The 68619-nt window shown below is 37.1% G+C and overlaps 4 protein-coding genes and 1 non-coding gene across 5 annotated transcripts in view; 2 read left to right on the forward strand and 3 right to left on the reverse strand.

Moving 5' to 3' along the window:
- The window catches only part of LOC145012875 (uncharacterized), a 1318-nt gene extending 305 nt beyond the window's left edge, over positions 1 to 1013 (reverse strand). Inside the window, exons 1-3 of the mRNA XM_078971674.1 lie at positions 885 to 1013; positions 691 to 766; positions 1 to 583 (exon numbers count right to left, since the gene is read on the reverse strand). The exon at positions 1 to 583 is cut by the window's left edge and continues 305 nt beyond it. Coding sequence (XP_078827800.1) covers positions 1 to 583; positions 691 to 766; positions 885 to 935 — 710 coding nt within the window. The 5' untranslated portion in view covers positions 936 to 1013. The remainder of the gene's footprint in view (positions 584 to 690; positions 767 to 884) is intronic.
- A 5900-nt stretch (positions 1014 to 6913) lies between these two features.
- Positions 6914 to 8343, reverse strand: ATCOAE (dephospho-CoA kinase family). Its single transcript, XM_078966714.1, has 3 exons — positions 8156 to 8343; positions 7531 to 7676; positions 6914 to 7457 (listed from the first exon to the last, which is right to left on the reverse strand). The coding sequence occupies exons 1-3, from the start codon at positions 8261 to 8263 to the stop codon at positions 7013 to 7015; spliced, it is 699 nt and encodes a 232-aa protein (XP_078822840.1). The 5' UTR covers positions 8264 to 8343; the 3' UTR covers positions 6914 to 7012.
- Positions 8344 to 8426: 83 nt separating this feature from the next.
- Positions 8427 to 8497, forward strand: TRNAG-CCC (transfer RNA glycine (anticodon CCC)). Its single transcript has one exon. It is a non-coding gene; the product is annotated as a tRNA-Gly (tRNA).
- A 13344-nt stretch (positions 8498 to 21841) lies between these two features.
- Positions 21842 to 23496, forward strand: LOC145011620 (pentatricopeptide repeat-containing protein At5g06540-like). Its single transcript, XM_078970358.1, has one exon. The coding sequence runs from the start codon at positions 21901 to 21903 to the stop codon at positions 23260 to 23262; it is 1362 nt and encodes a 453-aa protein (XP_078826484.1). The 5' UTR covers positions 21842 to 21900; the 3' UTR covers positions 23263 to 23496.
- A 13548-nt stretch (positions 23497 to 37044) lies between these two features.
- On the reverse strand, positions 37045 to 38168 carry LOC145008331 (glutathione S-transferase APIC-like). The gene is made up of 3 exons (XM_078966947.1): positions 37869 to 38168; positions 37726 to 37774; positions 37045 to 37633 (listed from the first exon to the last, which is right to left on the reverse strand). The coding sequence occupies exons 1-3, from the start codon at positions 38013 to 38015 to the stop codon at positions 37173 to 37175; spliced, it is 657 nt and encodes a 218-aa protein (XP_078823073.1). The 5' UTR covers positions 38016 to 38168; the 3' UTR covers positions 37045 to 37172.
- Between the last annotated feature and the right edge of the window lie 30451 nt (positions 38169 to 68619).

Consider the following 68619-nt stretch of genomic DNA (forward strand, 5'->3'; position numbering starts at 1 on the left):
CTGTAACTTACCCCGTACGCCGGAGTGGGGTAGTAGTTCTGATATGCGGGTAGATCGTACGGCGTCGCGTATACCCCCGGACGGCTGAGATTTAACAGCTCCATGGAGGCCCCTACATTTTCTGCCATTATCTCTGGTGCATTGCCCGCAGGTAGGACTTGGGTATCACTGTTTGGTGGTGCGTTATTGTCCTTTTTATCAACTTTACCTTTCTTTTTCTTGTTTTTCTTCTTTCCACCACCACCGTTACTATCACCGGCGGCGACACCCGCCTGGGCTATTTCCTGTTCTTTTGCGCCATTGTTTCCTTCAGTCGTCGCCGCTTCCGATTCCTCTTTTTCTTCGTCCGCATGTTGGTTATCAGCATGTGTTGTTTCGTCCTCCTTCTGTTTGTTCTGTTTGTTCTTCTTCTTCTTCGACTTTCCGGGCGCACTATCTGCAGCCGCCCTAGCTTCAAAACTCTCCGGCAGCACCTCCGCGTGCTTACCAGATTTTAGAAGCTTCTGGACGAGAGTATTGCCGTCGACGGATCCAGTAACTATAGCCTTGTGCTGGAGTGAATCGATTTCGGTCTTATAAACTCCTGAAAAATTATATCACGGAGACATACACATAATACCTAATTAGCGGAGGAGTAAAACTGAAAACAGAGGAATGAAAAGGAAGGAGCAAGACGATTAATTTAATCACCATCGATACTCTGAAGGACTTTGAAGACTTTCTTCTTGCATCCTTCGCAATGGATGTAAACTCTCAAGATCCAAGTCTGCAAAGTAATTGATTACAAGGAAACAGCTTATATATTCAGAGAAGAAAGAAACTATATATTAACGTGATCAAAGACGCATAGCGACTATTGATACGGTTTAGCAGCTTATACTTGCCTCAAGGTGGTCGAAGGTGCTGTTGTTACCGGCAACAGGTAGCTTTGCCATAATTTCCGGCGAGGGTGTGTACAACTAAATGGCAGGGAGTGAGAGTGGGAATGTGGTTATAACGGAGGTGGTGGAATGGGGGAGGGTATGTTTGGTGTGGAGGACACGTCAGCACACTATACACAGGAAGGTACAGCCATTCACTAACACGTCATTAATGTCACGTGACAGAACAAATACCCAAAAGTAAATATGCACCAAACCCAACAACTCTAGGTGGATCACAAATTACAACAATATTTGTTAGGTTAATTATTAATTCATTTTTTTCACTTGGATTTTTATTATTGGTCATAACGTAAAATATAAACAGTTTTAATAGTTTAGTGGTAAATGGATAACGAAAAAAAATTTAGTGATTAAATATGAACAAAATCAAAAGTTTGTTTCCCTCTAAAAAGTTCAATGACTAAATATGAACAAACTTCCTTTTGTATTATGTTTTAGCAAATTATTTATTTTTTTTTTTAAATTGTACCAACATTTGTTGATGAAGAAATCTATGAAATAAAAAAAAAAAAAAAACCTGAAAATATAATTAAAAAAAACATAAAACCGAAACTGAAATAAAAAACCAATGGTTTGATATTTTCCAAAAAAAAATCAAAATTTTCAATCTGATTTTAGTTTTTAAAAAAAAATGAACCATTCTCACTGATGTGAATTATGACCATTGATTTGGCATACAGAATTTGTGACATCCCATGAATACGTAGTTACAACATCGTCTGAACTCGTAATTCATAGTAATAGAGTATCATCGCATGAATATGTAGTTACAACATCGCATGAACTCGTAATTCATCACCTACATGTTATGGGCCTGCTGGTGTTTCCACTGGATTGTTCAGAATAGTATGTGGTCACCATCTATACTCTGATAGATGACTACATCGCCACATTGTCAGTTAAGGTTATGGTATCTCCTTTCAACCCACATCGCCTATTCATCATCATCTATTTACCTAATTATCATCACCTATCTCTCATCATTTTATTTCATCACACACCAACTATTTCATCTACCCATGTTTCATCTGCAACATATTTGTAGATATAAAATAAATATACCGTTTAAATCTTTTAAAACATGTATAAAATTGTTCATCCAGCATAGACAGCAAGTATTCAAATAATATGCACACATAGCACGTAATTTATATAAAATACTTCATATATATTGTAAGATGAAAGTAACTATATATACCATAAAAATCCCATAAATGCTTCCTAACTTCAAACCCCAAGGTTTGCTCTACTAAAGCTTCATATTCTCGGCTCTCTGGACCTAGAAGGGTCCAGATTCCTAACTTCAAACCCCATGGTTTACTCTAGTAAAGCTTCATATTCTCGGCTCTCTGCACCTAGAAGGGTCCATACCTATAACACAAACTTGCAAGAGGGGTTTGAGGCATTTAAAACCCCAAAGATGAAGTTATTCAAGCCCTAACCCTAAAATGGAATCTACACAATAGGGAAGGAAATGGGTTCATTTTTGTACCTCATAATGAAGCTCCTTACTTGACTAGCTCAGAACAATAACCTTCCTTGGTCCCTCTTGCCGGAATTCTTCACCTTTCTTGCAAAATCACACCAAAAAGCTCAAGATAGCTCTTCCTCTCACTCTACACACTCAAGCTTGCTAGGGTTCTCACTTATGGGTAAGGTAGTCGCAATTGAAGGCCATAAGTGCCTTTAAATATGGCTCGGACCCAAAGATTTAGGGTTTCTGCCAACAACACGGACTCGTCGAGTCGCCTCGCCGACTAGTCGAGTCCATTCATTAATCCAAGTCATCAGTCGTGACCTTACTCGATGAGTTGAGGAGTCAACTCGTCGAGTCTCTCTTCTTAACTCAAAAGAAAAATACTTAAATTATGATACCTGGAAATCCGAATGTTACATTTTGTTTTTTATTTCATAGATTTCTTCATCAACAAATGTTGCTACAATTAAACAAAAATAAATAATTTGCTAAAGCATAATACAAAAGGAGAGCCTCCTTGTTGTTTCGATTTAGTGAAGAAAGTGCTTCATTTATCATTAATGACCCATCTAGTATGTTGCAACCTGCAATGAACGCGGTTTGTTCTTCACCCGCAACAGAACCGATGGCCATTTTTAGGCGATTTGAAAGAACTTTTGCAATTACTTTATATATATAGCCAATTAAATTAATTGGCCTGTAATCTGAGAGTGAGAGAGGGTCGTTTACTTCCGGGACTAATAAAATAAATGATGAATTGCATCCGGTGTTTAGGATACCAGTAGAATGAAAATTATGAAAAATACCCATGAAATCATTCTATAAAATATCCTAAAAAGATTTGAGAAATTTAAATGAGAAGTCATCCAGTCTCGAGGCCCGCTCATTCCCACAGCTCCAAACCGTAGTCTTCACTTCCAATAAGTTGAACGGTTCAATAAGAAGAGTAGCATCCGACTCCGATAGTGTATTAGGAAAATCGCACTCTAATATAGGTCTAACATCCATCATTTTAGAAAAAAAAATTTTGAAAAATAAGACCTCATTTTTAATAGAGGTGGGATCGGTAGATCATACACCATAATTGAGAGCCCATTGATCCGATTATTCGAAATGTTGCTATTTATGATCCCATGAAAGAACTTTGAGTTTTCTTCACCCTTGACAGCCCAATGTATTCTAGCCTTCTATTTAAGATCAAGGTTTTTTTTTTTTTATGTTCAAGATCCAATAATTTATGTTTCCATTCCATAGGGTTCTCCAATTCCACACTTGATAGAGCTCTCGATTCAACAATAATTTCCAGTCCATCAATCCACCGCTTTAATGACTTCAACTCACCATTTTCTCTTTCCATCGTCTTACTTTTCCAATGTTTAATTGCATTCTTTATCTTTCGAAGTTTACAAGAAAGAAGCTTGTCTGGAGGACCATTGAATGGGAAAGAGGCAGCCGCCTCTCGCACCACATCACCAAAGTTTGGATCCATAAGTCAACTATTAAAAAATCGGAAGGGAGAAGGGCCAAAGTCAGATATGGATGTGAGAAGAACAAGTGGGCAGTGATCAGACAACACGTTGAAGAGCAATGTGAGATGCATTGGGCCATTTACCCATGAAGTTTGGACCCACCAAAATTCTATCAATTTTACTCAACTTCTCACCACCATCAGTCATGTAAAACCATCTACATCGCAACCTTTCAATTTGTTTTGCAATGCCAACTGTTTCATATTTGATGCCACATACATTTACTTCTTGCTATATTTGCAAGCCTTACAAAGACATAATGGTCCATATTTAATAATATTTAGTTACTTTATCTATTTTAATAAATTTAATATTAAATGGCCCATTATTTTTATGAATTTAATATTAAATGGTCCGTTCTTTTTCTTTATAAAATATTAAACACGATGCTTAGTTGGTATTGCAATAATGGATTGAAAGAGTAGAGATGTGGGTACTCTAAGTGTATGTTTGAGATTCCTTTTTAAAGTTAAAAGTCCTTTTGTAAAAAGAACTTTTTCTAGAAGAAGGTATTTAAAATATGTTTGAGTGGACTTTTAAAACTTTTAAAAGATAAAAATCAAAAGTCGTAAAAAAATAGGATTTCATGATTTTTTAAAAGGCTCCTTTTTAATCATTTCTATTTTGCCAAACATTTTTTAGACTTTTTTAACTTTTTAAAAAAATTAAAAGTCTAAAAAATTATTTTAAAAGCAAAGTGAAACATCCTCCACCCGTTGAGTATTCAAGAAGATTTGCATCATCTAATTTAAATTTGTGCATCTTTAATTTATTTACTGTCAACTCAAAGTAAAAAAAAAAAAAAAGTACAAACTTTTTGCAATCTCCAATTTTAACACTCAACCACTCACCATATCCCTCCTTTTGCTTTTCAGTCAAAAGCAAATATCATGTCATTTTTGCAACTGCAACAACAATAAACCAATGATTTCTTTCAGCAATAAACACTAGGTGCTCTATCATGTCATGAAGCAAGAGGTTTTAGGTTCAACTGAATTAAGGGTGGCAAAATCAAAATGTTATTACGATAAATGGTAGAAAGTAATGTTACAAACTTACAATAGATAAATAAGTGACCGATGAATAATTAGTTAACAATATAGTAAAAATATATATATATATATATATATATATATATATATATATATATATATATATATATATATATATATATATATATATATATATATAAGTTATTATTTGAGATGTGGAGATATGCTCTCAAATTGTAGACACCTAGAAAAGAACAAATAGAAAGGCTAGCCTCATGTTAGCCCAAAAAAGAATTAACAAATAGAAAGGTTAGCCTCAAGTTAGACCTATATAAAAGGTTAAACAGAAAGGTAAACACCAGTTAGCAGCAAAATCAAGGGCAAAGAAGTAAGAACATCATGTGCTCATATACTTTAATTTTACCCATAATAGCAACGACTGATTATAGCAATTAACATCGATATTTCAAACCACCATCAAGGTGGGCAAGTGGTTTGAATCTCACAGCTTTCAATTTTGGAAGGCATGTTATTAAAAGAAATTGATATTACACAATTTTCCCAGTTGAAAGTAAACAATCTTCATCATTTTATTAGCATTGAAGAGTAAATCATTCGATACTCGAAAATTGAATATGAAATCGGACCCAAAAACAAAAGGACAAAAGCATAACATACAAAAAAATAGTGAAATATAAAAATGGGAGCACTTTTCTAGACCTTAGATAATATAAACAATGGAGAGGGTAATGAAAACAGGACAAACTACCATAAAACAAAAAGATTCTTAATTATGGAGTTATGTATCACTTCTCCAACTTCCAATGAGCCAATTGTTTCACTAAACTTTCTAAGGGTTTGAATGACATGCGACCTTTTCTTGCACTAATAACTCTAATGGGAAAAAGTTGCATAAAAGCAAGATCTTTATTCTTACCAATAACAAACATGCACTATTTAAACAAAACAATCAATAAAATGCTATCAAAATGGCCACAAGTTATCGTTGTGTATTATGGATGTTGACTTGCACCAATGAGACCAAACAACAAGAGATTTTTTTAATTGTAAGATGGCTTAGAAATAACAAGAGGAGTTTTAAACCAAAGGGAATATGGATTAGCCATATCAGGAGTTGACGGATAGATGCCCCTTAATTAAATATTGAGTGTTTAAGTCTCATTTGAGATGAAAGATGTAGATTTCGAAGTAAAGTAGTGGATACATATATGATCCGTTCTAAAAAAACATCGATTTTTAAACAAAAAACGAAAACACTAGCATAAGAACTCGGATCCTAAAGGCATCATATAACTAGTTGATTCCCGTAATGACATGTCTTGAGAATTTCCATGGAATATGGTCCGATTAAACAATGAAATTGTCTTGAGAATATCAATAAAACTTGGGGATAAAATGGAGAGACCAACCTTTGCTAACAATAGAAGTTCTTCCATGAAAGTCTCGCGACATTTAGGTTATGTTTTTTTATACCGGACTTGTCGACATCTAGCTTATGTTTTATTTATACCAGTCTGGACAAACTTTCTTGTCCTATGCTTTGTGTTATGTTTTGTGTAGTCCACTCCCGTGTGCCAAACATTGTGTTATGTTTTTAGAGCCGAGCCAAGAATATTCTTCTAAAATTTTACTTACATTTTAACTAATTAGATTTCATAATAGGTTCACTCTTGAAAGAATGAGAACAAATGTTATCACGCAATCAAAAATCAAGAGAAGAAATTTAATAGCAAGATGACTTCGATGCATATTTTATTTTTCAAGCAGCAGGGAGCAATGTATGCATAAACTATACGTATATAGAGGTTGATATGGGAGTCTGACTTTTTACCATATCTTGTGGCTGATACTACGTAATAACATGTCTTCAAAAATCCCATAAATGGTCCACCTAAAGGCTAAAACTGAAAAAAGAAATAACTAGTTTATAAAGAAGATGAAGATCAAATCTTGGTGATGAAATGGAGACACCAATTATATAGGACAATACAAGAATCCCAAAAAAAATTGGCAAATTACATACACAAAGGCATAACAACTTCCATTAAATCACAAGCGTGCAACCAACTTCTTGCATCCAAGAACACCAGAAAATATTGATACAACAGCCACTATAGCACCTTGTCTTGAAAGCCAAAATTCAGTCCATGTCAAGGGCTTGGTAACCTGATCTAATATCTTTCTAAAATTTTCATTTAAGTCCTCTAGAGACCCATTGTTATCAATCACTATGTCTGCTTTAGACCTTTTTTCATCCAAAGGCATTTGGGCATTTATCCTGTTTTGAGCATCTTGTGCAGATGTTCTGTCTCTTTCCATGAGGCGTTTCAGCTGTGTTTCAGGATCAACCCACACAACAATGATTGGGTTTGTCCACCTGTCCATCTTCGCCTCAAACAGTAAAGGAACATCAAGGATAATGGTATTGCAACCCTTTATCCATAGCTTAAAAACTTCCCATAATATGCCATATGAAATGTACGAGGCAAGAAGCCTACAAACAGATTTACAAAACTTCAGGATTTTCTAGTGATAAACTTAAGAAAGCCATTCAGACATTTATGTACCTATTAAGAAGCTGGCGTTTTGAAGGATCCGTGAATACAATCTGACCCAACTTTGGCCGATCCACTTCCCCATTTTCTAGCAATATCTCCTCCCCAAAAGCTGCAACCACCTTTCTCCAGCCACCAGTACCTTTCTTTAATACATCCTGTAATGTGAACACACACAAAATTAGCATTGAAAAAGTGATTAACAATCTTTTTAACAAATGAAATGAGCTTTTCCAACATCAACTTCTTGAACTAAATACTTGCACAACAAAGCAAATCCTGGTATCAAGGAAGTTCCAGTTAAAAAAGCATCCCCACCAGTGGATACAAGTCACGAGTCTTTAGAGTAATTAGTGATGCTAAGAGCATCAGTATTTACGTGTATGTCTGTGATCACCCACTACTCAAGGGCAAACGGTTCAAGCCAGGCCAAGTAATTCATACATTCAAGTGTTATTGTTCAATTGATATATGTTTACTTCAGAAGCAATTACTGTTCAATAGAGATCTCTTCACAACAGAAGCGATCATAAATTATCTTCAAAACTAGGGTTTTACTTAAATGTTTGCACAATATGGAAGTCAAATGGAGAAATAGAATAACAGAGCCAGAGGTAGTGTGTGTGAGGGGTCTTACACGGGCGACAACGTCGGCATCGACAACTGGAAATCCATTAGCTTTGAAGAGGTTGGAAACAGTACTTTTCCCCGTCGCAATTCCTCCGGTCAGTCCGATTACCCTCATCTTTTCTTCGAATTCACGTATACCTCAAACCCGAGAATTGCGATCTGGTTAGAAGCAATAAAAGTGAGTTTTGACCGGAATCTAACTGGATGCTGGATATTATATTATATTATCAGTATTAACCAAACTTTATTTTGATTATTTGAAAGAAATTTATGCGTAAGCGCATCTAGTGTAGTGGTATCATAGTACCCTCCCACGGTACTGACCGGGGTTCGATTCCCCGGATGCGCAATAATAAAATTAAATTTTTTCAATTTTCTTTCTACGTTCCTCCTCGCTTACAAAAACACTAAACGCTCAAACCCCTAATTATTTCCTAACATATGGTTATTGCAAATTATTATAAAACGACAATGATGTGATGAGGAGGAACTATTGGCTTTCTTCAGATTTAGGTGTAACTTTAGGTTCTTTATGATTAATTATTTCCTAACATATGATTATTGCAAATTATTATAATAACATATGGTTATTGCAAATTATTATAAAACGACAATGATGTGATGAGGAGGAACTTTTGGCTATCTTGAGATTTAGGTGTAACTTTAGGTTCTTTATGATTAATTATTTCCTAACATATGATTATTGCAAATTATTATAAAACGATGATGATGGGGTGTTTGCTTGCTTTTTGAAAGACAAAAGTTATTTTTGGAAAAGATAAATGACAAATAATGTTTTGTAAAAATATTTTAAAAGTGATTTTTGGATTTTAGATAGAAGGAAAAGTGATTTTTTGAAAAAGTTAGAAAGACCTGATTTTTTGTAACTTTTCCAAAAAGAATTTTTGCCTCTTAAAAAAACAAACCAAACACCCCGATGTATGTGATGAGGAGGGACTTTTGGTTTTCTTCAGAGATGTAACTTTAGGTTATTCATGATTAATTTATTAAATTGAGAATAACATAAAGATGTTCCTTTTTCTTATATATATAGTTAAACTTATTCAATTTTATAATCATATTGTCGTTAAAGATAAATCTAAATGAGTAGGAAGTGTAAATTTGTAACTCTATTCAATAGTGTGAAATAACTTTACATAGATGCTTTTATACCAAGGTGGCAAGGTTAGAGTTTCTTTAAAATGTTATTCAAATTTGATTATGAATTTGATAGAAAATTAAAATAAAAATACTTAAATAAAACTATAATTGGCATGTTATTTGCTTGTTTTTCAAGTATTTTTAGGTTGTTATTTTTGCCAAACTCCAGTTTTCTAACAAACTACTTGGACTAATGTTTCAACGATCTTACTATGTTTTTTAAAAATTTGTCAAATATACATATCAGATATATGTAGCCTTATATCAACTATTAAAAAGAGCTCTTGTGGAGAGAATTGAAACTTCAACATTATATGATCACTTATAAAACTGTGTCACACCGATATGAGATACAATAACAATACACTTTATTAATTATAAATTATATATTCCAACTAGTTTATCAAATGTCATTTTCTATAAACTAGTAGTATTCAAGTATCACCTAACTTTTCAACTAGTTTTACCATATCGGTTTTTATTGCTTAGTCCACAAAACATAATCTTATAAGTCAAATACAAAATTTAACTCAAATAAGAAAATAATATTACACTAAGTTACAAATATTGTCAACACTATATATCGAGTTTTATAATATGGACATATGGTTATATGTTTTATTTGTCTTTGTTGTAAGATAATAGATCGTTTTCGGTAAGTGTTAAAACTCATATAAATAAGGATATAAGAGTGGTCTAATCTAAACCCTAAGGGGCATAGGCCTAAACCCTAATCACTAACATTCCCCCGCAGTTTTATCGGGAGGGGACGATTTGTTGGTTATTTTAGTGTCACCATGTCATTTTAAGTAACTGAAACTAACATGCTTCACAATTTGTACTATAATATATGTATGGGGTTATGTGGAGTGCACACATGTATAAGATCGAATTGGAAGTCGGTTCGACGACTAGTCGGGGGTCCGGGGGTAGCGCCCCTGGGTCCGGGGTTTCCAAAGGGGCAACGCCCCTTTAGCGGGGTCTAGGGGTAGCGCCCCTAGCGGGGTCCAAGGGTAGAGCCTCTGGCTGGGGTCCCGCATTTTACATATGGAAACATAGTGGAACATTCAATTTCTTGGGGGTGATTATGGTAAAACTAACGAAACTCGTTAGTTTTGATAACCCTAAATCCTCATTAAATCCGGATTAACATTACTTGCATCCAAAGCAACTAATGACGGCTCAACCCTAATGAAACCCTAATCTCGTTTAATATATAAACAATTCTTCCTCTTCGGAAGAGGGTTACGATCTTAAGCTCTCGTTTTCGTCATACTTTCATAGAATCCTCTAGCATATTGACTTACGATTTATGTGCCTACAATCGTAAGTGTACACTTGGATTATCCTAGGCTTAATTTCTTGTAACCCAGGCATAGGGTAGAAATATCAGTTTGGAAAGTGATATCATGATCCAAGTTGGTATCCAGATCTCCACCACAAACCCTAAATTTCCCTACACGATTAAACTGGAAAAACAAAACCATAAGACATAAGACATAGATGAAGATAAAAAGTAGAAGATGGAGGCCGACGGAGATCAAGAACTGGACATATCGACGGTAGTAACTGGATTTCAAGACGTGAATGATGGCAACGACGAATAGATCTTGAGATGACAACAATGGTGAAGGATTTACCGGTTAGAACTAGATGCACCAGCGACAGTGAAGAACTGATGTCCGGTTAAGTCGACTCTAAAAGACGTCAGAGAAGGTAGCAACTAAGGCTACGATGATTGTTTATATGAGAGAAGTTTTCTTTAGGAGGAAAAAGATGAGAATGGGATTGGAGAAGGGGAACAACTGCAACTTGTGGTCAACAGTATGGTTTTAACCTAGAGCTCTGATACAATGGTATCAGAAGATTGATCCTCGTATGTGACATCCCCATTTTCACGGCCAGAAAAGACCGATTTTGTTTATGCTTTATAAAAATCAGAGTACCTTTTTTAATAAAAATGTTGCGGAATTTGTTCCCAGTAAAATATGATAAATATGTTATCAAAGCATTTCCGAAGAAAAGTATTTGTATTCATTTTAAAACATTTGAGATGTCATCGTCAATACTGAAACGTAAACATAAACAAAACTTATATTCATTATCACTAGTGATTTATATCTCCTTTAATCTCTCAGTGTAATGTGACTTCATATCAACATTTGTAATATAAATAAACTGAGTGGGTCAGGTTGGGAAACCTGGTGAGTACATAGGGTTTTCAACCCACAATAATATAATTATTATGTTTAATCATCAATCAGTTAACCCAATTGCCCATCCCTATTATCTTCTTTACTCTTAAGGATCTACCCTAAGAATCAGCTATTTCTCATTCATTCATTCCTAAGGATTATCCTAAGGAATAGGTACGAAGTCCATCGTTGTCAAGCACAACTGCTAATTCTATCACTTAGGCGCAGCTGCCATTATTGTGACATTCTCTATGAGGCACAACTGTCAATATTGTCCTTCGAGCACAACTGCTAGGGTTATTTCGTTTATTGACAATATCGTTTTCGAGAGTCCACTCGCAATACATGTCAATGGGTTTTTAGAGTACACCGGTAAACTCATCGTTCATAACACTTACATGTTGCGAGCCTGCTAGTGTTTCACTAGACTGTCTAGAATAGTCCATGGTTGTCATCCATACTCTGCTAGATGACGAGGCCATCACTTGGGTCATCGCTTAGGTCATCGTTTGGCTCATCTCTTTGGCTCATCACTTCTCACTATATTTTACCACTTATATATCATCGCTCATCATTCATCTCATCTCTCATCGCTCATCATTTATCTCATCTTTAATCTACCTGATGTTCTACCCAACACATTTTGTAGATATATATAATACGTATATAGTTTAAATCATTTAAAAGATATATAAATTCGTTCATCCAACATAAACAACAAGTATTCAAGTAATATGCACACATAGCACGTAGTTTATATAAAATACTTTATATCTATGTGTAAGATGAAAGTAACTATGCACTCACTTGAAAAGGTGGTGACTCGGTACTCGGACAACACTTTGTTATCTCAAAACAATTTTCCCTTGACAAAACCTAGTATCAATATCACTAGGGTTTAGTATAACGTTAACCGCAACTAATTAATAGTCTAGCTATTATTACTATTATATAAGCATTGCGAAACACTCTTATATAACTCATAATAATAGCCCAAATAATTATTTTAAGGTCCTAATAATGTTCCTATATTAAAACATAAGTTATACTAAAGATATGGTTGACGTAGCTCACTTACAACGAGTTTTTCTCAAAACCGGGCTCTGCCGAAGCAGAGTTTCTAAGACGAAGACTCTTCTTTTCGGAGCCGTTGGGCGCTACAGGGCTTCCGCCTCGTGCTAGGAGATTCCCTAGGCTTTTTTTTTTTTTTTTTTTGGGGGGGGGGGGGGGGGGGGTGGGTTAGAGAGAGAAATAAGGGATTGAAGGAGTGAGGAATGAACTTCACCCGACACCTCTATTTATAGGTTGTCTGGGTCGTCACCATGTCATGGTGCCTCTCACCACGTCGTGGTGTTGCGTAGGCTCCAAGGTTTCGCCTGGTGCTGACACATGGCATCGCACATAAGGTGGAAATCAGCCGATTTTCAAAAATTCATAACTTTCACATACGAACTTTGTTTTTGACGTTCTTTATATCCAAGCGTAGGTAAAAACAAGATCTACAATTTTCATTTAGACTCCATCGGCTAATTCTCGACCGATCTTAAATTCAACAGTAGGAGGAGATTAGACTGTTAAATGACCGCAAAGAATTCGTAACTCCTTCATACGGACTCCGTTTTCGTCTATCTTTTTATCGTTGAGTTCCTATTAATAAGATCTTCAATTCTCATTTAGGTCGCGTAGGCCAAAAACCGCTCGAACTAGAATTCGAGTTTTGGGTCGTGCACTGCTAAGCCAAATCTTAGAAAAAAATCATAACTTCTTCATACGAAGTCAGATTTGGGTGTTTTTTTTGTATGTTCTCGGTTTAACGTATACTAAAACTTTTGTTTAGATTAATAAGGCTAAAAAGTCCTCTATCATAAATTCACTATTTACGTTTCCCGGTGTCGCGCCGGTTTTGCCGTAAAACTTCGACGGGCCATAACTTCTTTGTTGTAACTCAGATTTCGGCGTTCTTTATATGTACGAAACCCTTGTAACATATACTAAAACTTGGTTAAGATTATTCCTTCTAAATAATCTTCCATCAAAAACTCATTGTTGATGCTTATTGTTTCTAAATTGACTAGCCCGGATCTACGGGCGTTACATCGTAACCCTACCTGTTGTCACTTTCCTTATTATCCACTACTGTGAGCGATTTTTTATCCTCTCATTTCTCATGGCCGACAACAGTATCAAACCTTATAGAATCACCAATATTAAAGCTTTTGTTCCTTTGATTCTTGACTTGAAACAATTGAACTATGATGCTTAGAGAGTTCTTTTCGAGACTCATTACAGAGTATATGACGTTTCTGGTCATCTTGATGGCACCTCTAATCAAAAATACGACAAACACGATGCATGACACAACCTTGATTCCCTTATTGACGTATGGATTTATAGCACCCTCTCCTAACCTCTTCTCACTATGGTTCTAAAAAATGCTATAAGGCTCATGATGTTTGGAAATCTCTTGAAGATTTGTTTCGTGACAACAAAGATTCGCGGGCAATAGAACTTGAAAACGAGTTATCCACTAGGGTTCTTTGGGATCGATCCATTGTTAAGTATTTTCAAAAGATGAATGTTGTTTCAGAGTTATTAGCCAACATCAGGCCTCTCGTTCTCGAGAAAACCTTAGTAACTCATATCCTTAATGACATGGATCCCAAGTTTCATAATATTGCCACTCTTATCCATCATCGTGAGCCTTTTCCAAGCTTTCTTCAAGCCTATCCCATGCATGTTCTTGAAGAGCAACGGTTTGATCGGATATGTCCCTCTCGAGCCATTCACTCGGACCAATATTTTGATGGGTTTTGAGCACTACATCATTCCTATGGTGTACATGCAAACCCTAATAGCATTTGGATCTAGTTTGTCTAATGAACATGCAATTGAATATCCAAAACAATAAACCCTAGCTCTAGCATACAATTAATCATATTAACCTAAAATAAGGTTTAGATCTAACCTTTGATTGTTATATAGCAATAACAATCTAATCCTTCTTGTAATTGGCTTCAGAAAGCTTATTGCCTCAAGTGTTGCACCTCTAATGGAGTCACAAATACCACTAAGCAACTGGATGAAGAAGAGAAGAAAGGAGGAAGCCAAAATGTCCAGGAAACTCTTCACTAGTGTTAGCCATGCTTTTAGGGCCTTAGGGGTCTATATACTTAGGCTATTAGGGTTTTGCACTTAGAAAACTCTAATCTGACTACTTAGGCCCTAAGCAGCCCATGGACTCCTTTAATTATATCCCTTGGACGAATTCCTTATGGGCTTCCCACAAAATTCGTCCAACCTATATTATTAGGTGATCCATAGCCCAATTGCAATTATCTTATAATTACAAATCCAGTCCCCTAAGTTTAATTAATCTCTTTTAGCCACAAAATTAATTCTTAATTAATTCTTGACTAATATAAATTAAACTATATGATTTCTCCTTTAATATATTATTCTCATAATATATTAATAAATCATAATTAAACCTTTCTCTTTCCATAATTCATCCTACAAGTTGCTATGGTGAAGGCAACCCAAAAGGACCATGCTCATAATTGGGTCAAGTATATACCAAAATAGTTATGGACTTAGACACCAATCCAACATATTGGGCTTCTCAAGTTCTACATACCCAGGGGAAGCCTACCCGTGATCTAAACCACAACAACAATAAGCGAGGATCGCCTTGCAACAACTGTCGCAGACACAGCTGCGATAGTCGTTGCTACAGTTGCAACAATCATCGCTAGCATCCCTCTGTCAAATGTCTACAATATCAGCAGTTTATGTTATCTCAAGCGCTACCTTGGCTCAGCTACCCCCCGCCTTGGTGGACTCCATCTTCGTGCTTTAATTACCGACCGCTGCAGCAGCGTTACACCTCTGTTCGCCAGCATTCAGTCACTCGACAAAATCCTGGAATCCTCAGACGGTCTCCATCACCATCGACCCATTTTGCATTCCATGTTTCTCAGTCATCTCCAATGCAACTACCTTGGAATTGGTTCCCTATGGTTCAAATGCCCAAGCTACAAACATCGAGTCTTTATTTTTATGTCTCTTAAATATCCTAATGATTATATTTGGTTCATGGACATGGGTGCATGTCGCTCCCCATTTAGTCTCGGAATCAGGTATTCTCAATTCCTTTAGTAACAATAGCAATATTAATTCAGTTTTGATTGGAAATGGTTCCTTTATTCTTGTTACTCACACTAGTCACACTTTCATTCCTTACAAACACCATCCACTTCATTTACATAGTGTTTTTGTTACACCCAATATTATCAAGAACATTGTCTCTCTCCGTAAATTTACAAAGATAACAAAGTTGATGTTTAATTTGATGAGTTTGGTTTTTTTTGGTGAAGAACTTTTTGAGTGATTATCCGCTCTGATAGTACCAGTGATCTCTACCCCACTTTCACGAAGCCACCTGATCCAGTTGTATGTGGCCCTCCTTTCCATTAGCCCCGCTCTGTGGCATCAATGTCTTGGTCATCCAAGCCCTCGTACGCTACAAAACATAGTTTCTAATAATTTGATACCATGTAATAAACGTATAAATTCCTTTATTGTGACACATTCCATTTAGTCAAACATGTTTGTTTATCTCTTTCTAGTTTTACTTCCATTGTTTCGGAACCCATTGCTATCATACACTCGGATGATGGACATCCACCATACCGAGTAATAGCGGAATATAATATAATTTTATTTTTTACCATTACTCACACTTTCATTTGTTTATCCTCTACGAAACAAATATGATGTCATAAACAAATTCTTACATTTTTTTTTGCTTTTATCAAAAATCAATTCGAACAAGAAATTCAATATTTTCAATGTGATAATGGGGGTGAATTTGATAATTGCTATTTTCACAATTTTTTTGATCAAAATGGAATTAAAATTTTATTCTCTTGTCCATACACATCTCAACAAAATGGTATGTATGAACGTATGATATGAACTATAAATAACATCATACATACCCTTTTACTCTAAGCTCACATCTCTCATGAATATTGGGTTGAAGCTCTCCATATGGCCACACATCTTCTTAACCTTACACCCTATACATCTATTGAAAATCAAATTAATTACATCAAATTATTCAAACAAAAACTATCTTTTATACATCTCAAAGTTTTTGGGTGTCCTTGTTACCCTTACATCAACCCTCCTCATAAACTTGCCCACGTACCACACGTTATGTTTTCTTTGGTTATCCATCCCATCAATGAGGGTATTATTGCTTTGATATTGTCTCTTGCAAGATCATTATATCTTGCCACATTGTTTTCTATGAGTCATCCTTCCCTTTCCGCTCCATGTATCCAAACACTTCTCCCTCATATGACTTTCTTGACACCATCTAATGGATTTTGATACATAAAATAAATAGTTTTTCATAAAAAAACGGCAACGGGAGCTATAAAAAAATTCTTACAAATTTCGAGTATATAAAAAACCAAACCATTAAAGATCTTTTTAAAGAGGTTAAAATGATATTAAAACAACCATAGGGTGTTTAGAGATAACAACCTTTGATGCCTGTGGACCCTCTTGGATTTGGGGTGTTGAAGTAGATAACAAGAACAAGCAACTTGATCTTCTCTACAAGTAACCCACCAACAAGAAAAAGGTACCAAAATTGCTAGATTTCTTCTTGTATGAATTTGTTCTTTAAGCCTTGAGTTCTTAAACAATTAAGTACTAAAAGAAATATACAAAGTGATCACCAAAATCCAAGTAAGAACTTCAGAAGGTGGAGAATTCTTCTAGCTTAGATGTTCTCGACTTTTAGAGAGACTGAGAAGTAGAAGACCAACTTTTTTCATGCAAGAGAGCCTATTTAAATACCCCATGCAAAGTAAATCATTTTGAATATAATACTCTAAAGTATTGGCTACAAAAGAGAGGCATGTGGGACAAGAGGATGGAGGTTGACAAGCAACCTCCATGCCTCTAAAACTTACGACCATAAGGCCCTAAAGAAGACAAAATTTCCTTACTAGTCTTTTAACCATGGTAGAGTAAGTCATTGATTTAATCATGGTTAACGAAAGTGTCCAAAACTTTGTACATGACTTATAATATGATACCATATCATATAATGACTAGTTTTCTACTTCTTATGATATTGTTTTCATAAAACATTAATTTTTCCCTAGTTAAATACAAGAGTTGAATTATTGATTAATAAAAAATTACTTAATAAATATTCAATAAGTACCAACTTGATTAAGGTGTGACCATATAGGATCATATGTCATAGCAATGTCACGCAATAATGATTCTTGAGCATATAGATCCAACAATATCTTACTTGCACAAGATTCATTAAAGACTGACCTAGACAGTAGTTGGCGTCTAGCAATGGACTACTACCCCTAACAACACACGAAATGGTTCCATAAATCAACATCCAATTCCAGGAGCTCACTAGCTACAATTGAAGTATGAGTTAAGTGTATTAATATTATCTTTGTTAGAGAAATCATGTTGGATATGAGACATGGAATGTGATCATTCTCATTTGACATCCAACTTTTAAGTATGGCACCTTTGATGTCTAACTCTTAACACATAAGCGGAACAAATCCAATCTTGACTACATGCACATTCCTCTATAGTTCATGCTCTACCCAACGAAGGCTTTTATAATTGCATAGTTACAAACAACGTTTAACCATGTCAAGGTATAAAAATCTCCATAATTAAGTTCTCCAGTATGTATCTCAGGTCCAAAGATATAAAGATATTTACTCATGTTTAAAACTCACTTATCATAATGATCCATGAAGTGACTCTTGTTGCGGGTCATATCCAATAGTTGTTCTCTAACAAGTACATATGAATTTGGATGCAACACTTTGCTATCTCACCACTTGAAATCAACCTAGCTTATTCATATTAGTCTTAATTCATAGTTTCTCCCACAATAGTGACCGACTTTGGATAATTTTGAATAATTTAATTACTCAAGGATCAAATAACATGCTAATATAGACACAATAATACACAAAAGAGATATCCCATATATCAAAAAAGATTACATATCATTGCTACATAGTTTTGAATATCCAAATATTAGTAAAGTACAAATTTAAATCCAATCACTAGCTAGTCGAAGACGGATTCCTTTTGCATGACTCTCAAACTTGTTTTGAGGTAGATCCATTGTGAACGTATTTGCTAGATTATCATCTGTATGAACCTTCTTAATGCGTACATTTCCTAATTCCAATTCCTGACGAATGAAATTGAATTTCCGCTAAATGTGTCTAGTCTTGTTGGTAACAATCGGGTCTCTTGCGATAACAATAGCACCAGTGTTGTTAGAAAGGATATCAATGACATTTTTTATGCTTGGAACAACATCCAGATCACCGATGAGTTTCTTCATCCAATCAACTTCTTGAGCTGCCTCACACACAACTATATACTCAAATTGTGTTGTAGAAAGTACGACCGCTTCTTGATTTGAACTTTTCCAGGAAATGGCTCTTCCATTAAGAGTGAAAACGTATCCCGACTGTGATCGCGAGTTATCTTGATCAATGTTGAATCCAACATCAGTTTAACATCTTAAATTAAGCTCTTCTTTAACTCCTCCATAAACTAGAAACATATCTTTAGTACTTCTTAAGTACTTAAGTATGTTCTTAACAACCATCCAATGTTTTTCACCAAAAGTACCTTAATACCTACTAGTCAAACTAATAACATAAGCTACATCCGGTCTTGTACATGTCATAACATACATTATTGAACCTACTGCTGAAGCATATGGTATGCGGCTCATTATTTTGATCTCATATTCAATACTAGGTTGTCGCCTTAGAAAGAATGGTACATGGCAATATGGATACAATTCCTCGTTTTGAGTTATCCATTGAAACACGTTTTAAGACTTTGTCAATGTACGTGCTCTAACTCAAACCAATGCATCTTTGGGATCTATCTCTATATATTTTAATGTCGAGTATGTATGCAGTATCTCCTAGATATTTCATTTGAAAAGACTTACTAAGGTAGGCCTTAGTCTCCTTCAACGATAGAATAACTTTCTCGATCAACAATATGCCATCGGCATACAGAATTAGAAAAACAATATGGCTCCCACTTGCTTTGATGCATACACATGGTTCATCAGGACTTTATGAGAAACCAAACTTTTTGATGTTCTCATCAAAATGATGATACCAATCCCTAGATGCTTGTTTTAACCCATAAATAAACAATGATACACTAGTCTATTCAACAGTTAGACGTGAATAATACATTCCTTCACGGTCAACTGCAGGAGACGGTTTACATGCACCAACCTCCTGAATTCTACGACTCTACTAATCCTAACTATACCTGCCAGTTACAGAAGTTTCTTTACGACCTCAAATAGGCTTCTAAAGTTTGGTTTCAGTGGTTCATATAGTACATTATATGCATCGGTTTTGTTCATAGCACAACCGACTCCTCCCTATTTATTTTTCGAAGGAAGGACGAGATTGCATATTTACTTGTATACATTGATGACATCATCCTCATAATGTCATCTTCAGAGCTTCTTCAGCGCACCATATTTTTTCTTTCCACTGAGTTTGTATTGACTGATCTGGGCCACCTGTCCTACTTCATCGACATATCCGTCTCTCAACAATCGCCTGTACAGTTCCTTTCCCAACGCAAATATGCGTTGGACTTTTCGATCGAGCACACATGACTACATGCAATCCATGTCGCAGCCCTGCTAAGCCACATACAGAGTTATCACATGACCCTCGCAGGCCTCATCTTCATGCTCTTAAGCACAATCTTTGCTATATTGGGGCACAATTGATTTTTGTATTCATATCCACCCCTCAACAACTACATATCTCATTGCTTACTCAGATATCATGGGGGTGTCCTGAATCTGAGCGCTCCACCAGTGGTTATTATGTTTACTTGGGAGACAACATTATTTCATGGTCCTCCAAATGTCGGGCAACCGTTTCTTGGTCCAGTTTCGAAGTTGAATATTGAGGGGAGGCCAATGTAGTTGTAGAGACTTGTTGGTTACAAAATCTTCTATGCGATCATCATTGCCCTTTAACAAAGGTCACCATCGTATACTGTAACAATGTTAGTGTAGTGTATCTTTCTATCAATCTTTTATAACATTAGTGGGTGAAATACATACATACATATATATATATATATATATATATATATATATATATTGACATTCACTTTGTTCGGGATAGAGTTGTTACTGGACAGGCTCGAGTGTTACACGTCCCATCCTCACTTCAGTACGCAAACATCTTCACGAAGGGTCTACTTTATTAACTATTTTCTGATTTCAAATCCAGTCTAAGAGTTCGATCTTCATCTATCCCTCGAACTATAGAGATGTATTAGTGTATATTAGTTATAGTTCGATCTTCATCTATCCCTCGAACTATAGATATGTATTAGTGTATATTAGTTATATAGTCTATTTAGATATTAGCGTAGTAGTGTATAGCATAGACCCAAATTGTATGTGTAGCATAGACCCAAAATATATTTATATGATGTATACATATGTGTATGTACATGTGAATGGCAATTAAGCAATCTATTACTTTTTGTTTTAATGAGTTTTGGCTATATTTCTCTAAATTGCATGATTGTCATTGGGTTAAAGTGATAATGACTAATGAGTAACCAATTGTCATCGACTCATTCGTATGACTCTACAGTTGTTATTCATATATTTTCTACACTAGTTGTGAGATCTATATATTACATGAGTTAATTATATATATATATATATATATATATATATATATATATATATATATATATATATATATATATATATATATAAGAAAATTTTGAATTTATAAGAAAATAAAAAAATAATGAATTATTATAATAGAAATGTTTTTTATCTTTTAAATTTGAATAAATAAATAAATAAACTAATAAGATTTAATTTTGAGAATTTTAAAATTAAAATGTGAGTTCATTAATGAAATTAATACCCATTTATTACTACCTTTATTGTACTTACTATATTAAAATATTATGTGGAATTTAATAAAATAGAAAAGCTCATAAAATGATATGTGGAAAAAAAATTAATTCAAAATAACCATAAAATGATATTTGATAAATTGAATAAAAGTGACAAAAAACATTTATTTATTAGAGATGATTTATTGCAATTAATATATTAAAATATTACGTAAAATTTAATAAAATAAAAAAAATAATATGAAAAAAAAAATAATTCAAAATATTACAATAAGATTACATTTTTATGAGTAACTCTCAAATATATAGTTTTTTCAAAATCAAAAGAGAATTGGTCGATGGATTTTGCCTTGTATGCTTCATCTTCTTTCGGTCATCCGCACAGATGAACAGAATCATCCATCTACTGAAAAACTGTAACTCCGCCTCTCACATCGACCAGATCCAAGCTCAGCTCATCCATCATCATCGCCACCTCTATCTCAACATTACCGTAGCCCACTACTTCATCGCTGCTTGCAAATCCTTTTCCCTCTTAACCTCAGCTTACCTCCTTTACACCCGTCACCTCGACTTCAAACCCCACGTCCGCATATGCAACACCCTCATGAAAGCATTAACGCCTCATGCTTCAATATCATTCTACGCCCACATGAACCGCAACTCCATTTATCCCAACAACTACACCTTCCCTCTTGTCCTTAAATCCCTCTCCGACCTTAAAGACACCTTAAGAGGCCAAGCAGTTCATACACATATCATTAAACTGGGTCATCTTAATGACATTTACGTCGAAAATTCATTGATGAGTCTATATTCGTCAGGTGGGGAAATGGGGCTGTGTCGCCAGATGTTCGATGAAATGTCTCAAAGAGATGTGGTCTCCTGGACGGTTATGCTTACCGGATATAGACAATGTGGGAAGCTTAATGATGCATTATTGACATTTAACCAAATGCATTATGCAGGTGTGGCGCCTAATCAGGTGACCATGGTTAATGCGTTAGCAACATGTGCGAGTTGTGGTGCTATTGACATGGGTGTTTGGATACACGAGTTTATAAAGAGGAACTCATGGGAACTTGATGTGATCTTGGGGACTTCATTGGTCAACATGTATGGAAAATGCGGTAGGATTGAAGATGCTATAGATGTTTTTCTTAGCATGAAACAGAAGAATGTGTTCACTTGGAATTCCTTTCTTAAGGGTTTAGCCATGACAAAACATGTTGAAGATGTGTTGTGGTGGTTTTCAAGAATGGAACAAGAAGAGGGTATCAAGCCTGATGAAATGACTATGGTTGTGGTACTATCTGCTTGTGCTCATTCTGGATTAGTACAAAAGGGGAGAGAAATCTTTTCTTCATTATTTAACAGGAAATACGGGTTTCTTCCAAATGCAAAGCATTATGCTTGTTTGGTTGATCTTTTAGCACGTTCGGGTTCTTTAAAAGAGGCCATGGAAATCATCAAGGAAATGCCGTTTGAGCCTAGTAAAAGTGTATGGGGAGCTCTTTTTGCTGGGTGTAGAGCTCATGGGGACTTAGAAATGAGCGAACTTGCAGCTTGGAAACTTATAAAACTTGCACCAAATGACCATACTTGCTATGTTGAATTGTGTAGTTTGTACACTGATATGGGAAAGTGGAGTGAATTGGAAAGAGTTCAATCATTGATGAGGGCAAACGGGTTTAAAAATGATTCAGGAGTTACTCCCTTGGAACCCAAACACATGATTACTTATTAGTGTTGTTTGTTTTTTGAGTTAATAGAGATGAAACTAGCCTTAATCTAGTAAGCTATACATGAGTGTTTTTTTTTACCTGCCGGTTACTATGCCACGTGGTAGCCATGTTTGGCTGGCTGCTTACTATGCATCTTGGTTAATGTGGCAAGCCACGCCAGCGCACCAAAATGAAAGAAAACAAGAACTCATGATTTTGTAATTAGTAACATCCATTTTGCGTATGTTGTACACTTTGATACATATTTAATGTATCTTTCAATATAATACTTATATTTCCATATTATTCATGTATTAAATACATATTTTTGGGTATTATTATGTATAAACATATTTTTAAATATAAAAATTCACATTTAATATGTATTTTTATGTATTTTAACCGTATTTTGACTTTTACATAAAAATATGTATATTTTACATAGAAATACGTATTATTATGTACAAAACATATTTTTAAATGAGAACAATACATATTAAATATGTTTATATGTAAATTTTTGTGTATAAATATATACTTTACATTTAAATACATACTTATTATGATTATATGGTTTTAAATGGGAAATTATATCTTCATACACAAAAGTTATATAAAAAAATATTTAATTTGTATAATATGTATTTAAATATGTTTTTTGTATACATAACAGACCGTATAAAAAACATATATACATATGAAAAAACATATAACACGTATTCATAGAATAAAACATATTTATAGACAGTCAGTGAGGTCCAGTTCAAGTGGGCAGAGACACACTCTAGTTTTCCCCTCCCAAGCGCTTCTGTGGTTGTGTCGTTTATATATATATATATATATATATATATATATATATATATTATTGAAACACTTTGAAAAGCACTAGACATGTTATGTCCCTTTAACCTAGCTAATGAGAATTCTAATTCAATATACCAACATGGTTGATATGAAACCTCAAAACAACGGTTTTGAGAGTACAGAAGGCGGACGGGGGGTTGTTAAGCTGATATGGAAGCAGAGATATGAGGGATTTAAGAGGAAAATCATGTGAGACTTCCTATAGTTTGCTTTATTTACTATATTTGGCATTCTTTGTGATTTTTGTTTTGTTTTACTTTCTAATTTTGGGTCTTAAACCTTTTTTGTTTGTTTTTATCTTGATGAATCTTTAAGATATTGTTTTAATTTTCCATTTAAATTGTTTAAAGTTATTTAATTTGTTATGTCAAGTTTGATTGAAGATCCATATGTATTGATGATTGTTCTTGGTTGTATATTGTTGATTTTCTGCAGTTAGAGGATCGGTCTAATTATGTTTGTTTGAATCAAAATTGGTTTATGACCATTAAAGTAGTTGCTACTAGTGATGGACCAAATCATAGGATTAGTAGTCAACCATACTTTTAAGGTATAATCAACTTTGAGTCAAAGCATCTGAATTGACTTGTTTCCGGTCAGTTTATCTTGATTTATTAGTAGTTGATGTGTGCTTTTTGTGAGTTAAACATCCTAAAATTAATCCGTTGTCATTCCCTGTGTGTTCGACAACTCGATCTTACCTTAACTGTATAGTCATTCGATCAAGTACAAGTGCTCAATTGTGTTTTAGTTACTAGTTTTATTGAACCAGTTTTATAAATATAAAACCTAATTTATATTTACTATATAAAACAAACATCAAAATCTTTTTTGATGTGATTTATTTATTTGAAATCCTTTGTTCCTCTGATTTTTTTTTTATCTAAAATCGTTTGTCCATGTGATCTGTTTATTGATTGCTTGAGGCTTGAAATGTTTTGTTGAAAAAATATGAAATATGTTGAATCTGAAATTGCTCAGTGTGATTTTTTGGTTGTATATGTTGATGAAATGTGTTCATGTGATTTTTTTTCCTATTTTGCTGAACTTCTGGTGAAGTTTTTGTTGAATCAAATTTTATCCGGTGAATTTGTTCATGTGTACGTTTTTTTTTGAATTTGTTGAATTTTTTTAAATACTTTTGATTTTCTTGAATTTATCATAGGTATGACACAAAAGAAGCCTAAGTGTAACACATCGTTCTCACTTTTTGAGATATATAAAATACACACCGTTATTTGTAAAAATGAAAGTGAAACTACATTACTTCTTAACCAAAGTAATCTATATGAAAGTTGTCGTAGTCATGGATATGAACCTCGTGGATATAAAGAATGTCAAAATGGAACTCTTATGAAGAAGATATGGTGTTTTGAAGATTGCATCGAATTTCATCAATTACGTAACGCGTAAATGGCATTACGCGGCGTGTAAAGTCATATTTCTATGATTGCATACAAGGAAAGAAGATTATCATCACTGGTGTCAGTACATAGCTCGTAGCTCCTAGGTGCCAAATTACGTGATGCATAGGTCTATTTTAAGGCTATAAAAGGAGGGGTTTCTCCCTCATTTCTCCTTACACATTTCACTCTCAAAATATCCTTCTCCCTCTTGAGATTTCAGTCCCTCGTGATTTGATTTCTCATTCTCTAGTGTTGTTAGAAAAGTGTTGAAGTTTGGAAGGATCCTTATAAGTCAAAAAAACCATCAAAGTTACACTTGCAGTCTTTTAGATTTATTTAGTCGATTAAGTTACACTTACTCTTATCTGTAACTGAATTTATTCGTAGTTGTTGTTATAAACCCTATAAATATAAGATTAATCATTAATTATAGTAAGAATATTGATTGGTCTACTTACAGGAGCGGTTTCTAGGATGAGCATGTTAGCCTGATTGTTGGATTTCAGAAATGCTATATTACAAAATGGTTATGTCTCCCGACTATCTTGATTAGTTGTCACACCCCCGACTAGCGGCGGAAACGTCGGGTTGTGCGATGCCGTCATTGATTACACTTACTTAACATACATTGAAGAGTACAAAAAAATGATAACTTCCATTATTACTAGAATAGAAATTACATTGTCGTTGTCTACTACTAAGACATGATACATATCTAACAGTTTGGCGTTTACAAAACATGGTGCAAAACGAAAGTTTTCAGTGTGCGATTTCTTCCAGCTGCTAAAGATCTTGAGAACACATGCATTTTATACATTTGTCAACATAAAGTTGGTAAATTCTAAAGATTTTGACACATTGTATTTTTATAACCTAAAGTGTATTTAGATTTTTTTTTTCTGATTGACCAGTTTATATAAAAAAGTTTACTTTTTCTAACTAAAAAGTATTAAATAAAACGAGTTATATAAGTGTCTTGGACTTACATAGAAACATTATATTTTCTAACCTAATTTCTACTTAGGACTTCTTTAATTGTGATTTAGTGGGGATTTCCAGTTCAACAACCTGACCATTTGTTTGACTGTCAACAGACTGAGGCGAGTTTGCTCACTATATTGTAGGACACTAAGGTATGTTATGTGCTTGTAGTCTTTGTGAATCCGGTTGTATGTGTTATATGTTTGTGTGCATGTTTGCTATATATATATATATATATATATATATATATATATATATATATATATATATATATATATATATATATATATATATATATATGGGGTGAAATAGACCCCACATAGCCTTGAGCTGGCAGATATGTATGGTATATGGTATTTTATGGAACTCACTAAGCTTTGTGCTTACAATTTTCAGTTTATGCTGCCGGTACTTCCAGATCGAAGGGGAAGATCTCGAGTTGATCGCATCGCACACACCATATTGTTCCGCATTTTATTTGACTCTGTTGTATTTGGATGATTTTGACATACTCTGGTTTCATTATGGTTTAATGAAAATGTTTTGGATGATGGTTTTATTATTATAAAAATTGAAATTTTTAGTCTTAAATTTTGGTACGCTACATCAGCAACATAAATTTTGGTACCCTCTGACCTCCAAATCGCGAATCAGCGGGCTTGAACCGCTTTGTTGTCGATTGTGACTGAGTTGGGGTATTTTATGGATTTCTACATTGAGCGTTTTTTGGGATTGCCCGATACGAGTTTCCATTGCCAACGAACACGGGATTTCTGTATTGAGCTTTTTTTTGGATTGCACCTTGTAGATATTCGGGGTGTCTTATCCGATCGATTTGATTCCTATACCCATGGGGGATGTGTGCATGATTGTAAGGATGGACTGGTTAATCAAATTTGGAACCATGATCGACTGTGAGAGATAGCAGATGATAGTTCGAAGCCTAAATATGGGAGAATTTATTATTTATAACGGGGTACTAGGGTTGGTTTGGCCTTTTGCTCAGCTACCAGGGCTCGACATTATCTTCAGCATGGATGTTTGGGTTATCTCGCTAATATGGTTGACACCCGGGATGAGGGGAGAGTTTTGGTTTCTGATGTGCCTGTGGTTAGGGAGCTTCCAGATGTATTCCCAGATGAGTTCCCCGCTGTGCTTCCTGTAAGGCAGGTAGAGTTCAGGATCGATCTGATCCCCAGTGTGGTGCCGATTTCCAAGGCTCCATATTTCCTCACGCCACCTAGGATACATGAATTGTCCTCTCAGCTTCAGGAGTTGTTCGGCAAGCAGTTTATCAAACCGAACAGTTCACCTTGGGGAAGCACCAATCATGTTCATGAAGAAGAATGATGGGTCTCATCACATGTGCATAGGCTATCGGGAGTTGAACAAACTGACAGTGAAGAATCGTTACCTACTCCCTAGGATAAATGATATATTTGATTAGTTTCAAGATGCATCTTGGTTCTCTAAGATTGATCCAGGGTTGGGTTACCACCAGATGAGAGTCACGGAGGATGACGTAGACAAGACATCGTTCTGAAATAGTTATAGTCATTACGAGTTCGTGGTGATGCTGTTTGGGCTTGCCAATGCACCTGTAGCATTCAGGGATTCGATGAACCGAGTATTCAGGTTGATGCTTGATCGGTCGTTTATTGTTTTCATTCATGATATTTTGGTCTACTCTAAGACTAAGGAGCAACATAATGAGAATATTTGAGAGTGGCTCCGGTTTCTGAGGTGGTAAAGGCTTTATGCCAAGTTCTCCAAATGTGAGTTCTGGTTACGAGAGGTCTAGTTTTTGGGACACTTCGTCAATCAAAATAGGATTCTGGTTGACCTGCCCAAGATTAAAGTGGTGATGCAGTGGAGGTCTCGAAGACTCCATCTGAGGTTAGGAGTTTTTTTGGGATTGGCTTGTTAGTATAGGAGATTTATTCATAATTTCTCCAAGATTGTTGTTCCTCTGAGCAGCTAGTTGCGTTTGAGACTTTAAGGAGGAAGTTATATGAGCTCGTGGTATTGACCCACCCTAAGGGCGTTGGGGATTTTATGGTATTTTTGATGCGTCGATCACATGTTTGGGGGTAGTTTTCATGCAAAGAAGTAGAGTCATTACTTATGCATCAGTGAAGTTAAAGCCTCATAAGGCTAGATATCCGACTCATGATTCGGAGTTGGGGTAGTGATTTTTACTCTTAATATTTGGCGGCATTATCTCTATGGGGTCCGTTATGCCATCTACACTGATCACAATATTTTGAGATATCTTATGGATCAGCCGAATCTGAAAATGAGGCAACGCAGATGGCTTGACATGGTCAAGGATTATGAGTGTCAGATTCTCTACCATCTTGGGAATGCTAATATGGTCACCGACGCTTTGAACTGCAAGGTGGCTATTACATCTGAATGAGAGCACTGTTTGAGGATGACCATTGACTCCCCAATTTTGAATCTGATCAGGTAGGCTCAGGTCGAGGGACTCAAGAGGGAGAACCAGAAGCACCTGCTCCTGCTATGTTGAGGATTACAGACGGCCGTCAGGGCCGTGGTGAGGTGCTTGTGGTGAAGAGCAGGGCCTTTCTGTTGACAGCAGAGGAGGCATGAGGAGCTCCTAACGTGGTGACGGGTATATATCTTCTCCTTATCTCTTTATTTATACTGATTATTGCTTATGTTTAAGTGTTTTGTTATAGGATCGTTCTTAGTGAAAGGTATATCAGACTTGGTATAATTTGATTCGGGTGCTACCCATTCGTTTGTGTCGCTTGCGCTCAGCAAGCGATTCGTAGGGGCTCATGGGGAGTTGGATTACCAACTTGATGTGGAGATAGTATATGATAGGACCGCCAGGGTTGCGAGGGTTCACCGAGCATGTACACTACAGTTGTTCGATGAGTAGTTTTTTGTGGATCTAGTGCCTATTCCCCTGCGAAGGAATAAGGTTATAGTTGGTATGGACTGGTTGAGCCCCAATGGGTCAGTGATCGACTACAAGCAACAACTAGTGAGGGTTCAAACTCCTAGTGGGGGAGGGTTAGTGATTCAGGGCAAGAGGCCGCAAGGTGGATTGACCCTATATTCAGCAGCGAGAGCGAGGCGCTACTTTCAGCAAGGTTGTGCAGGTTATGCCGCCTATGTCATGGATACCCAAGATAAGGGTAATGCGACAGTGGATGATGTATCGGTAGCGCGAGAGTACCCGGACGTATTCCCAAAGGATTTACTTGGGATACCTCCGGAGAGACACGCTGAATTTAGGATTGACCTAGTCCCTGATGCGACTTTGATAGTCAAGGCACCATATCGGTTGGCTCCTCCCGAGATGCAGGAGTTGTCTACGTAGCTGCAGGAGCTGCTAGACAAGGGATTTATCAGGCCGAGCAGTTCACCATGGGGAGCTCCGATCCTGTTTGTGAAGAAGAAGGACGAGTCACATCGTATGTATATAGATTACTGGGAGCTGAATAAGGTAACGATGAAGAACCGTTATCCTCTCCCAAGGATTGACGATTTGTTTGACCAGCTACAGGTTGCATCTTGGTTCTCCAAGATTGATCTACGATCAGGTTATCACCAGATGCGAGTCAGAGACAACGATGTTCCGAATACAACTTTTAGGAGTCGCTATGCTTACTATGAGTTCGTGGTGACGCCGTTTAGGCTCACCAATGCTCCTACCGCGTTCATGGATCTCATGAACCGCGTGTGCAGATCAATGCTGGATCGGTCTGTGATGTTTTTCATCGATGACATATTGGTTTATTCTAAGACTCAAGAGTCACATGAGGAGCACCTGAGGTAGGTGCTGGAAACATTTAAGAGGGAGATACTTTTCGCAAAGTTCTCCAAGTGTGAGTTATGGTTGAACGAGGTACAATTTCTGGGGCACCTTGTCAACCAAAAGGGTATTCTAGTCAATCCGGCCAAGTTTGAGGCCATGATGCAGTGGGAGATTCCGAGGTAGCCAACCGAGATTCGAAGTTTTCTTGGTCTAGCAGGATATTACCGGAGATTCATTCAAGACTTCTCCAAGATCGTTGTTCCTTTGACCCGAATGACCAAGAAGTCGGTGAGATTTTGCTGGGGACCTGAGCAGCAGGCAGCCTCCGAGACTCTCAGACAGCGGTTATGCGAGGGACTGTTTCTGACCTCGCCAGAGGGAGTCGAAAACTTTTTGGTTTACTGTGACTCTTCAATCACAGGTATGGGTGCGGTTTTGATGCAGCGAGGTCACATGATAGCTTACGCATCGAGGCAGATGAAGCTTCACGAGGCAAACTATCCGACACATGATTTAGAGCTGGGGGCTATGGTTTTCACCATCAAGATTTGGCGGTTTTTCTTCTATGGGGTTCGTTGTACCATTTACACGGACCACAAGAGTTTAAGGTACCTCATGGATCAGCTGAATCTGAACATGAGGCAGCGTTAGTGGTTAGATGTGGTGAAGGACTAAGTATGTAAGATCCTTTACCACTCGGGAAAGGCCAATGTGGTGGCCAATGCCCTGAACCACAAGGTGGTAGTGGCCCCAATTCGAGACATCTATCTGAGGATGACAGTGATTACTCCATTACTGGAGCAGATCAGAGAGGCGCAACTTGAGGGCCTAAAAGAGGAGCGCCAGAATTGCGAGCGGATCATAGGCCAGGTGGCCTCATTTTATTATGATATTCGTGGGTTGTTGACCCTACACGGTAGGGTCTGGCTTCCGTACTGGGGTGGAGTACGATAGGTTCTGATGGATGAGGCCCATAAGTCGAGGTTCTCCATCAATCCCTAAGCGACGAAGATGTATAGGGATCTTCACCTTGATTACTAATGGCCCTGCATGAAGCGGGACATAGCGTGGTATGTGTAGAGGTGCTTGACCTGCAGGAAGGTCAAGGCCGAGCACCAGTGACCATTGTTCCAAAAGGTGTGTCATGACATGAGGCATGGGTTCGCCGTTACGAAAAGCCTAATAACATTGTTGTTAGGTTTGACGCATGGCAAGGTGTGATATGGCGTGCCATGGCGCGTTATGGCGTGTTATGGCACGTGTTTTTTCATTTGAGACACAGTTTTTTGCTCTTTGTTATGTCTTTTCTAATCAGAGATACAAGTATTGTGGTTTTTGTTAACTTTTTGTTATTAGTTATTGATCTAACACTTCTAAAAAGTAGTTATATTTAATATAAATTTATATTTATGTGGTAATATAATTTTAAATTAATACAAAATCGCCATCTTACATCACACCTTGAAAAACACGATGGCTAGCCATGGCTCGTTAAGATTGAGGCTTGGCCTTGCTGCCACGCCACGCCTCACCCCATTTAGAACATTGCCAGCGACCTCATGCCAAGATGCAGCCGTTAGATATTCCCGTGTAGAAATGGGAGGATATCACCATGGATTTCATCACCAAGCTTTCCAGGACCGCACGTGGAGTAGCTTCGATATGGGTCATCATGGATTGGTTGACCAAGAGTGCTCATTTTATCCCGATCCAGGAGAGTATATCGGCTCAGAAGCTGGCTGAGATTTACATGCGTCAGATAGTGGCACTACATGGAGTGCATGTCTCGGTGGTGTCAGACCGAGATGTTCGTTTCACTTCCTGATTTTGGAAGCGGTGTCACGAAGAAATGGGTACTCGTCTTCACTTCAGAACCGCTTTCCACCCTCAGACACACAGATAGAGCGAGAGAACGATACAGATTCTCGAGGATATGCTACGCTGTAACAGCCCGGAATTTCCAGGTATTTATTATTAGTGTATTTTTTAGAATTGTGATTGGACTCGGTGAGTTGGAGCTCAAACTCGCCGAGTACGATCGCGATTTTGAATGCGAGTTCGCGTCTGGACTCGGCGAGTCCAAGAGTGGACTCGGCGAGTCCACGCTGTTTAATGAAACCCTAATTTCTAGGGTTTAAGACCTATTTAAAGGGGCTTATAGCCGTCATTTGCGGTCACCAACCCCTAGAGAGAAACCTAAAGAGATTTGAGCGTTTTGGGAGAGAAAAGAGGCCATTATTGACCTTTGAAGCTTGGTTTGGCAAGGCAAAGGAGATTCTAGCTAAGAGAAGGCAAGGGAAGTGGGCATTCTTCGATTTTGGAGCTCAGAGCATCATCTTGGAGGTATATCTTGGCTTCCTTTTTCGTTTTTATGATGAATATGGGGGTTTAGGGTTTCTTGACCCCTTTGTTGGGTAGATTTGATGTCCATTTCATCCCTATTCATGATAAGGCTTGAGATGAGATCCATAGAGGTCCAGAAGAGCTGTATTCCTTAAGCTTTATGAGGGTTCATGAGAGTATTGGCCTAGAGTTATGAGATATGGGGCTAAAACATCATTTATGAGCAAATAGTTGTTGTTTGAGCCCCAAGGTTTGGACTTTACGTGATTATCATGCGTGGGGAGGCCAAATCTATGAATGTATGGAACAGATCTGACCTCAGGAGTGAGTTTGAGTTGATGCATGGCATGGACTCGCCGAGTCTGAAGAACAGACTCGGCGAGTAGCATGAAGATTGCCCAGCACCACGCAGCGAGTGGTCTTGCCGAGTTAAGGGATTGACTCAGTGAGTCAGGGAGAGTCAGAGTGGGTTGACATGTGGACTGAGTCAAGCCGGAACTCGCCGAGTTGTTCTTGAGACTCGGCGAGTTGAGTCGTGGAGGCCCCACAACTCATACCAGGTGGAACTCGTCGAGCTAGGAGAATACTCGTCGAGTCAAGTGAGGATCCCAGGGAAATCAGTGTATGCGCATAGACTCACCGAGTCGCTATAGTGCACTCACCGAGTCCGGTCAAAGTTAACCGTTGACCATTGACCAGTTTTGACCTATGTTGACTTGTTAAGGGATAGTCAACCTTAGTTGTGAAGTCTTATTTAGAGACGTATTGTGTTATAGGAGGATTATAGATCGGGAGATCGAGCACGAGTGATTTCAGGGACTTGCAAGTTACCGAGATACGCGAGGTGAGTCTTCTAACTATACTTTACCTTGAGTAGGTAACTAGAGTTATATGATACAATGTTTGTATGCTATATATGTGTTATGTGTTGCGTTGCATTATTCTCTGTGATTTATGTTGTGCATGTTTACAGAGTTAGAACCTGAGGGTTCACAGAGTTTGGGTGCACGGACCCACAGAGTTATAGCCTCGAGTGGCTAATATGTGTTATATGTGGTATTTTGGGGAACTCACTAAGCTTTGTGCTTACAGTGTTTGGTGTTATTTGTTTCAGGTACTAGTGATGACCGTGGGAAGGCGCCGGCTTGATCAGTACACATGCATGAGATTTTATGATTTTCAGATCTTGGGATTTTTGTATTACATGGATTGAATTTCAAACATGGTTGTTTTATGAATATTAAGTGAATTATGTTTTTATAAAACTCGAAAAATTTGTCTTGAAATTTACGGTGTTACATACGTGCATGTGTCTTGGATTGTATCTTCCGTTAACGGAATTTTCGTATAACACCAGTTACCATGCCAACATAGATCGACCTCCCTTCGAGATGCTCTACGGGAGGAAGTGTAGGACCCCAATCTGTTGGGGCGATGTCGGTCAGAGAGTCATGGGGAGTACTGAGGTAGTACTCAAGACTACAGAAATGATTTAGCAGGTCCGGAGCAGGCTCCATACTGCTCAGAATCGGCAAAAGAGCTATGCCGACAAGAGGCGTTCAAACCTGGAGTTTCAGGTGGGTGACATGGTCCTCCTGAAGGTGTCACCTTGGGAAGGTGTCATCCAGTTCAGGAATTGGGGCAAGTTGGGCCCCAAGTACATCGGCCCTTTCAGGGTTATAGCCCAGGTAGGCAAGGTGGCGTACCGATTGGATCTTTTAGTAGAGCTCATCCAGATCCACAACACTTTCCATTTTTCTCAGCTATGACGTACTTAGTGGATGACTCAACAGTTGTGATTCTATAGGACATCCAGGTTGATGACAATCTGAACTACATCGAGAGACCAGTAGATATTCTTGATAAGAAGATGAAAGAGCTAAGGGACATGAGGGTTTAGCTGGTGAAGGTGCAGTGGTAGCACCGCAAGGGTTCAGAGTGGACTTAGAAGCTCGAGGAGGAGATTAGGGAACACTACCCAGAGTTATTTCCAGACACGGTAGACTTCGAGGACGAAGTCTAAGTCAAGTGGGGGAGAATTGTAACGCCTGATTCCTGGTACGCATTTAATTATAATTAATTCATTTTTGTAGAGCTACTCAACGAGTTTAAAGCCCCAGACTCGTCGAGTAGAAACGAGATTGTCGGCGGGGTTTTAAGCAATCTACTCGATGAGTTGAGAGCCCTCAACTCGGGGTTTTGCACCTTATTTAAGCATCTTAATCCCCACTTTATGGCCTCATTATTCAGCAAATTGATTCAAATATTTATAGACCAAAAATATTTAAATCAACAGAAGATAACTCTAAATTATGACATTTTTATAAATTTGGATATCTAATCAAACAATTTTCATTTAGATACAACTCCATGCATGATCATCTCTCTCTTTAAAAAAATCCTACAAGATGGTCTTGGTAAGCATGTATAAACCAATTACGCTTGAATGTAAATATGGATGAGCATAGGTGGGTACCCGCCTCATTTGGCGAGAACCGGAACCGGAATTGGAACCAACGGTTCCTAGAAAGTTAGAACCGAAACCAGAACCGTTCTAAGCAGTTCTTAAATATTTGGAACCAGTCCCAAAACCAGCGGTTCCGGTTCCTGGACCGAGCAACCCGGTTATATTAACTTTGTTAACTTTTGTCGATAAAACCGCAACATAGTTCGATCTAAATCATATCAATTCGGACCAAAGAGGGCCAAAATCGGATCAATATATTCTAAACTGGTCTAAGTAACACACACATATTTATATTAAATACTAATATATATATATATATATATATATATATATATATATATATATATATATATATATATATATATATATAAAAACCGGTTTCGGCAGGTACCTAGCAGGTTGCAGCTCCGAAAAAATGAGAATTAGAACCGGAACCGCTTAAGGCGGTTCCATAACTTTAGGAACCGGAACCGGAACCGCTTAAGGCAGTTCCAGAACCGGCAGTTCCTAGACGGTTCAGTTCCAAAAGCAAGTACCCGGTTCTGATGCTCATCCCTAAATGTAAACTATCATGTTTGTGCAGAAATGATTTTCATTAAAATTTATGATTTGGACATTGGTAAAATATATTTACCAAAATAATATTGAAATTATTAATACCAAAAATATAACAATACATGTATTAAGTGCGTGTTTTCTGAAAAAGATAGAAAAACTTTTTTTTGTCTTAAAGGTTTGTCTTCACCAAATACTTTTTTAGCAATAAGTTAATAATAAATCATTTTAAAAATTATTTACCAAACACCCATACTAAGGTTATACAAAATGATAGCATTCCTAGCATCCTGTAATATCATTTTTTTGTTGTCACATTATATTTTGGCTTGCCATCTTATTAGCATCTTTTCCTTAGCAATTTATAGGGAGTGGTAGCCATGCTAGTACTTTTTGATTTTTTTTTTATAATTTTCTTTATCAAAATTAATTAAATTATACTTTTTTGATACACAAACATTTCATATTAAATAAATTATATTTTTATAAAACACAACAGTTTAATATTAAATAAAAAGGTTGCTATTTTTGGACAAAAAAAACACTAAGTTGTTGAAATTTTGGGTGCCAAATATGCAACTTTTTATTTCTTCACAATAATTCTTTGTTAAAAAAACGCATCTTCTTCCCAATTCTCTGATTAAACGAACACAACAAAAACGGAGCAATCGAACCATTGAAAGAAAAAAAAGAAAAAAAAAATGAAGCCAACGGCCAATGATTTCCCTTTCTTTTCCTCTTGCTCTTTCTCTTTCTTCTCGCAGCCTAGCTAGCGAGCCGTCTTTGGGGAGGGACCTAGCGACTTCAATGGTAGTGATGGAGACGAGTCTAGCGAGTCATTTCCTCCCGCCTAATACCAAGCAATATCAAAATATAACATATGAAGTTATCAACAATAAAATAACATATCCACGAGCCCCGTGTGTTTTCAAAAAGAAGAGTGAGAATTTTTTATTGGTCAAGCTTCTAGTAAAATTTATCACTTTTTTTATTTTTATTTTTTCATCTTACTACTTTATGTTTTTTTTATTTAAACTAAACGGAATGGGATGTCAAATCCACTCACTAAGCTCGCTAGCCTTCCATGAACACCGCCCCCTAACCCTTGATAGGGGGTTGCTAAGGAATCAGTGTTACCGTGTTGGCGAGAGGAGAGATGAAATGATGCTTACATTTGATTGACTGTTTTCTCATTTACATGTTCCAACTATTTTTTTCACCTAATTTCATATTCTTTTATTAAAAAAATATTTTTTTACCTAATAAAAATAATATGTTAAGAGTGTTGCTATTTCCTACCAAAATACTAGATGTTAAATGAAAAAAAAAAAAAAAAAAAAACAACGACATATCAAAATGTTAGGAATATTCTGTTACCTTTAAGGACCTGAGCAAAGAATTATAAATTTTCGTACCCTTAATATTCTTAAAATAATTTCGACAAAAGTGCGATCCTTTTAATACAAGAGTACACCAACAAGAAGAACGAAAATACAACTCAAAAGTAACCGACTGTGTAGTGCAAGCTCACGCGCCTAGTTGGTTCCCAGAGCGACAAAAGACCTTCAAACAAGAAGGTCTAGACAAGATATCCGTAACCCACGCGCTGACATGCGGGCGCGCGTCAAACACCTTCTTCGTCTGAGTCCCCATCAGGAACTTGATCACAGGAACGTGGTAGAGGTCCGCCATCGAGAAGCTATCTCCGCCCAAATACTTGTTCTCCGTCAGCCGTCCTTCGTAGACGTCAAGCAAGCTCCCCAGCGCCTCTTCCTTCACCTTCACCACGTCCTGGTTTTCTTTTTCTCCAAATAAGAGCCGCTTCATACACAGCTCCCATACTAACCTCGTAGTCGCCGGTTCAAATTTCTGAGACTCCACTTCCATCCACACTGATTGCTCCGCCGCCTTCTTCGGCTCCTTGCTTATCAGATCCGTCCCCTGTTTAACGTAACTGCGTTCTATGTATTGCATAATCGCCCTTGATTCTGCAACATATATACCAAATATTAAGCTTATTTAATTAATAATTTTCAAACTAATAGGCAACCAACAGGTGAAGTATTTACTGATTGATTACCGATGAGCTTGAAATCACCGTCTTCAACCGCCGGAATTTGACCGAAGGGCTGCACATATATGAATACATATCGAAACAGAAGAAATTTGAATAATTAATTAAACATATACATTGCTGAAACTAATGATATATGTAATACGTACATTGATTGAAAGTAGATGAGGCTTTTTGTGTTCACCGGATGCCAGATCGACGTGAATAAGCTCGAAATCAATATCCTTTTCGGCGAGGCAAACCAGAACGCGGAGAGTTGCTGTGGAAATCATGGAACCGTAGACCTTCATCACCATGGTAATGGAAGCTGGATCAACAAGTAACGTCGGAAATAAAGGCCGGTGATCAGGCTATGGATCTCCTCTCCTAGGTTCTTGTTTCCTCCGAGCTCCTCCATAATACCAAATACAATTATTTAAAAGGCACCATTAACATTTCTACTGACAAATGGTAGTGACATTAAAAAACAATGTCGGAGAAAACATTCAATTTACAGTTTTACACTTCTTCCCAAATACACCATTTTTAAAATATGCCCAAAAAAACTATAATTATATTTATTTTTTTATCAACAATCTAATCTAAACTGCTTTTAAATATACTTATATATCTATTGGAACTTAAACCTTCGACTTCAAAGAAAAAGATAACACCTGATACCGTTAGTAACACTTTCAAAGTCTTTTATCATTGCCTCTTTTCTTTAAAATACAAAAGTTGTCAATATATGGATATTATCCGATATCGTTCTATGTTTTATAGGATCTTGAATATAAGATTAGAATGGAATCGAAAAATCATATTAAAATAAGTTCATATTCAAATTTGCTTATAAGGTCAGGGGTGAAGTCAGGATCTAAGAATAACGGGATCTGATGGTCTAACGTCCTAATAATATATTAAAATATAGTGTTATATCCCAATAAAAATATAGTCTAAAATTTTATAAGAGACATTAAATTTATGGTCTTTTTTATTATGATTGCCTTATGATTATAAAAATCCAAATTACCAATCATAATAATGTAATATTTTACAAAAATTGTTAAGAATACAATTAAATTTAAAATATATCTTATCTTATTAATAAAAACTTGAAAGAAGCACTAAAACACAAAGCTTTTATCATCATTTTCTTTTAATTGTGAATTAGTGTTAATTGTATTGGATATAAGTATTCACGTCATATTATTTTAAACTTATTAAAACATAAAGGGGTTGATGGACTTTTCTCACAACCTATATGGACTTATTTGTTATATAATTTATAATTTCATAGGTACATTTGCACTTCAATTAAAATAGTTGGAAGGGGTGTTGCATCCGGCATCTCCCCTACTAACTCTACCCCTGCATAAGGTCACACGTGTAAATCATTATAAGTTGATGTTCATTAAGAAATTGATATGAAATTAACTTTAATTTTTTAAAAATGAACCATAATTTTTGTTGATGCAGACATTAAAATTAGGAAGAAAACATTTTAATTAAATAAAATTCATTGTTTCCTAATTTTTGCAATGTTGGTCCTAAGTCACAAATGACTTTTTTTGTCTTTTATTTATTTTTAAATTAATTGCAACCGAAAAAAAATACAACCATTAAACTCCCAACAACACCTTAACCATATACCCCTCGTTTCTCTTGCATTGTAGTCTCAAATCATATGCTGATCCGCATCCATCCTCTTCCCTTGTTCCTTTACAGAATACTCCTCAACATTACATAGGTCGCTTTATTTTCACATATTCAAATGTGATTCCGTTATGTCATCGTATTCACCATCATCATCAACACGGTGGTAAGAAACCTCTACCATCGTCGGCTTAAAGGGAGGATCAAAAAGGGCTTCTGATTTCTGTAGAGGAATCGGTTCAACCATTAAATTCAGTGAGTGTTGTGACACAGATTGGATCAATCGGTTTTTTGGTATTGCATATTTCACTAATAACATCCGTGTGGCACATCGCACCCCCTCCTATCATGTCATCGTGTTCACATTATTTCTCTTCTTCCTTTCCGGCATCGACACGTCCATTCCACTTGCACTGCATTGATTCGGGGGGGGGGGGGGGGAGAGAGAGAGAGAGAGAGAGAGAGAGAGAGAGAGAGAGAGAGAGAGAGTCAATTGATGGATTCTCACCGAACCGATATCCATCTTAGTATATGTTCCCAATCATCTTTTGTTCATTTGTTTAGAGAGTGTTTGGGATGCCTTTTAGAATAACTTTTGACTTTTAACTTTTTCAAAAAATCAAAAATAAATAAATAAATAAAGCCAAAAGGTGTTTGGGTAATAGAAAATTTTCTTTTGAAAATGACTTTCTGCATTAAAGAAAAGAGGGGTTTCTAAAAGTCACGAAAATGTGACTTTTGTGATTTTTAGTTGTTTTATATGTAAAAGTTAAACCAAACACTTTTTAAAAATAATTTTTTATCTTTTTACCCTTCAAAACCTCAATCACATTTAAGAAACTCGTTTTGTAAAATGTTGTAACAACCCAAAAATCAAGGATAAAATTTTCATATTTAATATAGTTAAAACATTAATATTGTTTATTTCTAACATTTCAAATCATCGTTAAATAAAAAATTTAACAGAGTTCATCCCCAGAAGCATTCATTGCAGAAATAATAAGTGTGTGCACTGTGACCAATTCGAACTCTTTTTTTCCAAAACATTGATACCTGAAACCAAAACTGCAAACCGTAACCACAAAGGTTAGTGAGTCCCCCAGAGCATACCCCACATCAATTAGCTATAAAAGTTATCTCTACCGCATACCACACAACACATATCATATTAGCTATAAAAGTTATCTCTACCGCATACCACACATCAATTAGCTATAAAAGCTACCTCTACCACATAATAAAAAACAATTAGCTACAAAGGCTACCTGTACCGCATATCACATATCCATTAGCTATAAAAGCTACCTCTACCACGTATCACATATCAATTAGCTATCAAGCTATCTCTACTATTAGCAACAAAGGTTATCTCTACAGTTAGCCCCAAAGACTATCTCTACCGTAGCCCCAAAGGTTATCTCTACCGTTAGTCCCAAAGGTTATCTCTACCATTAGCTGTAAAGCTATCTCTACCACATATCAATGCATAACAATGCCACACCACTACATAGTAAGTATACCAACTATCATAAAATGGGCTGAAATTGGTGCCTTAGACTCATTGGTATGGTGAGGAGACTCACCTCTCATTGCAGTGCTTTCTACATGAATTCCCTAGCTGCTGCCCCGCCAGTTTCCCGAGCTGTCACTACCAAACAATATACCCAATTAGCAATTGGGTCCCATACCATAATCCTTAATCCATGCATGAGGTAAAATGACCATTCTACCCATGGCCCAATATGGTCCAAACTTAGGCCCAATCCAAAACAAAAGTCTGACACTAAAAAAGGCTTTCCAAGCCCACTAGTGGCCCACTAATGGCCCAATTTGCCAAATTGGGCCCAAATCCTCAAATGGGCTTCACCTTAAGCCCAAACATATTCCTGGCCCAAAACATATGACTTCTGATGGTCCACTAAGGCCCAAAGTCCACTACCTGGCCTAACCCGAGGCCCAAAACACTCCATGCCCATAACTGATGAGTACGCGAGGCGTACTCCCTTGTACGCTAAGCGTACTAGCTGAAGGCGGTGTACGCTACGCGTACCTGCATGTACGCCCAACGTACTCCTCTGTTAAGCCACTTTTCCTTTAAATGCTTAATTGTGACATCCCCAATTTCGCGGCCAGAAAAGACCGATTTGTTTATACTTTGTTTTTAAAATCAGAGTAATCTTTTACAGAAAACAGTTGCAGAATTTGTTCCCAAAATAAAATATGATAAAATAAAATTTATCAAAGCATTTCTTAAACAGACTGTACTTTTCATTAATTATAAAACATCGGGATGTCATGTTCCGATACAAACCAAAAGCATAAACAATATAAAATAGACCTTACAATAGTTATTTATAACTACTGATATATAATACAAATTCTCTCATCAAGTCCATCAACTTATACCCTTGTGCCATTACCTGTAATGAAAAGAAAACTGAGTGGGTCAGGCTTGGGAGCCTGGTGAGCATATAGATAATACATTTATTATATTCCATTATTAAACAATCAACCCAAATACCCATCCCCATTATCCTCTTTATTTCTTAAGATTTCACCCTAAGAATTAACTATCCTTTGTCCATTTGTTCCTAAGGATTTACCTAAGGAATCAGCAAGAAGTCCATTGCTGCCAAAATTTATCTATCAGGTACTAAATCCATAGCTATTAGGCGCTAACTCCATAGTCACCAAGGTTCACTCAACAAGCGCTAACTCCATAGTCGCCAAGGTTTACTCAACAGGCGCTAACTCCATAGTCGCCAAGGTTTATTTAATAGGTGCTAACTCCATAGTCACCAAGGTTTATACAATAAGCACTACGTCTCATAGTTGCCACTATTTCATTTACTCATGTTCTACCCAACATATTTTGTAGATATAAAATACATATATAGTTTGAATCATTTAACACCTGTATAAAAACATCAATTCCAAGCCCATCTCAAATAGACAAATAATACATAACACATAGCACGTATTTCATAGCTAATACTATATATTTACGTGTTAGAAGAAAGTAAACACACACTCACTTGATTAGAAGATGATCGTACAACACTACAGCTCTTCAAATATTATTCTTCGGTGAAACCGGAATATCTTCACACACCGGGTTTCTCGCGGACAAAGCTTCGGCTCGGAAACTCTTTTCTTCTTGGGATCTTCGGGCTTCAGGACTTGCTTCGGGTCTCGAGATGGTATCAGGGCTTCGTGGGGTTAAAATAGGGCTTAGAGGGTGTATCGATAGTGGGAGAGAAGGGATGGAGCAACCATAATCGGCTGACCCTTCAAATCTATTTATAGGGCAAATTTTGCCCTTGCAACGTCGTGACACCTTTTTCCACGTCGTGGTCTTGGTCGTCACTGCATGCGTCATCGTCCACTTGCTCTGTCAGGCTCCAGAATGCGTCAGAAGTCATGCCACATCATGGCCACTGTTGCCACATCGTGGTCTCTGACACAGCTTTGGGGTTCGTGCCCCAAACTTCAAAAATTCATAACTTTCGCATACGAATTCCGTTTTCGACGTTATTTATATCGACGCGTAGGTAAAAACAATATCTACAACTTTCATTTAGACTCCGTCAGCTAATTTTAGATTTATTTTTATTATATTATTTTATATTATTTTTAATAGGTCGGGACAGGAACACTCCGTTATAAACTCATAACTTCTTCATTCGACGTCCGTTTTCGCCTATCTTTTTATTGTTTCACTAGTATTAATGAGATCTTTGATTCTCTTCTAGATTGTTTCAGCTAAAAACCGCTCGATCTCAAATCGAGTATTCAGGCTGCATACTGCTAAGTCGAAACTTCGGAAAATCATAACTTCCTCATACGAAGTCAGATTTGGGTGTTCTTTTTATGGACGCTCTCGGTTTAACGAACTCTTCAACTTTTGTTTAGATTACTAAGGCTAGAAATCGTTCTATCTTAAATTCGTATTTTACGTCATTCAGCGTCATGTCGGTTCTGTCGCGAAACTTCGACAGGTCATAACTTCTTCGTTATAACTCGGATTTCGGTGTTCTTTATATGTACGGAATCCTTGTAACATATAATATAACTTAGTTAAGATTACTCATTCTAAATCATCTTTCATCAAAAAGTCATTTTTGATGCTTATCGTCTCTAAATTGACTAGCCCAGATCTACGGGCGTTACAATTATCTCCCCCTTAGGATGATTACGTCCCGGAATCATCAACAAAATAGGACCTATAAAATGATTCCAATATTCTAACTTACGTCAGATGTTACATTAAACTTGGTTCTCACGTAACAAACTCATCGTAGTCGAACTCAATTTGATATGACTACTAGGGTCGGAATAACAACCATCTTACTAGTCATTACCGAAACAATGGTAATGACATACTTGAATACAACGGAATCAATTACTAGCTTCTTGGTAACCTTGCGACTTCCCATGATCCAAGCGTGAGTCATGTGCTTCCGGTAGTATAGATCTCTACTACCATTCACACCTACTCATACTCATCTCAAATACTGTCTCGCAGTTAACCAAGTCACCATACATAAATTATATAATCATTCAACACATCAGATAGAAAAACCAGGGTTTATATTAATTCTTGAAACTATTACACAAAAGTTCAAGTTCACCATATACTATGCCTCTAACAGGCTATGCTTCCTTATACAAACTTTATATATTAATATGAAGTCTTCATCTTTTAATTCTCCCATCGTTTTCTGCTTCGTCGAGGAGCACGTGGAATGCCCTTGTGTGACATCCGCATTTTCAAGGCCATAAAAGACCGATTTTTTTTTATGTTTTGTTTAAAAATCAGAGTAAGATTTTAAATAAAAGTGATGCGGAATTTATCCCAAAACAATTTATGATAACGATTTATCAAAAGCATTTCCATAGAAATGTATTTCATTAAAAAAACTTGGGATGTCATGTTCGATACAGATCAAAAGCATAAACAGTACAATATAAGCCTTACTACATTATTTGATATCTACAGGCCCATATCCGTAATCCCTCATCCAAAACATCACATCTATGCTCGAGCGCCACTACCTGTAATACATGAAACTGAGTGGGTCAGGCTTGGGAGCCTGGTGAGCACATAGGGTTTTCAACCCACAATAAATAAGTTTATTAATTTCATCGACCAACAATAACCCGATTACCCGTTCCCGTTATCCTCACATTACTTCCCTAAACACCTATCATAAGGGACCTATCCTAAGGATCATCATCGGGATGGACAATTCCTCAGCAATAAATGTCCTAAAGGCAACCATGAGGGGGATGGAGTACACCGGTGAACACATCGTTCACAACACCTACAGGTTGCGAGCCTGTTAGCATTCCACTGGACTGTCTTGAAGAGTCCGTGGTCATCATCTATACTCCGCTAGATGACTGGATCAACAACAACAACATCGAAGCCTATCATCATTTTATCACACATCACCTATTACATCTACCCTTGTTTTACCCCAACATTTTTGTAGATATAAAATACATATACAATTTAAATCATATAAAACTTGTATAAAATCGTTCATCCGGCATAGATATCAAGTATAAAAATAATATACACACATAGCACGTAGGGACCATGCACTCACTTGAAAAGTTGGTGATTCCGAACACAGACAATGCTCCGCTTCTTAAAAATAATTTCCTTCGACGAAACCTAGTATTATTACCACTAGAGTTTAGTCTATTATTCGCCGAGACTAACTAATAGTCTAGCTATTATTACTATTATATAAGCATTAAAAAATACTTATAAAACCCATAATAATAGCCCAAATATTTATTATAAGTTTCTAATAACGTTACTATAATTAAATAAAAGTTATATTAAAAATAGCGTAGACATAGCTTACTTATAGCGGGTTTTATAGAAAACCGGGATTTGCTTGGAGCAGCGTTCCTGAGCCGAAAAGCTCTGCTTCTTGGAGCCATCGAGCACTCCGGGGCTTCCGCCTCGTGCTAGGGAGGTTCCCTAGGCTTTTCAGGGGATTTCGGGGCTAGAGAGAGGTTTTAGAGAGAGAGAGAGTAAAGAGAAGAAAGAATGGGAAAGGTGTGAAGAAAATAAGGGTGGGAGAGGTGGTATTTATAGGGTGAAATATGGCTAAAATTGGTGCCACATGTCACAATCTGGTGGCAAGCCTTGGGGAGAAAGCAATGGCCAAGATTGTGCCATGTCATCCATTTTCGCACAACACACTTCCGACTTCTAAAATCCGCAACTTACACATACGAGCTCCGTTTCTGACGTTCTTTATCTCCACGCGTAGGTAAAAATAATATCTACAACTTTCATTTTGACTCTGTTGGCTAATTCTCGACCAATCTTATGTTTATTAGTACGAGGAGATTATACTGTTAAATGTCCGCGTAAAATTCATAACTTCTACATACGGACTCTGTTTCCGTCTGTCGTTTTTCCGTTGATTTCCTATTATTGAGATCTTCAATTCTCATTTAGGTCGTGTAGGCCAAAAACCGCTAGATCTAAAATTCGAGTTTCGGGTTGTACACTGTTAAGTCAAAACTTCGAAAAATCATAACTTCCTCATACGAAGTCAGATTTGGGCGTTCTTTTTATGGACGCTCTCGGTTTAAAGTATTCTATGACTTTCATTTAGATTTTTAAGGCTAGAACTCGCTCTATCATAAATTCACTATTTACGTTTCCCGGTATCGTGCCGGTTCCATGATGGGTCATCACTTCTTCGTTACAACTCGGATTTTGGTGTTCTTTACGTCTCCGGAATCCTTGTTTCGACCACTACAACTTTATGTAAAGATATCGGGTTTATCCCACATTTTAATTTTGACACTTATATTTTTCCTTTATTTATTATACATTTATAAATGAGTAATAAGTACATAAATAAACATAATTCACATAATACTCAAACATTTCATTTTTATTATTTCAGAAAGAGTTACAATAGTTGACCTAGACTATTACACTATCTAAAAATGCTTAGCCCCATCCCCTTCTTCGTTACATCTGTAGCACACCTTCTTGATAGGTGCACACTTGTTAGCGTAATGCCCTGTCTTCCCACATTTGTAGCAAGTCGTCTCCTCGTTACACTTCCCGAAGTGTTTCTTTTTACACTTCTCACACCACTTAGCTTTATCTCTTCCTCCAGATTTCGAGAATTTTGTTTCTTTGTCGATCATTGAAGATCCTTCATGTTTCCTTTTCTCTCCAACTTCAGCTCTCTCCAGACCCTTTTCTTTTATTTGGGTCTCAATGTTTTTAGCAGCCCAGATGGCGGCTTTCAGAGTGGTTGCTTATTTGACTATCGGACCAAAGTCCACTGGTAATCCATTGTCAAACTTGTTGACCTTGGAAAGTTCCGTTGGAATTAGGTATGAAATAAGCTTCATCTTCTACGCAAAGCTTGTAGCGTATTCAATGACGCTCAATTTTCCCTTTTTCAGATTCTGGAACTCATTGATGATTTCCAGAAGATCCTGCTCATAGCAGTATTGCATTTCCAGTTGCACCACGAACTCTTCCCAAGACATCTTGCTAGCTTCCCCCTTGGGCATCGAACCAGCCAGTAACTTCCACTAGCTCAGTACTCCAGATTTTAACAGAGGAATTGCAAGAGCGGTATTCTGCCTGTTGCTACACTCGCAACTTTCGAACATTGTCTCCATCTCGGAGATCCAATCCATGACTTGCACCGGTGTCGGGCTCCCAGAAAGACACGCTGGTTTGGATGCCATGAAATCCTTGGACTTGCATCCACGTCTGTCATTTCCTCCATCCTTATTGTTTTGGCAAACTATTGGTGGGTTGGCTTGACCAACGGTGCCACTGTAATTTCCTCCTTCAAACTGCCCTCCATTTACTTCGAGCTCTTCAACTTGAATTGACAATTCTTCGCGATTCTACCTAATCAGACGTCTAGTTTCTTCAATCTGATGATCCAACATTGCCTGGATCATCAATTGAACTCCGGCCATTATCATTGGTTCAGGTGTTGCAGCTACAATAGGTATTTGCTCAATCACTGGTATTTGATTCCTGTTTACACAATAGGCACTACGTCTCATAGTCACCTGGGTTTATACAATTGGCACTACGTCTCATAGTCACCACAGTTTACACAATAGGCGCTACGTCTCATAGTCACCTGGGTTTACACAAAAGGCACGAAGTCACATCGTCACCAAGGTTTATCAAATAGACACGGAGTCGCATCGTCACCAAGGCTTACTCAATAGGCACGGAGTCGCATCGTTACCAAGGCTTACTCAATAGGCACAAAGTCGCATCGTCACCAACTATTCCATCTACCCGTGTTCTACCCAACATTTTTGTAGATATAAATACAAACACAATTTAAATCATTTAACACCCGTATAAAAACATCAATTCCAAATCCATCTCAAATAGATAATTAATATATAACACATAGCACATATTTCGTAGCTAATACTTTATATTTATGTATTACAAGAAAGTACTATGCACTCACGCATATAAACAACAATATATATATTTATACACATAACACGTATTTTATAAAATACTTCATATTTATGTGTAAGATGAAAGTCACTATACACTCACTTGATCAGAAGATGATCGGGCAACACTACGGCTTGCAGAAGTAGTGTTTCTCCGTAGATCTAGAAGATCTTCACAAAAACCGGGCTCCTCGCGGGCAGCGTTTCGGCTCGGGAATAACACTCTTCGGGATCCTCGGGGCTTCGGATCTTACTTCGGGGCTCGGGAATATTACCGGGGCTTTGGGGTATGATTGGCACGCAAATCGAGGCAAAACTTAGAGAGAGGGAAGAGTTTGAACAAGAAAAAATGGCTGAATTCGAGTTCTATTTATAGGCTGCTGGGTCTGGGATTACGTGGGGCGTAATCTCAAATTACGCAGGGCGTACTCGGGTTACGTGGGGCGTACTTTGACGTCACTGCGTGCGTCGACTGGTGGCACTCGAGTATCGGTCAGACAAGTTGCATCCGACTGAGTACGCTGGGCGTACTCAAATTACGCGGGGCGTAATTGACTCGTCGAACTTCTAAATTGCGTAACTTTCGCATACGAGCTCCATTTTCGACGTTCTTTATATCCACGCGAAGGTCAGACCATACTCTACAACTTTCATTTAGACTCCGTCAACTAATTTTGACTTTTATTTTTATTATTTATTTTTAGAAGGCCGGGACAGAAAAACTTCGTTATAAATTCATAACTTCTTCATCTGACGTCCGTTCTTGCCTAACTTTTCATCGTTTCGCTACTAACAACGAGATCTTCGATTCTCATTTAGATTTTTTCGGCTAAAAATCGCTCGATCTCAAATCGAGTATTCGGGCTGCATACCGCTAAGTCGAAACTTCGAAAAATCATAACTTCTTCATACGAAGTCAGATTTTGGCGTTCTTTTTATGCACACTCACGGTTTAACGAACTCTACAACTTTCATTTAGATCACTAAGGCTAAATATCACTCTAACGTAAATTCACTTTTTACGTCATTCAGCGTCATGCCGGTTGTGTCGCGAAACTTCGACAAGTCATAACTTCTTCGTTATAACTCGGATTTCGACGTTCTTTATATGTACGGAAACCTTGTAACATATATTATAAATTAGTTAGGATTAACCATTCTAAATAATCTTTCATCAAAAAATCATTTTTTTGATGCCTATCGTCTCTAAATTGACTAGCCCTAATATACGGGCGTTACAATTATCTCCCCCTTAGGATGATTACGTCCCGGAATCATCAACGAAATAGGACTTGCATAATGATTCCACACGTTATCTCTTCATCCTAGTTAATAACCGTAACCTCTATGTTTCCTTGATATAGTATTTAACTCTATGGCTTTCTTGACCGCAGACGATGCCCAATCTTGCATCTGCTTATCGTACTATGTTGGGCTTTCAATCGTAACCTTCAAGTTACAAAATAGGTCCTTATTGAGGACTCCTTCTTCTTCTCAGGATAAATTCCTTCCTTTATCTATTGTAACAGACCGATGGGTCGTGCTCTACTGACCTCTCATCGCACGATGCAACGCTTAGACTCGGTCTTTAATAAAGTAAAATTCCATAATGGAATATACCTTCCTTCATATTCTAATGTGATATAATCACATTTCAGCATGTAACATTTCTACCTGCAAACTTCTTTTAACAACGAGCGCGACACTATCAATCATATTAACTTCAACCTTCTGACTTAAGTAAGATGTTACATCTAACTTGGTCCTCTAGACCACGTAACATACTCCTCGTAGTCGAACTCAAATTTAAACATGACCACTAGGGTCGGAATAAGAACCATCTTACTAGTCATTACCGAAACAATGGTAATGACATACCCGAATAAAATGGAATCAATCACCAGCTTCTTGGTAACCTTGTGACCTTTCCTGATCCAAGTGCGAGTCCTGTGCTTCCGGTAGTATATGCATCTACTACCTTTCACACCTACTCATACTCATCCCAAGTATTTTCTCTCAGTCGAACCAAGTCACTATACAAAATCACACAATCATTTAACACATCAGGTATTAAAACCATAAATATCACATAAATATCAAAACCAGGGTTTACATTATAACTTGAAATGATTACACAAAAGTTCAAGTTCACCCTACACTATGCCTTTAATTGGCTACATCATAAGTTGATCATTGGATATAAATTCCTCATCCTTGATTCTCTTCGTCGAGGATCATGTGGAATGCCCTTGGCTGTGGCGGTGCGTTTTTCTTTGGGCAGTCTCTAGAAATATTCCCTTCCTCGTTAGATCCGTAGCACACCTTTTTGTTGGATGCACACTTGTTGGCGTAATGCCCTGTCTTCCCACATTTGTAGCAAGTCATATCCTCGCTACACTTCCCGAAGTGTTTCTTTTTACACTTCTCGCACCACTTAGCTTCATCTCTTCCTCCAGATTTCGAGAATTTGGTTTCTTTGTTGATTATTGAAGACCCTTCATGTTTCCTCTTCTCTCCAACTTCAGCTTTCTCCAGACCCTTTTCTTTTATTTGGGTTTCAACATTTTTGGCTGCCCAGATGGCGGCTTTCAAAGTGGTTGCTTGCTTGACTATCGGACCAAAGTCCGCTGGTAACCCATTGGCAAACTTGTTGACCTTGGAAAGTTCAGTTGGAAGTAGGTATGGAATAAGCTTCATCTTTTCCGTAAAGCTTGTGGCGTATTCAGTGATGCTCAATTTTCCCTTCTTCAGATTCTGGAACTCATTGTTGATTTCCAGGAGATCCTGCTCAGAGCAGTATTGCATTTTCAATTGTACCATGAACTCTTCCCATGACATCTTGCTAGCTTCCCCCTTGGGCATCGAATCGGCCAGTAACTTCCACCAACTCAGTACTCCAGATTTTAATAGAGGAATTGCAAGAGCGGTCTTCTGTCTGTTGCTACACTCGCAACTTTCAAACATTGTCTCCATCTCGGAAATCCAGTCCATGACTTGCACAGGCGTCGAGCTCCCAGATAGACACGGGGGTTTGGACGCCATGAAATCCTTGTACTTACACCCACGCCCATCGTTTCCTCCATACTGGTTATTGCGTTTAACCATTGGTGGGTTGTCTTGACCAATAATCCCACTAAAGTTTTCTCCTTCAGACTGCCCTCCATTCTCCTCGGGCTCTTCCGCTTGAATTGACGGTTCTTCACGATTCTGCCTAAGCAGGCGTCTTGTTTCTTCCATCTGACGATCTAACATCATTTGAATCATCATTTGTACACCAGCCATTGTTATCGGCTCAGGTGCAGCAGCTACAACAGGTACTTGTTGATTTACAGGCGGTTGATTCCTATTTTCATCAGCATTTCCAACTCCGCTTCTTGTTCTCACCATTTTGATCTATACACCGAATAATTTCACCTTATTACTCCAAACGATTACATGCTAGTTCTAATATCGTACATATACGCTTAGAATCCTAAACACATAAACCTTCAGATCCGGTTGGCAACAAACCGTAGATCCGAACAGATAATAGTACCAATATAGCTATCACACGAAACATTTAGCACATAAAAGCATTTTAGGCATCATTCCTAAAATAAACTAGTGCTTGTGTCAATTTAGGTGTACTACCTAACATATTTTAGACACACTCCTCACAATCATTACTTAGCATTCTAAGTTTAAGTCTAGAAATTTCCTACAAATTCCTAGTTCGCTTAAACTAATGCTCTGATACCAACTGTGACATCCCCATTTTCACGGCCAGAAAAGACCGATATGTTTATGCTTTGTTTTTAAAAATCAGAGTAATCGTTTAAAGAAAATTGTTGCGGAATTTGTCCCCAAAACAAGATATGATAAGAATTTATCAAAGCATTTCTTAAAGAAGAGTATTTTTAATATATAACAAAATCTCGGGATGTCATGTTCCAATACAGACACATAAGCATAAACAGAATTTACATTTATTTACACTAAATGATTTACGTCTCCTTTAATCTCTCAGTAAAATATGTCTTCGTATTGATACCTGTGATACAAAGAAAACTGAGTGGGTCAGGCTTGGGAGCCTGGTGAGCATATAGGGTTTTCAACCCACAATAATACATTTGTTATATTCAATTATCAACAATCAACCCAAATACCCATCCCCATTATCTTCTTTATTTATTAAGGTTTTATCCTAAGAATCGATTATAATTTCTTCATTCATTCCTGAGGATTCACCTAAGGAACTGGCACACAGTCCATTTGCTACCACGGTTTATACAACAGGCACTACGTCGCATAGTCACCAGGGTTCATACAATTGGCACTACGTCTCATAGTCACCACGGTTTACACAATAGGCACTACGTCTCATAGTCACCTGGGTTTATACAATTGGCACTACGTCTCATAGTCACCACAGTTTACACAATAGGCACTACGTCTCATAGTCACCTGGGTTTACACAAAAGGCACGAAGTCACATCGTCACCAAGGTTTATCAAATAGACACGGAGTCACATCGTCACCAAGGCTTACTCAATAGGCACGGAGTCGCATCGTTACCAAGGCTTACTCAATAGGCACGAAGTCGCATCGTCACCAACTATTCCATCTACCCGTGTTCTACCCAACATTTTTGTAGATATAAATACAAACACAATTTAAATCATTTAACACCCGTATAAAAACATCAATTCCAAATCCATCTCAAATAGATAATTAATATATAACACATAGCACATATTTCGTAGCTAATACTTTATATTTATGTATTACAAGAAAGTACTATGCACTCACGCATATAAACAACAATATATATATTTATACACATAACACGTATTTTATAAAATACTTCATATTTATGTGTAAGATGAAAGTCACTATACACTCACTTGATCAGAAGATGATCGGGCAACACTACGGCTTGCAGAAGTAGTGTTTCTCCGTAGATCTAGAAGATCTTCACAAAAACCGGGCTCCTCGCGGGCAGCGCTTCGGCTCGGGAATAACGCTCTTCGGGATCCTCGGGGCTTCGGATCTTACTTCGGGGCTCGGGAATATTACCGGGGCTTTGGGGTATGATTGGCACGCAAATCGAGGCAAAACTTAGAGAGAGGGAAGAGTTTGAACAAGAAAAAATGGCTGAATTCGAGTTCTATTTATAGGCTGCTGGGTCTGGGATTACGCGGGGCGTAATCTCAAATTACGCAGGGCGTACTCAGTACGCGGGGCGTACTTTGACGTCACTGCGTGCGTCGACTGGTGGCACTCGAGTATCGGTCAGACAAGTTGCATCCGACTGAGTACGCTGGGCGTACTCAAATTACGCGGGGCGTAATTGACTCGTCGAACTTCTAAATTGCGTAACTTTCGCATACGAGCTCCGTTTTCGACGTTCTTTATATCCACGCGAAGACCAGACCATACTCTACAACTTTCATTTAGGCTCCGTAGGCTAATTTTGACTTTTATTTTTATTATTTATTTTTAGAAGGCCGGGACAAAAAAACTTTGTTATAAATTCATAACTTCTTCTTCTGACGTCCGTTCTTGCCTAACTTTTCATCGTTTTGCTACTAACAACGAGATCTTTGATTCTCATTTAGATTGTTTCGGCTAAAAATCGCTCGATCTCAAATCGAGTATTCGGGCTGCATACCGCTAAGTCGAAACTTCGAAAAATCATAACTTCCTCATACGAAGTCAGATTTTGGCGTTCTTTGTATGCACACTCACGGTTTAACGAACTCTACAACTTTCATTTAGATCACTAAGGCTAAATATCGCTCTAACGTAAATTCACTTTTTACGTCATTCAGCGTCATGCCGGTTCTGTCGCGAAACTTCGACAAGTCATAACTTCTTCGTTATAACTCGGATTTCGGCGTTCTTTATATGTACGGAAACCTTGTAACATATATTATAACTTAGTTAGGATTAATCATTCTAAATAATCTTTCATCAAAAATTCATTTTTTTGATGCCTATCGTCTCTAAATTGACTAGCCCTAATCTACGGGCGTTATAGGAACACTCCGTTATAAACTCATAACTTCTTCATCCGATGTCCGTTTTCGCCTATATTTTTATCGTTTCACTAGTATTAACAAGATCTTTGATTCTCGTTTAGATTGTTTCGGCTAAAAACCGCTCGATCTCAAATCGAGTATTCAGGCTACATACTGCTAAGTCGAAACTTCGGAAAATCATAACTTCCTCATACGAAGTCAGATTTGGGTGTTCTTTTTATGCACGCTCTCGGTTTAACGAACTCTTCAACTTTTGTTTAGATTACTAAGGCTATAAATCGTTCTATCTTAAATTCGTATTTTACGTCATTCAGCGTCGTGTCGGTTCTGTCGCGAAACTTCGACAGGTCATAACTTCTTCGTTATAACTCGGATTTCGGCGTTCTTTATATGTACGGAATCCTTGTAACATATACTATAACTTAGTTAAGATTACTCATTCTAAATAATCTTTCATCAAAAAGTCGTTTTTGATGCTTATCGTCTCTAAATTGACTAGCCCTGATCTACGGGCGTTACATTAATACTCTACTCCAGAAGCTATAATTACAGATCCAAGTCCTCTTCAATGTCTTAAACCATAAAGTTGCTTACTTGATGGCTTTGCATGACCCACATAAGCTCAAACTCCAAAAATGATAAACTACTTCCATGGAAATGGTCTTAACTCATGCATGCACCCATTAAGACCTCCAAGATGGCAACTTTCTGCCTTAGGGACTCATTTAACACTGAGAGTGGCAACTCTAAGCCTAAGAATCGGATTTCAACCATAAAGCTCCATCCTTGGGACCAAAAACGTCCAAAAACCCCATCATAATAGATCTAAGCATTTAAGAGGCAAGCTTAAGACTTTATACCTCAAGATGATCTGAAATAAAGCAACAATCTCGAATCTATAGCTTCTCCTTTGCACCACCACCTTGCTTTGCTCCCCACTTTCTTGGAAAATGGATTCACAACACCATAATGCTCTCTAATGGCCTCTAAAGCTTCAAGAACACTCATGGGAGGATTAGGGTTTCGTGGTTGTTGTCTAAATATGAAATGCAGGCTGACCAGTAAGGCATATTATTCCTTTTATAGTGGCATAGCCTTAAAATTAGGGTTTAGAAACTCTGAGTGTACGTTGCGCGTACGCCTCCAACACTTGTGTCCATTTTGCACCACTACATTGGGCGTACCCCAACTTACGTTGGGCGTACCCACCTAGCTGCCACCATGCATGCATGAGCTGAAATGCAAACTTTTCTATTCACAGACAAATTCTACCAACAACTTCGAAGTACTATAACGTCTTCGTTCTAAGTCCGTTTCCGACGAACTTTATATCCACGAAAAGGTGGCATGAAGCCCTACGCTCCTAGCTACACCCAAGCCTTAAAACCTTCCGAATAAGACCCGAGACACATAAAAGATCGAATCGCCAGATTACGCTTATACCCTTAGCCTCCTAAGACACAATCGAACCCTTTCAAAACCGGGTGTAACAAATGTTCTTTTACAAAAAAGACTTTTGAGGTTAAAAATAATCTCAAACACCCTCTTATTGTGAAATGAATAGAAAAGATGAAAGGAAGTGTAGTTTGATGAACATCTTTCTTGGTCATGTGCAAAATGATGGTGAGCTTGTCTATTAATTTTCTCTTTATTCTATCATTGGCTTAATCTTTTGGAAGAAAATTGTGTTTCTGCCTTCTTGTTTCATAAATCATTTAAATTGATATATAGGTTAGTTTTTGTTTGTGTTTCATTTTCTTGTTTGAAATATCAATAAGAAATGTCATGTGGTTTTAAATATGGATGCATAATATGACTGATGATGATGTCCCAAGTTTGATATTGACATTTATCATGTGGCGGTGAGGTAGGGGTGGGTGGGTAGGGGTTTATTTGTTTTTTATTTTAATACTCACTTTTAGTTTAAAATAAAAGATAAAAAGAAGCTTAAAAATAGGAAAAGATGCCTTTTTATGTTGCTTATAAACCATTTATGTAAGTTTCAGAAATCATAAGGATCATTTGTGCAAATTTAGAAACTATAGGGATCATTCATATAAAAAATATATATAAAAAAAATTAACAGATGATAAAGTTATGATTTTGGTAAACTATAAAGATCATTAATCTAATTTTGTCTTTTTTAATCATTAAATCTAGGATACCGCCAAACATTTGCAAAATGACCTTTTGTAGCCGGTCAAGGTTTATATTTACCGGTTTTTCAGGCTTAATTGTAAATAAACAATAAATGATTTCCTTTTATTAATATGGTCAAAGTTTAAGGATTTTTCTGAAGATTTCTATATATTTCTATTAAAATGAGTAATTTCGGTTTATTTCACTAACTTTTATTTTTAAAAAATATCTTAATTAAAATTTGAGAAATTAAATATCCTTTTACTTTTGTTTCTATAAATCCTCCTATCCAATTAAATAATGACATATGTCATATTTGTACATTAAAATTTCATTAAATAAATATTAAATATTATACCTATCACTATTTAATTAAGTAGGAAAATTTGTAGTAACAAAAGGATATTTAATTTCTCTTCAAATTTTATTTTGTTAAACTAGATAACAAAACCTATTAAACTAAATCTCATTTCGAGTAATTTTGGTTTTTTACATGGGTATGCTATATTTTGATACTACACTCGGGTTAATGCGTCAAGGAGTCGATAATTAATATTTATAATTGAATGAATTTGTAGTAACAAGAATATGAGTGGTATTTAGATATGAACACATTGACACCAAGGTTGTGGCTATCGTTCAAGATATTGAAAATAAAATGAAAACTTCGTTTATAACGTTCAAATAAATGTATAACAAGGCCGTTGCACACTTCGTCTCTAAAAGTATTTAATGAAAACGATGATGATATTCCGGATGACTGATACATGTTGAGGGGAATAATTTGGTTGCAATGGAAACGGAGTTAAAAACGTACTTGCATGAGTCGAATCGTATTTTAGTTTTTTAATTAGGTTTAATCAGTCTTTAGTATAATTTTACACGGAATGTGATCAAACAAAATAAAATTTTGATTATGGATTTTGTTTATTAAAATAAAAGATTAGTAAAATAAACTGAAATTACTTGTAATTGTTTAATTGAAAATCTAAGAAAATCTCTAGAAAAATCCATAAACGTTAACCCTATGACCGAAAAAGTTATCATTGTTTATTTACAATTAAACCAAAAAACAATAAATATAAACGGTAAGCTATCCGGAATGGTGGGCAAAGGGATGCGTGATTTCTGACGTGGCAACCCAAAGGACGTGTGACCACCGTCACATTAACTGGTGACTTGACTGTGAAGTGGTTTGGAATGACTATGACGACGGATGAAGACAATTAATTTGATTGGTTCCCTCTTCTTTCCCTCACAATTTCTCTCTTTCTCTCAATTCTTTTTGCCTCTTTACTCTCTATCCACTACTCAACATTATTTCAACAACCTAACAATAATAAATTAATTGTGGAATGGTTAAACACTCATAAAAACAATTCCAAAGCCTAAACGTAGATAGCCATTTTGCGAACGTTCACTATTACCCTATATGCTTAATCATTAAAGAAAGGGGTTGGTTAAAAAGACACTCTAATTTTCCATTTGGACACCCAAAGTTTAGACACATTTCTTAAGATTTCGTAAGTTTAAATCCCAATATGTTCACCTTTTTGCTTATTATATGCAAAATAACACATTGGGTTTATATTTAAAAAAAAAAAAAAAAAAAAAAAAAAAACACAACTTTTTTTTTGAAAAAAAAAATTCATCACATCACACTTAAATTAGGGGTGTTAAACGGGTAATTTTTTCGAGTTTCGGGTAATTCGGGTTTTTCATGTTAGAAAAATTACCCGTTACCCTACCCAAACTAAATTCGGGTAATTCGGGTATCGGGTCGGGTTTGGGTAATTCGGGTATTACCCGAAATATAAAAAAAAAATTTAATTTCACCTGAAAATAAATTTAAAAAAATAAATATATCGTGCTTTATTAGTCTTGTTTATATAAACAAACGTACTCAAGCTTTGAACATTGAGATTTTTTAGTCAATAAATCATGAGATATCAAGTAATTTTTTAACAACTTAATCTAATCTAATAAGATGTTAAAAAAACAAATACCTAAAGATCTTAATTTAAAAGTTTAAAATGTTTAAGATAAATGTAGCCATAAGTTTTGCCATGTTCTGAAGTTTCGTCAAGATAATGAGTTTGTTCGTTGCAATAAAAACTATAATCAAGAAAACAGTTAAGTTTTAAAGAACGTGATGATATTTAAAAATTACTTTTAATATTGTTAGTGTCGTATTGTCATAATAAATATATTTATGTTTTACAATAATGATATAGTTTAAGCGTGATCGAATATCTGCTATATCGTACAAACTCTACAAAGAAAAAGGAATTTTTAAAATAATTTGGGTAATTCGGGTAATTCGGGTATACCTGAAACCCAAAAAATGTACCCTTTACCCTACCCGAAAAAAAATCGGGTAACCTGATTACCCGGAAAAATTTACCCGTTACCCGATACTCGAAAAAATTGGGCGGGTAATTCGGGTAATGGGTATTTTCGACAGGGCTAACTTAAATTACCTTTTAAATATTATGTTTTTTTCTTCCTTTTTAAATAATTTTAATAAACTTGTTTATAATAATTATATTTCTATTATTTTTTTTAAATTAATTATTTAGATTATTCTTATTTAAATACATCTTAGATTAAATTACCGAAATGCTCCCTATGCTTTGGTTATATTCGCAGTTTTGGTCTCTAAGTATAAAAAATTGATAGATTGCATCTCTATAGTTTATGAATGGACAAAATTGTAAGAATAATCCTTGTGGTTAGGTCGAAATTGCCACTTTGGGGCCAAACATGTTTGGACTAGTACTCATGGTCCAAAGGTTTTTCTTTTCTTGCCACTTTGGTCCAATTTACTTTAAATTTTTCTGTAATGACCATTTTACCCTTTGTTTGTACTTTTTTAGTTTTTTTAATTTATTTAAATTGTTTTATAATTAAAAGAAAAATAAAAAATAGAATCTCTCTCTCTCTCTCTCTCTCTCTCTCTCCTAATATACACACCTTCTCTATCCAGATGAACACAAAAACAATAAATCTAACATACAAGACACATACAAAATAAGAATTTCCTAAATTCTAAACTTGTAACCATGAAGGAAAGAGATCGAGTTCATGGTTTAGAATGGAATCCGAGATATACACAAATTGCCCCCTGAACACATGAAGTCTCTCCTTCTCCGTCTTCAAGATCTGATGAATCCAATTAAGCATTCTTGCAATTTTATCTCAAGAAAAACCTGCAAATTAAATCCAAACACACAAAAAACGATTGAATCCAAAAAGAGGTTTCCAGTTAAGCACTAATATCCGATTACCTCCAATGCTGACAACCGGAGGCCTCAATCTTCCTCCCAACTGACGAACTCTTGTCCCTAACTTCAATCTTGCAGCACCACTGAACTCTAACCAAACACAACCCATGCGAAAATACCATTCTCTTGAACATCCAATGACCGAACACCCATGCGTCAAGCATTCACAACTGACTCCACAATCTTCATGCTACCAATCCTTCCCTAGCAACGGTGGTGCCTTGAACTCCAAAGTTCTTCCATAGACAGCTAACGACCATACCCAACAATGATAGAATCACTGAACACTGACTTCACTAGAGAGCTATCGCTCTAATCCTGACCCAATTTTCTTTGAATAATACTCCAGCACATATCCTGAAAAAGATCTGGGATGAGAATGGTATACGCGGAATCCACTCCGCAAGATACATCCCTCTGTAGGTTCATTAAGGACTTTCGACATGCAGATTGGCATGTGATAATCCTTGATAACCCAGACAGTAGCAGAAACCAACCTAATATCTGACTTGTCTGAACTCACTCAAAATTCTAAAGCGGTACAGATTCCCAATATCCACTTAAAGTGGCAAAAGATGACATACCCGCAAACATCTAACGAAATGATGATCTTGATGACAGGACCAACTATTGGATCTTCATTCCCGAAGGATTCTAAGGGTCAAACCTTGGGATCCAAATGAACCCATAACTCCCCCCCCCCCTGCGACAAATCAGGCCCAAAAGGCCCCGAGACGACTACCGAGGGCTCCCAAAGTCCTTTCCCGGACTGAAAAAAAGACCACTAATGCCCATTCTCATAACTCTGCAAGTAATCTCCAATGAGATGAACTTCTGCGATCACGCATCGACTGGACCAAGCCCTGCTCCTTGGGTATCTAACACCATACTGAGCTGACATTCCAAGGATCCGAACATACCCCGGAATCCTTATCAGCTTTTGCTGACCTGACCAACCCTGCTACCTTGTAGCAACCTAAACCCTTGGAGCGACAAACTCCCTTACACACATTCTCGTACATGCCGCACTGACTCCAGCCTCGGTGGCCTCTCACCCGATGATCAGAAGTCATGGGTCGCTTCGTGGGACCCTATACTATACTCACCTAACACGTCCCTCTCTTCCCAGGGTGCTCCAAATCAATCTCACATCTGCAAGCTCTTTGAAATCATATCATTCAGTGTCTGAAACCCTGTCATGCTCACTAGCTAACTTGCTAAAGGCTAAGCTGCAATAATTGGAACATCCTCTATCCCCAAACATGGTCACAAACTCTTCCCCGAAGCTCCTTAGATTCTCGAAGACTCTCACCGATTCGAGTATGGATCATGTGCTTTCAGTAGTACGGGCCCAATACTACCTTCCACACCTATCTGTACTTTCCTCAGCAATCCTCCCGGATCCTCCAAGTCACTTCCTCAAACTGGTACACCCAAGTCTCAATCATCCTCACTACTAACCCACCGAATCATGTCCTAGGCTTTCCTAGGTTCCCAAACTCAACCAGTCCTCAGCTGCTAAAAGATTCCCAGTAATGTCAACTGGCTACCTCATGAATATATCTAGCTCACAATACTAAGAGTCCTACAAAGCACAAAGCAAACAACATTCAGACAATGGAAAATCTAACCATCGTATTCCAATCAAACCATTATATCCTCTACTCAGGAATCTATACATGCAAATCAAAGGCTCATACAATTAGGCATAACCTAAATAGGCTATCCTATCACTAACTGATTAGTACTAGCATGCAAGTCTACAAGCACATACAGCAGGCATATAAGGCATCTTCCTAGATCCTTAGCCCTAATCTAGCATGCAGTTTTCATACACATACAGTAGGCATATAAGGCATCCTTCCTAGATCCTTAACCATAATCTAGCATTCGATTCTCATAATCATATCATATCATAACATGTACGGGTATCTTGGGGAAAACTTACTTGAGCTCGGCTGATTGCAGGCATCACACACCTTGTTCTTTTAGAAGTTCTTTTCTCTTTTCAAATTCTTTTCATCACACACCTTGAGTCCAGACACACCCGAGAGTGTGCCCGAATCCCTCAAAACAAGGCCCTGATAGCAACCTGTAACATTCCAAAATTCAAGGCCAAAATTTTCATTTTTAAATAAGTTATTATAAAACCAACAGTATAAGAAAACATCCATAATATCATGTCATGTCAAAACCAAAGTAGGAATAATCAAAACATGTTATCATAAACAAGATCAGAGTGTAATCCCATAGATCTCGTGTGTCGAAAACCATAGTGTGATGCGTTGCGATCAAGTTAGCTCCTTTCCTTTGTAAACAAAGTACCTGGAACCAAAACTGAAAACCGTAAGCACAAAGTTTAGTGAGTTCTCGCATCATACCACATACCGTACAACACACATGTTGCCAATCATATCCGGGTGTTGGCCTACCCCTTCGGTATCTTTTAATCGATATTCGAAGACTATTTCACCCTTATCTGTCACACCCCCAAACCAAGGATGGCGGAAACGTCCGGGGGTGGAGGACTTTATGTATAGTATCACAACAATGAGTATAATAGTGCTCAAAGTAAATACAACCATGATAAATATAATTGAAAAAGTTACGTGATAGTAAGTTTACATGTTTCAAAATCAAGTACATTATGATGACAAAATGAACTGTTTGACGATTTAACATCCCATCCTCAAAATGTTGTTGTTTTTCTGTTTCACTGATTTCCTTAGAATACAAGTAGTTTTAAAAAAGTGTCAACAATTAAGTTGGTGAGTTCATAAGAGTTTTATTTGAGAAAGAAATTGTTTTCTTTGTAAAAGCGACAAAGTATGTTTCCAGAAAACCCAATATTTTCTTTGTTAAGTGTGAAATGAATACTTCTACGTTATGTGATAATGAACCCTAGAAAGACCCGTAGATTCCTTCTATAATCATCCAGTGTATATAAGTTACATAAAATTTAAATTAAATAAATCGTCGAATATAATAGGTCTGCCCTAGGTCCACAACCAAACAAGGAACAGGAAGAAAGGCGGGCCCACCAATTCTAAGTCGATTATGAATAGATTCTTATATAACTCTAACATATACACTTAGCAATTATAGCCGAAGCCTAACAATTCTAGATGAATGTAGTTTTAACAAAAATATGTTTCCAAAGAAAATCCAGTATTTTCCTTATAAGAGTTAGGTAGTCCTAAATCCCAGGACCGGAAATAAACAAGTATTTATCCATACTTAAAGATATAAAAGTGATTTTAAATCGGCATAAAATCCTTTTTGATATAAAAGTGTACAAGTATTTTTCTATACTTAAAGTAATTTATGTGAGTTAAATCGACATAACTCGCTAATTTGAAAGTAGAACCCATAAATCTTATGATTTGTTAATACCACATGTGAGCTATTATAACCATGCTAACACTCAGACGGCCTCATAATACGACATTCTTCAGGCGTCACACGTTAAATGACACTTGTCACCTCAGACCTGCCGGTCAAGCTGTTGCAAGCAGCTCAAGTGTGGGCTTGTCAGACCCAATCTAGATCTATACACAACTATCACGCTCTCCCAACAAGAGACCCTAGTTACAATTTACAGCACTTTTGACTTTGTTACCATGAAGGTAACACGAAGAGAATGACTCATAAATTTATTCATTAACAGATTTACGTGAAGTGAACTAAAAACCTTTGGTAAATAAGTTTGAAATGTAAATGATACATAAACTATACCTATTATAGTTTATCCAAAACGTTTGTAACGTAAAAGAACTCTTTTATGAAAATACATTAGTGTTATGAATCCATAAACTATGCTTATTATAGCTTATTATATGTGTTCTAAATGAATGAAGAATCTTATCATGAATGACCAAATTTCAGTTTATGATGATAAACTAAAAAGAAAACACATTTGATATTTAAAACTTATTGTTATACACTTTGTTCAACATAATACAAAGTGTTATGAGAGTTATAAGTTGTTAACTAGTTTTTAACCTTTCTGCACCGTTTTAGAAAAATCATACGAAGTCGAAAACTGAATCCGTAAATTTTGAGAGTTCATAAAATGTGTTTAGTTTATTCATAATTTTTATTATGATTTTTGGAAGTCTTTAACCTGTGTTAAAATGTTCATATTCACAGACTGGTCCGAATTCGTTTCTGAAATGATAGACAGTTTTGTAAAAATCACCATAAATTGTAGAAAATCGTATGGAGATGTGCAAGTAGTCATTTTAAAGGTAATAACTTGAACTATTTGCATATAATACAATTTTTAAAATTAAAATGTTTAAATTGACCAAAACAATCTGTGAATGGAGTTAAACTTTTCTGATGAAATTTGTTGGATGAGTTTAGTTATGTTCTTGGTGTTTTAACTTGTATCCCCCCCCCCCCTTAAAACTTAAGAAAAACATGAAAATATAGGTGTAGGAACTCACCTTGAATGATTTCAGTAGATGGATGATGAAGTAAAGAAGTGTTCGACTCAAGAACACTTAGATGATGCTTGAAGACTTCGAAGATCTAACAACAAATATGATGATATTTGTGTAAGGAACTCATGATTTGAGTGAAGAAGTGTAATAATCATATGAAAGATGATGATACTTACCAAATGAAGAAGAAAAGTCATGGAAAAAGCCTTGGAAAAATTGGAATTGAAAGAGAGAAGTTGAGAGAAAAGTGTTTGCTCTTTGGGTGGAAATGAAAGAAATGAGTGAGAATGAGGAGAGAGGGTGAGTTTTCCAGCTCTTAGAATGTGAGTATGGCTGGGAAATGAGTGGGAAATGACTATGAAGTGACTAAGTATGGTGGGGAGGGGTGTGGGTTGGTCATGGAGTGGGTATGGGTGGTTGCTTGTGTCATAAACTAAAGAAAAGTCAACACTCCACCTCTTGTACTTCACCCACTCTTCTTGGATAATATTTATCCCCAAAAACATGATTAATTAATAAATATGGGGCCTTATATGTTAAAATAAAGTTTTGCGTGAAAATCCCGCGTTAAAATAATTAAAAACGGAACTGCCAGTTTTGGAACTGGGTACCCGCTCTTAGAACCGGAACCGCCTCAGAACTGCCGGTTTTGGAACTGGAACCGCCTTAAGCGGTCCCGGTTCCGGTTCATAAAGTTATGGAACCGCCTTAATCGGTTCCGGTTCCGGTTCTCATTTTTTCAGAACCGCTACCCGTTGGGCATCTGCCGAAACCGATTTATATATATATATATATATATATATATATATATATATATATATATAAGTATTTCATATAAATATGCATGTTACTTAGACCGGTTTACAATATATTGGTCTGATTATGTCCCTCTTTGGTCCAAATTGGTACGATTTGGATCGATCTAAGTTACGGTTTAATTGACAAAAGTTAACAAAGTTAGTGTAACCGGGTTATCCACTCTCAGAACCGGAACCGCCGGTTCCGGGACTGGTTCCAAAAATTTAAGAACCACCTAGAGAGGTTCCGGTTTCGGTTCTAACTTTCTAGGAACCGCCGGTTCCGGTTCCGATCACCAAATGAGGGGGGTACCTGCCTATGCTCATCCCTATATTTGGGTGCCCGACCTACCCCTTCGGTATCTTTCAACCGGTAACCGGGATCTAACCTCCCCTTCGGTATCTTTCAACCGGTAACCGAGGACTATTTCACCCCTACCATTATCACATAATAGCATAACATAACGTACTGCTTGGCATGCATGGGTTATGACGACCCCTTCATTATCTTTCAACCAGTATACGAGGACTATTTCACCCCTAATACTACTAACACATATGACAGAGCATCCTAACACAGAGCATATCAGATAGTTGCAAACCAGACAATTATCACAAAGATAATCATCTCATACATAGTCACCTACTAGTGGGCTGACATTGGTGCCTTAGACCCACCTCTACTGGAGAGTAACTCACCTCACACTATTGAAGTACCATAGATATAACCCCAAGCTGTTGGATGACAGATTCCCGAACTATCAATATCAAAACATCCCCCAATTAATAATTAGGTTCCAACACATAACCATAAATACATACTTGAGGGTAAATACTACTTTACCCCTAAATTAGCTTTATTCAAGCCCAAGGCCCAATCCAAAGGCCCAAAAGTCAACTATGAGTCAAAGCCCAACATATGGCCCAATTTTCAAATTGGGCGCAAACCTTTACAAGGTCTTACCAAGGCCCAACCATTTAGTCCGGTTCAACATTCAACATTCTAATGGCCCAATATCACATAATCATAAAGGCCCAAACTATGGCCCAATTTTACAAAATGGGCCCAACTTCTTATATGGGCCTTACCTCAAAGCCCATTAATTATTCTAGTCCATTTGCTTGATCTTGGATTGCCCGTTAATAATCCAGTCATCAAGGCCCAACAATAAACCCAAGTGAAATTAGGGTTTCTCATAAAATGAAGATTAGGGTTAAGTGTTTTTCACTTAACCTATTAAGGACTTAATCCATTAAGTCCCACCTGGCCTTAGGATGATTATGTCCCAGAATCATCAACGAAATATGACTTGTATAATGATTTCATGTGTTATCTTTCCATCCTAAGTAACAACTGTGATGCTCAATCTTGCATCTGTTCTTCGTACTATGTTGGACTTTCAATTGTACCCTTCGAGTTACCAAATAAGTCCTTATTGTGGACTCCTTCTTCTTCTTAGGATAGATACTTTCCTTTATCTATTGTAATAAACTGATGGGTCGTGTCCCAATGACCTCTCATCGTAGTCAGACTCAATTTGATATAACCACTAGGGTCGGAATAACAACCATCTTACTAGTCATTACCAAAACAATGGTAACGACATACTTGAATAAAAACGAACTCAATTACAAGCTTCTTGGTAACCTTGCGACTTTCCGTGATCCTTGTGCGAGTCCTATGCTTCCGGTAGTATAGATCTCTACTACCATTGACACTTACTCATATTCGTCCCAAGTATTGTCTCGTAGTCAACCAAGTCACCATACATAAATCATATAATCATTCAACACATCAGATAACAAAACCAGGGTTTATATTATTTCTTGAAAATATTACACAAAAGTTCAAGTTCACTCTATACTATGCCTCTAACAGGCTATGCTTCCTGATACAGACTTTATATATTAATATGAAGTCTTCATCTTTTAATCCTCCCATCGTTTTCTGCTTCGTCGAGGAGCATATGGAATGCTCTCAGCTGTGGCGGTGTGTCTTTCTTCGGGCAGTCTTTAGAAATATGTCATTCTTCGTTACATTTTTAGCACACTACACCTTCTTGATAGGTGCACACTTGTTGGCGTAATGCCCTGTCTTCCCACATTTGTAGCAAGTCATCTCCTCGCTACATTTCCCGAAGTGTTTCTTTTTACACTTCTCACACCATTTAGCTTCATCTCTTCCACCAGACTTCGAGAATTTGCTTTCTTTATTGATCGTTGAAGACCCTTCATTTTTCCTTTTCTCTCCAACTTCAGCTCTCTCCAAACCCTTTTCTTTTATTTGGGTCTCAACATGCTTGGTTGCCCAAATGGCGGCTTTCAGAGTGGTTGCTTGCTTGACTATCGGACCAAAGTCCGCTGGTAATCCATTAGCAAACTTGTTGACCTTGGAAAGTTCAGTTGGAATTAGGTATGGAATAAGCTTCATCTTCTCTGTAAAGCTTGTAGCGTATTCAGTGACGCTCAATTTTCTCTTCTTCAAATTCTGGAACTCATTGTTGATTTCCAGAAGATCCTGCTCAGAACAGTATTACATTTCCAGTTGCACCACGAACTCCTTCCAATACATCTTGCTAGCTTCCCCCTTGGGCATCGAACCAGCCAGTAACTTCCACTAACTCAGTACTCCAGATTTTAACAGAGGAATTGCAAGAGCGGTCTTCTGTCTGTTGCTACACTCGCAACTTTCAAACATTGTTTCCATCTCGGAGATCCAGTCCATGACTTGCACCGGTGTCGGGCTCCCAGAAAGACATGGTGGTTTGGATGTCATGAAATCTTTATACTTGCACCCACGCAGATCATTTCCTCTATCCTGGTTATCGGCTCAGGTGCTGCTGCTGAAATAGCTACTTGCTCTATTACAGGTATTTGATTCCTGTTTTCATCCACGTTTCCAACTCCACTCCGTGTTCTCACCATTTTGTATCTATCCACCGAATAAGGTGAAATTAGATCCTCATTCACGATAGATATTCAAATCATCCTTATCACTCCGAAACTTTTACATGTTAGTTCTAATACCGTAGACATACGCTTAGAATCCTATACACATAAGTTTTTTAGATCCGGTTGGCAACAAACCATAGATCCAAACAAATAATAGCATATAAGGCAAACATATAGCATTTAGCACATAAAAGCATTTTAGGCATCTTTCCTAAAATATACTAGTGCTCGTCTGTAGCACTTGGTTCCTGGTATGTAAATCATAATTGAGTATTTTCCATTTTAAGCCTTGGACTCGGCGAGTCATAGGTCCGACTCGCCGAGTAGGGACGGGAACCAGGACACGTTTAAGTTGGCGACTCAGCGAGTCACCGTTGTTGGATGAAACCCTAAGTTTCAGGGGTTTGCACCCTATTTAATCCCCCTTTTCCGCCCCCAAGCCAGCCCCCATTCACCCTCAGAGCCATATACCTCGTTCTAAGCCTTGTTTTGTGGATTTGAAGCCATTTGGTGTGTCCTCTTGAAGATTGGAGTGAATAGGGAAGAAGATCAAGAAGAAGAAGAGGAGGTCAAGCACTTGTGAGCTATTTCAGAGTGATCTCTAAGGTATAGCTCGTTTTCCCCCTTGTCTCCATGCTTATGGCCCCATTAAAGTCCTTCATGACTCATTTTCCAAGCTTGTATGTGCTTCATATTTCGAAATAAGTTGATTGGCCTCTAGATCTAAGCATGGTTGAGCTCCAGGAGCTTAGATCTACTACCTTTATGAACCCATATTGCATGAAAACCTTAGATCTACTCTTTTGCTGCATTTTGAACCCTAAAAACCCCATAGATGGATATTTACACGTAAAGTTGGAAACTTTACGTGTTATTCATTCTCTAGGAGCCCAGATCTACGAATGGCATGGACTGGATTCGAGCAAAATCGCATTTATGGGTCTTGCATGGAGCGGACTCGGCGAGTCGCTCATCTGACTCGGCGAGTCTAGTCGCGAGTCTCCGAGTTTGTCCCCTTTTAGCTTTGTCGAGTTGTGTGGTGAGTCCAGGAGGGACTCGGTGAGTTGGAAACCAAAACTCACCCATAGTGGAACTCAGCGAGTCGATGCCCAGACTCGGCGAGTTCAAGGCAATCTCC

Source organism: Lactuca saligna, chromosome 8 (assembly GCF_052625555.1).
Source record: "Lactuca saligna cultivar CGN05327 chromosome 8, ASM5262555v1, whole genome shotgun sequence".
NCBI classification, from domain to species: domain Eukaryota; kingdom Viridiplantae; phylum Streptophyta; class Magnoliopsida; order Asterales; family Asteraceae; genus Lactuca; species Lactuca saligna.

Bases quoted from the DNA above. Each gene is read 5' to 3' on its own strand.
- LOC145008331 (XM_078966947.1), bottom strand. From the start codon at position 38,015: ATGGTGATGAAGGTCTACGGTTCCATGATTTCCACAGCAACTCTCCGC. The intron at 37,775-37,868 runs GTACGTATTACA...ATATATGTGCAG, and splicing joins CTCATCTACTTTCAATCAAT to CCCTTCGGTCAAATTCCGGC. The intron at 37,634-37,725 runs GTAATCAATCAG...TATATGTTGCAG, and splicing joins CGGTGATTTCAAGCTCATCG to AATCAAGGGCGATTATGCAA.
- LOC145011620 (XM_078970358.1), top strand. From the start codon at position 21,901: ATGAACAGAATCATCCATCTACTGAAAAACTGTAACTCCGCCTCTCAC.
- ATCOAE (XM_078966714.1), bottom strand. From the start codon at position 8,263: ATGAGGGTAATCGGACTGACCGGAGGAATTGCGACGGGGAAAAGTACT. The intron at 7,677-8,155 runs GTAAGACCCCTC...TTCACATTACAG, and splicing joins ATGCCGACGTTGTCGCCCGT to GATGTATTAAAGAAAGGTAC. The intron at 7,458-7,530 runs GTACATAAATGT...ATCTGTTTGTAG, and splicing joins AAACGCCAGCTTCTTAATAG to GCTTCTTGCCTCGTACATTT.